The sequence below is a fragment of the Dioscorea cayenensis genome, chromosome 19 (genome assembly GCF_009730915.1).
Source record: "Dioscorea cayenensis subsp. rotundata cultivar TDr96_F1 chromosome 19, TDr96_F1_v2_PseudoChromosome.rev07_lg8_w22 25.fasta, whole genome shotgun sequence".
Taxonomy (NCBI): domain Eukaryota; kingdom Viridiplantae; phylum Streptophyta; class Magnoliopsida; order Dioscoreales; family Dioscoreaceae; genus Dioscorea; species Dioscorea cayenensis.
In genome coordinates, this window is record NC_052489.1 from 4,005,289 (window position 1) to 4,077,180 (window position 71,892).

General features: G+C 34.1%; 7 protein-coding genes, 1 non-coding gene and 1 pseudogene across 9 annotated transcripts in view; 4 read left to right on the plus strand and 5 right to left on the minus strand.

Annotated features, from left to right (window-relative positions):
• The first annotated feature begins 18,465 nt into the window (after positions 1-18,465).
• On the plus strand, positions 18,466-26,723 carry LOC120249963 (diacylglycerol kinase 5-like). Its single transcript, XM_039258679.1, has 13 exons — positions 18,466-18,601; positions 19,202-19,416; positions 19,500-19,622; positions 19,891-20,019; positions 20,824-20,909; positions 21,551-21,674; positions 22,444-22,492; positions 22,723-22,805; positions 23,921-23,988; positions 25,334-25,408; positions 25,532-25,619; positions 25,712-25,828; positions 26,203-26,723. Exons 2-13 carry the CDS (start codon positions 19,216-19,218, stop codon positions 26,524-26,526), a joined length of 1,467 nt encoding a protein of 488 aa, XP_039114613.1. The 5' UTR covers positions 18,466-18,601; positions 19,202-19,215; the 3' UTR covers positions 26,527-26,723.
• A 5,588-nt stretch (positions 26,724-32,311) lies between these two features.
• LOC120283349 (protein THYLAKOID FORMATION1, chloroplastic) lies at positions 32,312-35,352 on the minus strand. The gene is made up of 5 exons (XM_039290007.1): positions 35,087-35,352; positions 34,416-34,692; positions 33,906-34,122; positions 33,410-33,525; positions 32,312-32,739 (listed from the first exon to the last, which is right to left on the minus strand). Exons 1-5 carry the CDS (start codon positions 35,253-35,255, stop codon positions 32,646-32,648), a joined length of 873 nt encoding a protein of 290 aa, XP_039145941.1. The 5' UTR covers positions 35,256-35,352; the 3' UTR covers positions 32,312-32,645.
• Positions 35,353-38,348: 2,996 nt separating this feature from the next.
• Positions 38,349-38,657, minus strand: LOC120283511. The gene has a single exon (XM_039290207.1). It carries the CDS (start codon positions 38,655-38,657, stop codon positions 38,349-38,351), a length of 309 nt encoding a protein of 102 aa, XP_039146141.1.
• Positions 38,658-47,593: 8,936 nt separating this feature from the next.
• LOC120283516 lies at positions 47,594-47,952 on the plus strand (annotated as a pseudogene).
• Positions 47,953-58,319: 10,367 nt separating this feature from the next.
• LOC120249783 lies at positions 58,320-59,961 on the plus strand. 2 transcript variants are annotated; one of them, XM_039258426.1, is made up of 4 exons: positions 58,320-58,493; positions 58,559-58,713; positions 59,091-59,282; positions 59,828-59,961. In XM_039258426.1, the coding sequence occupies exons 1-3, from the start codon at positions 58,379-58,381 to the stop codon at positions 59,256-59,258; spliced, it is 438 nt and encodes a 145-aa protein (XP_039114360.1). In that variant the 5' UTR covers positions 58,320-58,378; the 3' UTR covers positions 59,259-59,282; positions 59,828-59,961. The 2 variants fall into 2 exon arrangements, with proteins under 2 accessions (XP_039114360.1, XP_039114358.1); XM_039258424.1 differs by lacking the exon at positions 59,828-59,961 and having other exon boundaries at positions 59,091-59,418.
• LOC120249782 (sugar transport protein MST6-like) lies at positions 59,510-61,930 on the minus strand. Its single transcript, XM_039258423.1, has 4 exons — positions 61,535-61,930; positions 61,095-61,417; positions 60,360-60,989; positions 59,510-60,264 (listed from the first exon to the last, which is right to left on the minus strand). Exons 1-4 carry the CDS (start codon positions 61,665-61,667, stop codon positions 59,785-59,787), a joined length of 1,566 nt encoding a protein of 521 aa, XP_039114357.1. The 5' UTR covers positions 61,668-61,930; the 3' UTR covers positions 59,510-59,784.
• Positions 61,931-63,620: 1,690 nt separating this feature from the next.
• LOC120283522 (pentatricopeptide repeat-containing protein At5g66520-like) lies at positions 63,621-65,357 on the plus strand. The gene has a single exon (XM_039290219.1). The coding sequence runs from the start codon at positions 63,621-63,623 to the stop codon at positions 65,355-65,357; it is 1,737 nt and encodes a 578-aa protein (XP_039146153.1).
• A 3,551-nt stretch (positions 65,358-68,908) lies between these two features.
• TRNAS-AGA lies at positions 68,909-68,990 on the minus strand. Its single transcript has one exon. It is a non-coding gene; the product is annotated as a tRNA-Ser (tRNA).
• Positions 68,991-69,155: 165 nt separating this feature from the next.
• The window catches only part of LOC120283303, a 3,303-nt gene continuing 566 nt past the window's right edge, over positions 69,156-71,892 (minus strand). The window contains exons 2-5 of the mRNA XM_039289945.1: positions 71,480-71,543; positions 70,225-70,389; positions 69,708-69,773; positions 69,156-69,616 (exon numbers count right to left, since the gene is read on the minus strand). Of these exons, the coding sequence (XP_039145879.1) occupies positions 69,356-69,616; positions 69,708-69,773; positions 70,225-70,389; positions 71,480-71,543 (556 nt within the window). The 3' untranslated portion in view covers positions 69,156-69,355. The remainder of the gene's footprint in view (positions 69,617-69,707; positions 69,774-70,224; positions 70,390-71,479; positions 71,544-71,892) is intronic.

A 71,892-nucleotide genomic window follows, 5' to 3' on the forward strand; every position in this document is an offset into this window, starting at 1 on the left:
ACATAACAATCTCTATCTTTAGAAAATATTTAGTTATTTAAAATAAATTTGTAAAAATACAAAAATTAACTTTTGACAATTTTTTTTTTCTCTCATTAAATTCTAAATTTTAAAATTATTACTAAATTATACTGATAATCCTAACATTCTGGAGTATATAATAAGTGTTTAGTACCAACTACAAAAATTCAAATTAAATAGATTTAAACCAAATTAATTCCTAAACAAACAACACTTAAGTGTATGACCTTAACTATAAAAGTCAGCCTCTATTTACTATGAAAACTTTTACACCCAACTAAAAGTTTGCAATCTCATAATGTTAATTAAAATTTATTTTTAATAAAAAATCAGAATTAATTTTTGGTCTATTAATATTATCTTTTTTAAAAATATATATAAACTACTAATTTATTATAAAGAACAAATAACATTGGATTTTTTTTTTTTTGTATTATGTTTATTTCAAAGAAGATCGAGATTCAATTTTAAAATCCACAATAATTATTTGTTGTGTTTGCTACACAAATGTCCTTTATACATGTTAGTCATTTGTCACATCTCATTATTAAAAAAAATTTGCCGTGCTGTTTCATGTGATGATTGTGTAGTTTCCAAGGTGAATTAAAATAACTTGCTTACAAGCTTCGTATGTCATCATAAAATATATATATATATATATAAAAGTTTAATTAAAAAAAATGTGTAAAATAAGCAAATTATTCCAAAAACATATATAAAACATTAAACTATCTTACCAATTACTGACATGGTACACAATCAATTTTCTTTCCATGTACTTCCTATGTTTTTCTATTTTAATCAATTCACATAAATTAAAAAAACCTGTTAATATTAATTAATAATCTAAAATTTAAAAATATATTAATTTTCCAAAATTAATTTTATTTAAAATATAAATTAATAAAATATGTAATTAAATATAATCTATTAAAAAATATAAAAATATATTAATATTAAATATAAAAAATAAAGTTGGAAAAAATAATATTTAACATTTCATAAACTTTCTAAATAGACGAATAAAAAAGATCAAAGAAAAAACTATAAAATGAGACAAGAAAATAATTGGAATAATTACCATTTTTACAAGAGTATAAGTAAAATTTCTGTTAAAAAATATTTTTTTATTTTAAATGTAATCAAAATAAGGGTTAACCATACAAATAGTCACTAAACTATAAGTTTATTCCTATTTTAGTCATTGAACTTTAAAAATTCTATTTTGGTCATTAAACTTTAGTTTTTTTTCCAATTAAATCACTAGGGAGAATGCCGTTAATGACGTCTTGATGTGGCATGCCATGTCACATATTTTTTACGTCACTAAAGTTCAGTGACCTAAATAGAATTTTTTAAAGTTTAGTGACTAAATAAAGAATAACTCTATAGTTTAGTGACTATTTTTTGTGGTTGGATCAAGAGTAGTTGGACCAATTTTTAGTAGAACACCTTGTTTCTTCTTTGTTGAAAATCAAGATAAATGTTTTCATCTTGCTCAGATTATAAACACTATGTTTTTCTGCTATGATGGTTTATGCTATTTTGAATTGTTGTATAGGTTTTTTCTTAAGCTACAAATACACAACAAAGTTTTGCATCTGGAGCTGGTTTTGAAAATGCACGTAGGCAACAATAAGGGAGACAAGTGCCTTCTAGGTATATGAGGGACTTGCCACAAGTTGGAAGTATGGCCCAAAGAAAAAGAAAAGTGTCTCAATCTGATCGAAATGCTAAGAAACAACTCTCCAAGGGTGCACATTAATAGAAGGACTATTATTGGGAAGGTTGCACATGTTGTGGAAGTCTTAGTAGGCTTAGTTTTTGGAAGAAGACTTGTCAAGTGTTTTTCTCTTTTTTGTTTGGCTTTAATAGACCATTACATATGAACCTGGGTTTTTGTCAAGTGGTTGGATGCTAGGCATGTCTGCCAATTTTGTGCATCAACTTGGGATTTAAATATAATTATGTTTAGTTATCAATACAAGTAACTATTTCACCAAAACTCTGTTTGTATGAGTGTGTTTTGTAAATGTTATTTTTGAACATTCAATAGTTGATTTATTGAAGGTATATATTGTTCCATACATTTACAAATACATCTTTACAAGAAAAATTGAATCTATAGTTACAACAAAACCTTGGAAAAAAAATCAAGGATAAACCACACAAATAGTCACTAAACTATAGAGTTATTCCTATTTTGGTCACTGAACTTTAAAAAAATTCTATTTAGGTCACTGAACTCTAGTGATGTGGTAAAAAGCATGTGACATCGCTAGCCAAGTCAGGACGCTGTTAACGGAGTTCTCCCTAGTGACTTTATTGGTAGTGAAACTAAAGTTTAGTGACCCAAATAAAATTTTTTAAATTTCAATGACCAAAACAGGAATACCCCAATAGTTTAGTGACTATTTGTGTGGTTTACCCTTTTAAATACACACACACACACACACACACACACACACACACACACATATATATATTTGAATCCATTCCCAGCATTCAGCCTCTGGTTTTACACACACACACATATTTGAATCCATTCCCAGCATTCAGCATATGTTTTTACACATTTTACAACCAACGATTAAATATATTTTACCAATTGAATGTGTTCAACATTTTGGCAGCCTTTGTTATTTGTAAAGGTTTATAGGCTATTCGGTTATGCCTTTCAGCCTATGTTATTTATATAACATTTGGTTTTGTATATATATATATATGTTTAGATGATTTATTATTTTAAAATTATTCTTGTATAAGTGTACATCATTTTTTGCCATTATTTTGCAACATGGTTTTAATTAAAAGTTAGTTAGGCCAGTATATTGGTTCTCTGTAGATGGCCCACTTCGAGACTTAAGGACTAGGGTTAGTTGAGCTTGAGGGCCTGTTTGGTTCATTGAACTGGGGCCTAAAGTGGCAGAAGCGGTGAGTTCCAGATCAGTTCAGTGTGTTTGGTCCACAAAACTAGTGATTTGACAACTTCTTATCCATCCAACTTTACCCCTTCGACTTCGGCAAAAAAAAAAGCCGAAGTCATACTTCAGCGTTTCACTTCCCTCATGTGACAACACGTGACCTTGTTTGTGATCACCCCCTCACTTCCCCACTTTGGCCTTCCTCTAGGGGTTCTTCATCGCCGTCATTTTCTCCATCTTCTCCCATAGCCTTTTGGCTTCATCCTCTCCTGTAGATCTGAGTTTTTACCATTCTCTCATTGTTTCTTTTGAGTTTTCAAGTTTCCATTCATTCCGATCCCCTCTCTGCAGTATGGCATCATTGTTTTTTAGGGGGGGTTTTTTTTTCAATTTTCTAATGCCGCTCGTCCTTATTGCTTGTTTTTTGTTAGATTTTTCAAAGTTTTCCAAAATCTTTGTTAAGGCCGTCATATTCCAAATCTATTACATCCTTCGTCGCCGGTGGTTTGGCCAACATGCACCATCATCAAGCCAATTCTACCTTCATCTTTGAGTCTTCTTTCCAAAATATTTCAAACCTTTTTTGATTGAAAATGTTTTCTTTGGTGTATTTGTAGATCTTTCTAGTATTTTTTTATTTTGTGCACACCGTCTGCAAAATATTTCATCCTTGATTCTTCTTTCAAAAATATTTCAAAGATTTTTTTGCTTTTGTAGATCTATTTCACAATACCCTCTTTCTATTTCACTGGTTCATGCTGTTTTCTAGACCATTCTTTGTTTCTCAGAGGTTTTAATTGGTTTTAATTGGTTTTTCCAAAGGTGTCATGTTGAACCACAAGTATGTTGTGATCTTTGTTTTCACCCTGACAACCCATTGTCCATGTTGTGATCTTAGATTTTTTGGAGAGCTATCCTTGATCAATTTGTTATAGATGTGTTTGATTCTTGCTTACATGAAGTGTTATTTTATGTATTTATTTTTTGTTTCTTCAAGCATGCCTGACATTTTATACAGAAAATGTTGTATTCTTAATATGCTTGATCGTTGCTCTAACCTTGATCTATTTTATTTTTTATGCTTTTATAATTGTATGCTTGCATGACTAGCATGTATGCTTTGAATTTTTTATTTTTCCCTTGTTTTTCTATACATATGTCCTTACTAATGTGATAAACATGTTTATTTGCTTATCCCTCTAATGTTTTGAATGTTGTATTCTTTAATGAGTTGGTGATCTAACCTTAGTCTATTTTGTTTTTTTATGCTTGCATGACTAGCATGTATGCTCTGAATTTTGTATTCTTTGTTTGTTTTCCTATACATGTGTCCTTACCAAAGTTGTAAACATGTTTGTTTGCTTATCCCTCTTACATTGTCTCTCTCTTAATAATCCTTTGTAGTTTATATTGTTCTTATTTTAAATTTTTTTTATTTTTTGAAGCATGCCTTGACTCTATGTTTTGAATGTTGTATGCTTCAATGAGTTGGTGATCTAACCTTGGTGTATTTTGTTTTTTTATGCTTGCATGACTAGCATGTGTGCTCTGAATTTTGTATTCTTTACTTGTTTTCCTATACATATGTCCTTGCCAAAGTGATAAACATGTTTGGTTGCTTATCCCTCTTATGTTGTCACCTTCTTAATGATCCTTTGCAGCTTATATTGTTCTTATTTTACAAAGCATGTCTTGCCTCTATTTTTTGAATGTTGTATTCTTCAATGAGTTGGTGATCTAACCTTGGTCTATTTTATCTTTTTATGCTTGCATGACTAGCATGTATGCTCTGAATTTTGTTTTCTTTACTTGTTTTCCTATACATGTGTCTTTACCAAAGTTGTAAACATGTTTGTTTGCTTATCCCTCTAATGTTGTCTCTCTCTTAATGATCCTTTCCAGTTTATATTGTTCTTATTTTAAGTTTTTTTTTTTTTGTATTTTGTGAAGCATGCCTTGCCTATATGTTTTGAATGTTGTATTCTTCAATGAGTTGGTGATCTAATCTTATTCTACTTTATATTTTTGTAGATCTATAATTGAATTTTTAACTTACAAAATTTTCAATATTAGGTGTAAATTCTTTATAGAATGTATAGACTCCCATTAGTAAAGCTAATTAATTCATCACTTCACCATTCTTAGTAGATAGATAATTGGACCCTTAATGAGCCAGCGATGCACTTAGTTGCTGCTTTCACCACCATTGTTGTTGTTATTGCATGCCTATTTGAGGAAATGCATGTTAATAAGCTTGGAAGAAGTAAAGAACCATCAATGCTCCGTGACCTAACTAGAAAAAGGCACATGAAACGGATTCTGAGGGGTGGGTGTGACCATGCCGCAAGTTATCTTAGGATGGACGTAAGACCATTCTTGCATCTTGCCTCTATTTTCCGCGACAAGCATCTACTTGTATACACCCGACATGTGTCGGTCGAGGAGTAGTTAGCTATTTTTTTACATGTAATTGGGCACAACACCAAAAACAAGACCATGAGGGTTGAGTTTTTATAATCCGGTGAAATAATTAGTCGGTATTTTAACTATGTCCTCCGAGTAATCTACACCATCCGTGATGACTTTGTTCATCCCCCTAATGCTACATGTCATCCTGAAATTGAGTCAAACCCAAACTGGTACCCTTTTTTCAAAGTAAGCGTGCTATTAGATGATAACATAAATTTGTATGAATTCCTTACTTCTCTTGTGCCAATTTCCCATTAATTGTGCTTCCATGTAGGACTGCATAGAATTATTGGATGGAACTCATATTGATGCATTCATCCTTGCTAATGACATACAATGGTTTCATGGTTGAAAGGGTCCAACCCAAAATGTCCTTGCTGTGGTGAACCCTGATTTGCAATCCACATACGTGTTAGTGGGTTGGGAAGGATCTGCTAATGATTTCACTGTTCTAAGAGATGCGTTGTCAAGACAATAGCCTGAAAGGTTGAAAGTGATAGAAGGTAGGATAAGTTGCAACTCTCCCACTTAATTATTAAACCAACAATAATTGACATGTATTCTTTAATTGCAGGCAAATGCTATTTAGTAGACGCTGGGTACACTACTATAAATGGTTTCCTAGATCTGCATTGAGGTGTTAGGTGCCATCTAAAAGAACACAGTGGAAGACCACCAACAAACTTGAAAGAATTATTCAATCTTCTACACTCCATGTTGCTCTCCCGTGTTGAGCATGCTTTTGCAACACTCAAAAATCGTTTTAAGATTCTAACATCTCATCCCTTTTTTCCTTTCAAGACGCAGGTCAAGTTGGTTCTCGCATGTTGTATTGTGTATAACTATATTGCAGGTGTTGAACCGAGTGATACAATTTTGCACGATGAAAGCACGCGGTAGGATTCACAATTTTCCTCATCGCAGCCCCGAACGCAACGGGAGCAATGTGACGAAAATAGGCAATGGGTGAAGTTGAGGGACAAGATCGCGAGTGACATATGGAACTGATACAATGGCTTCGTGTGAAGTTGTTTTATTTTATTGACTTATTCTACCATCTTTTTTCGTTATCTCTGTTTTCTTTATTATTGTGTTTTTATTGTGGTTGATTACTTCATTGTTGATAGCATGTTGGGTTTATGTAAATGTCAGTTTTCTTTTATGTCCCTGACATACATTTCTATTACTGTACTTTGTTGATTGTTTACTCCGTTGTTGATGTCACACCCACCCCTTCTACCGAGGTAAATGTGGCACCCATCAGTTAAAAATTCCTTTTTAACTGGAAACCTGACACCTCTCAGAAACCAAATCAGAGTTACAAATTACAATTTATAACTTTACACCAACTGCAGGATTCAAATACATAAATACAACAAATATAATAACTCAAATTTGTGGGTACAACCGCTACAAGATCACGATACCAACAAATATAAAGAAAAAGTATGGGACCCACTGCGGTCTTGGACTTAACCCCCGACTAGCTCTAAACTTGAGCAGCGATCTAGGGTCTTGCTCCTGCAGATTCTGACGACATTCGAGTTGGTCGGTAGTGGCTTAATAATTTCAAATATTCAAATACAGTATATATAAAATATATAAATACCAACCTCTCAAATAATTTTCCAACTTTTCCAAAATACCGAATTCTAGCAAAAATACATTTTTTTAAAGAACTTTTTGAAACATAAATTCATCACAAATCAATATCAAATCAATTTTCTAAGAAAATCCAAATTGTTGTGAGAGACCGCCTCCTAAGAGCGACAGTGGGCTACGCCCCTCATCACAAAAACATAAATTCATCACAAATCAATATCAAATCAATTTTCTAAGAAAATCCAAATTGTTGTGAGAGACGCCCTCCCTAAGAGCGGCAGATGGGCCCGCCCCTCATCACAACCCAAAATAACAAGTAATATAAAAATCCATTCTCAATTCCACAGCCTGGAAAACTCTCCCCCACTTAGCCGCCGTCGCGACTAGGTTGGGAGCCGCCAAGGTCTTCGCACCCTTGACGTTGGCCCATCGGTCCCATGTGGTGACTCTAGGATCCCGATGTATAATCCAATCAGGGCTCTACGCTCCCACCTGATCTGGACAAATCAACACTCAGGTCCACCACGCCACCTCTAAAGGCTGGCCCGTGGGGACCCACTACTGCAGTAGTCGGGCCTTAGCCCGCCGTCACCATCCAAACCAACATGTAAATACAGCAATAAAACAATCTGTATAAATCACATCATAGGATCCTTATCCAGGACAAGCATTCACATCACGAAAATAAACATCATTTCCACAAAGCCAATGTCAAAAGTATAACAATGCATAAAACCAGTAAAATCCAGATCCATGATACCATTCCTATTCCAGGAATGAAAACCAATTCCACAAATATTGTTGGTAAAACATTTTAAAATGCTCACATGATTTCACAAATCATTCCAAATCAAAGCATATATAACCATCAAAAATAAATACATGAATTGAATAATTAAATCACATATACATGTATTTTCACTATTCACAAATACGTATAATTATACGAAACTGATGTATCAATACGATTGTCAGGAACATCAACGGCAAGTAAATATACATATATTTTAACCTTATACGCAAATTAAACATGATAAAATGAAATACTTAAATAATTATTTCCAAAATACTAGTTATTAAACAATTATTTCAAAATAATAATAATAATTAATATTAAAAATAATAGCCACTACCAACTCACCTGGTGTCCTTGGGTTCCTTCCTAGATCTGGAACTCCCTCTCAAGACTGAACAACACCAAATAATACTTCATCCATTCTTCTCTCCAAATACCAAGCTTTATCTCTTCCAATTTCTCTCCAAATCTCTCACTCTTTTCTCTTTTTTTTTTTTTTTTTAACTCTCGGGTTACTGTAGCAAAATGGTGGAGAAGAAGATGAACAATCATCAAAAGTCTAGATTTTTCTCTCAATTAACTCTTCAGCCGAAATTCACTTTTAGTCCCTCAAAACTTAACTTCTTACAAACCAGTCCCTGAAAAACTCACAAATGGTCCCTGGATTATAAAATAATATTCTCAAAAGGTCCTTTCAAATTATCCAATGGTCCTTGGATTATAACACAATATTTCCAAATGATCCCTTCAACTTACCTTTCAGTCCTTAGTTTTCACAAGCATTTCATATCAATCCTTTTTCTATTACTCTTTAACCCAAAATCTTTTAAAAACTTTTACACTTAAGTCCTTATTCTGTCCACTTGGGGTTTCTCAACAAGATTACTCTGTAGAAAATTCTTACTGCAACTGTAGTAATACCCTGAATATATTTTTCAACAGTTATCCACAGGTTCAGGGTATTACAGTTGATAGCAGTTTTCGTATTCTTTGGGTAACATATCTACATGTCCATCTTAATTGCTTACTACAATTTGCTGATTATTTCATGGCTTTGTGAATGTAATGTGATTTCTTTATTGTAACTAACATGCTGTTTCTAACATGTGACTCAAGTACATTGTTGTTTTCTAGTAGACTTTATTGTTTGCACCATTTATTGTAGTTGTTTTATGCATTGTAGTTAGCATGTCATTAGTTACTTGGCATGAACTTTCTCTTTTTAGTAATTGTTAGTGATTTGGCAATTTTTTTTGTCCATCTGTTACAACTGATGTGCAAACTTTGCTTGCTGTAATTTGATGATTGTTTCCTAGCTTTGTATATTGAATTTGGTTTCTTTCTTTCCTTTTGAAGGTATTGATCTTCCTTTTTGTTTATTTTTATAGTAGTATTTTGTCACTTGTCTGCATGCCCATTTTGTACTTTTGACTTGTTTTGCTATGATTTATCCTTGTATATGAAACTTAGCACGTTGTGATTTTAGTTTTCATTAGAATTCCAAGAATCATGGACAATCTCGACCATACGAGTGATAGGGTCACTTCAAAATCTTGTACGAGCAAACGGGGTACCCCTAACAAAAGATGGAAGATGGAGTACGATGATTTCTTGATCCCACTACTTGTGGATCAAGCTGTGAAGGGACTTAAATGTGATAAGTCATTCAAATGGGCAGCATTTGCATATGCTATCCTTGCTGTTAATGTTAGGTTCAACAAGGAGTTTACTGCTGAGAATGTAGAGAACCACTGTAGAATATTGAAAGAGCGATATGCTGAGATAAAAAAAAAGCAAAAAACTTGAGTGGTGCACAGTGGGACGACGCCACCACGACCATCATTCTCGAACTTGTTGTGGCGTTCACATACATAGAGGTAATGTGTTATAAATTTGATATTAGGCAAAACAATTAACCTAGTTTATATTGCACTGCATGCTCATCTAGTTGCACAACCATTCATCAATAAATCAATTGAAAACTATGAAGCCTTAAGGATTATTTGTGGTGAGGACTATGCAACGAGTTCCTACATGACATCTATGTTTTCTGAGTTCAGGGATAGATCTGAAAATGAAGACAACAACCTTGATAATGCTGACAAAGCTCCACTAGAACAACCAAGTGACGAGGAACCCAGTGACCATTTTGTGCTCCCCCCAACCAATTGTTAGTGGTCCAGTCACATCATCGGTCCCAAGATCTCAGTGCTTAAACATGAGCCAGAAAGTCCATCGATGAGTGACCTCCTTGTTGTAGTGGGTGAAATGGCCGGTGTAATTAAAAACTTAACCCACTGGACTGAGATCTTATATACGAAGGTCATGAAGATTTAGGGATTTGATGAGGCCGTGCTTGTTGATGTGTTTGACTATCTTCAGTTACGTGAAGGTCAAGCAAGGGGGTTCATAGTAAGGAAAATGGCACTGCGTGTGGACTGGATTGAGAAATATCTATCAAGAATGGAGTAACTTATCCATCGCTACATAATCTCAACTATCGGATGTGCTAGACATATAACTGAACCTACTTATCTGTTTTATTATATTTCCTTCATATTTGCATTGCATGCATCATTTTGTATGTCACTATGTTGACTACATCAATGGCACATCATGACATGTTATCTGCATTTGCATCCACATATCCTAACTTTTGTCAAGTTTCATGCATTTTCTTTCATGCAAGTTGCATTATATTAGCTAATGGCATGCTTTTCTACCCGTGGACTTACTTGATGTTATTTATGCCATAGTCTATGATATGTATTTCATTTCACTAAAATTGCTCATTTGTTCTCTTCTTTTGTGTGTGTGTGTGTATGTTTATTTTTTTGTAGGCTAGGTTAGTATGGTGATGATGAGTACAAGAGTTGTGACAATGCATAGAGGCAAGTTCCCTTAATAAATCCTAAAAGAAAATGGGGTGCACTGGCAGGCAAAATGATGAGCGGTCAAGCGCTTTCCTTTTGTAGCCATATCGTGGCCCCATTGTGGCTTTTAACTCGCTATAATTACAATATAATGACTTGCAATCCTTAATTCTATTGTATTGTGAATTCCTTGTATATCTATCAGCTTTCCATATTTGCTTTGATGATTTGTTTCCTATGAATTTTGCTATTATGTTTGCTGGTTTTCCATGACTTGTTTTTATTATATACTAGTGATAAGTGCTTGTGCGATATGAATGAGAAGCGTTCATTCCTTATGTTGAGCATTAATTTCCTCGGGTTTTTACATTAATATGTGTGTTTTTATGTTACTTTTACGCAGGTAGGGTTGTGAGGCCGAGTATGAAGGAAATGGGCCAATGTGGATCATAATGCACCTATTTTGGAGGAGATCATGTTAAGGTTCAAACGCGAAGACATAGGTCAGGTGTGAGATGCTAGAGTGTGTGCCAACCTCCTCGCAATCGAGTGAGCACATCTATTTGGAGGGGCACAAAGGCAGTCACGCTCGAGCATTCCGACTTATGCATATAAGAACAAGAGCCCCGCCAACATGTACATCATTGAAGAAGCAAGTGATTCACGACGTGAATGTGTGCCCGTTTGCGTTACCCTGATGAAAGTATGGAATTGGGAAGTTAATTAGGGCGAAGACTGTAGCAGAGCACTGTAGCAATTGTTGTAGCAACACTGTTCGCAGCCGGCCGAGAAACCAGAGAAACAGAGAATCCACACGGGCGTGTGGAAATTATCCACGCCCGTGTGGAAATTCCGCACGGGCGCGTGTATCGTCCACGCCCGTGGAGTTGCCCGATTCCAGCCCTATTTAAAGCCGATTCAGCCCCGATTTTGCAGTATTCTTTTCTCCATCTTTTCCCCAACTTGTGAGAGGACTTCGGCTAGAGTTTCGAGGGGTATTGGCCAAGGTTTTGGGGAAGTTCTACGGCTCCGACATCGTGATTCCATTAGGAAGAAGGTTGGTAGGGGAGCTTCGATCGAGGCGTATCCTATACCGGACGAAGGAATCTTTAGACGACGAGTAGAGGACTCTCCACAAGACCATCGACATGATCATCGAGGGGGTTTCTTTATGGATTCATTGCTTTTACATTCGATTTCTTTGATTGTACTAAGCTCCATGGAGAGCTAAACCCCTAGTGGGTACTTGGATGATTGTGAACCCTAGGATGTATTCGTTTCATTGAACTTCTTTATTATGCTTTCAATAAATTGATGTTTATTGTGAGTTCCAACCTTGAATGCTTGATTGTATGAACATTTCCCCTAGAGTGACACTAGGGTTGAGAGTTCTTGTTGGTAACCTTGTGAGTGAGTGATACACCACTAGCGTTAGACAAAGCTAGGTTGGAGAGGGTTGAGAGGGTGAGTCGAGAGGTACAGGAGCGTCCCCTTTCCCCTCCGACGTGATAGATTCTACCTCCGTTCCTCGAGTTCTTTGCAGCCATAATGGAGTGAATGGTCTAAAGGATGAACCTCTGCTGGGGGCCTAGTTGCGCGTACAATGGAGTGAAGCGTTGAGAGGATCTTAGTATCTAGGGCTTAATTGTGGCTAGGGGACCGTCCCTTCCGGACCAAAGGGGTAGGTCTATATTTAGGAAGAGATTTATCACTTGGAATCCCTAGAGCTCATTGCAACTCTATGCGAGTGCGAGGTGTTGAGATTGTTCGATTTCTCCTCCGGGACATGTATAGAGTTAGGCATAGTTGACCTTAGATTTGGGACTATGTATGTAAGGATTTCCACGACTCACCATTGCATTGATTAGGAAGCATAATAGAGAGTTCTTGCACTTGAAGTGATCATCCTAGGTGAAGCATTATCCGAGTACCCCATTCTTTATCGATTGCCTTTACCCTCTTCTTACTTTTTTGCTCTTTTCACTTGTTTTTTTATTGTTGAGAATTGAATCAATTTCACACTTATCACTATTGATATTCCACATAGCTAAGAATCAAATTAAGTATTTTCAATCCCTACTCCCTGTGGATTCGACCCCGCTCACCCGGGATTATTACTTCGACAAGCCCGTGCACTTGCGGGATATAAGCAAGGGGATCTTGTCAACTAGGTAATTGTTCATAGTTGCCATAGTAGTTAGCCATATTTCTTATCACCCTATTGAGATTTTTGTCCATCAATTGCTGTGGTTTTTCTGTGTTTAACAAATAAGGAGTGGCAATTCGATGGCATATATGCCACCATTGCACGCTCCTGGTTTGTGTTCATTGTTTGTTTTGAATTTTCAACGATTAAACAATATGAGGATAGTTGGTAACGCTAATGAATACACATTGTCACTCTTGTCACCTGAGCCACATAGACAAAGCTGAGCAACTGTGGCCACTTCAATAGGGTAACATATTTTGCAGGTTTGTTAATGTTTAAATTTGACCAGATTTTGGTGTATACTTTAATTAATATCTTCCAATTTGTTTTGATCTACTAGCACTTGCAGGTTTATGGTGGATTATCTACTACTGCTGCATGATCTCGAGTGTTAATTTCAATCACTACCCAAACATGTGCTTGATTTTGCATGTTGTTATTTTTATGCATTGCAAGTTGTACAACATGTAAACTTGTTGTAAAAATCTTAATTGTTTATACTTCATTTTTTGGACCTAAAATGAAGGTGTACACATTGTCGTATGGATTCTTGATTCATTTGCTGTAAATTAATAGGTTTATACGAACTGAATGTTATGGCATTTGTCTTTTGTTTTCATTTTATTTCCATATGGTATTATTCTGTCAGTTCTACAACATGGACATGACTTTGCCTGCTAGGAATTTCACTCAAGGGGTTGTCGGCATGCTTAAGAAAAGGTCTACGCTGCATACACACAAAATTTTAATTGCGATAGTATATAGGTTTAAAAAATTAAATTAAAATATTTAACGTCAACCAACAAATAAAATTTTGGTTATCAAAAGATTTAAATTAATAATATAAATAAATCAACGTTTGGTTGTTTTAATGAAAATTTCCTTCAATCTAATTGGAAAGCATATTTTGGTCAATATTTAATCTAAATTTCTTTTCGAAAGTGAAACCTAAGAGCGCTGAACAATACTTTCAATTTAAACTTGCAAATTAAAACTTGCAAAATTAAGATTAACCAAATGTACTTAAAATTTATATTATTTTTTATTTGTTTAATAAACCATTTAAAAGTTAATTTAAAATGTAACTGCAGATTTTTAAGTTTCATTTGCCATTATAAAAATGAAATGTTTTATAATTATATAATTAAGATTAAAATATCTTAGTAAAGAACATTACATTTTAAATGGGATTAATAAACTCTCTAATATACACAGATGAGGTAACCTCACCGCATACCCGAAGTGGTGATCATAATCCCACTTCGGTGTTACCAAACACAAGGAACTATGGAAAGTCACTTTTTCTAGCTTTTCACTTCCATCATCAAAACACATAAAGTGATTACTAATGTGACAATTTCCCCCTCTACCAAACACATGGAAGTAGAGACCTCCAGCTGAATTCCACACTTCCACCGAAGTGGTGTATTCAGACTTTTATCACTTCTGTCATTCACTTACTAACCAAACACACCCTGAAATTTGGGGTTAAATGGTTAATTTTTATTATTTATTATAGGACCTCTCCTAGAAGGGTGAACCTAACCTCTAGGCAGGAGTGTTAGGTTTGGGAGAATTTCAAGGTAAGTAATCTACCGTTATTTTCTATATAATATTTTATTATCATTTATGTCCTTATTTTCAGAATTTTCAGAAAATATTTTTATGTTAACCTTTTAATTATTTCTCTGTTTAATTACTAGTTTATATATAAATGTGAATTTGCCTTTTGATAACTTTGTTTTGGGTAATTAATTCTATTAGTTATTTATTCATTTATATACTTGTTTTAGTTCTTATTTTATATTGGGAGAGTGATTGATATTTATTTTATCCAACTATTCAATCAATTTCTGATTATTTATTTTCTCTAAAGTAGGATCTCGAAATTTATTAATATTTATGAGTATATGTGAATTTGGGGAAATTTGAGAATTTCTAAACTTGGTATTATGCAAATATCTTTGTATCAGAATGTTTGGATCTTCAAATGAACTATGCGCAACCCTGTTAGTGGGGGTTAAACACTGACCTTATCGACAAAAGTTTCTGGAAAAAATAGAAACTACAGTTTCGCACCGATACGTTTGTGAAATAATAACATCCATTTGATATTTAGTCTCAGGTTACCGAGGGTAAAAAATGGTCTCTGATTTCTGGTTCGGGTCACTGAGAATAAATAAATGACTTATGTTATCTATAGTGAATATTGAGATAAAATTTTAAATTTGCATTAAAAGTTCTTTATTATTTCCGTATCTCTAGACGTTATAATTTTGGCAAATGACTTATTCTAAAATATTCTTTTATTAGAATATTATACTCCCTATTTGATCTGTATCAGTTGATTGGAACTCTTATTCGTATTTTGTTTTCTTAGTTGATTACTTACTGGGCTAGTGAGCTCATGTAGTTGTTCTTAAATCTTTTTCAAATCAGGAGTAGTAGATCAGTGATATCCCTAGCAAGACGTCATCACCTGTACTTTGTTTTTGTCATTATGTTTGGACTATTTGAAAATCTGTATTTGTACTTCAGATTCCTCTATCTTTAAGACTGTGTTGTATTTCTGAGCCAGGTTTTTTTTTATGTTTCCTGGTAGTGGTTAGATTTCTGCTCTGAGATAGGTCCTGAGCCCTTACAGGTCCATTGGGTTCAGGCCTTGTGGGACTATGGCTTGTCGGTGCGTCGGGTTCAGTTTAGCCAGGTCTGGGGCGTGACATCCAGTACCACCACCCTTTTTCTTTTCCATAGATTAAGGCTATCAGAAATTAATGGCAAGTTGGTAATAAAGGAAACATACATGACACTAACTTTTTTTTTAATGTATATTAACAGTTTTTAAGTATCTAATGTTAACCCATGTAACTTTGTGTTCTCTTTCTGATGTTTGTATATTGATCCAAGAAACATATGTTTCTGTTATTAGAATTTTGTCCAAATTTGAAACTAATTATTGGGAATTTGTGGAGTTTGATTTCTAGATTTAGATTTAATGAATCTAACCCATATCAAATAAACAAATTAATTGAAAGACAAAATATATATAATATGAGAAAAATATAAAGAATATCTTTGAAAAGGGCGGTTGCAACAAGTAACAACAGAGGTCTATTACTACTTTATGCCAACCATTGGATAGCCCAATGATATGACATAAGAATACAAAAGAGATGGCAAAGGTTCGAATCCTCTCCCAGGTAGTATTGTTTTTGTACTGTTCATGTACTCTTTACAGGCCTGGGTGTGGGTCTCTTGTGAGAGAAACATTGGTTCATCTCTCCAGGATTGTAGAGGAGGGGGATTTTCCTAGGAAGTCTGTAAACCATTGTAATTGGTGCATCCCCGTATTTATCTATTTTTTTTATAATCTTTCAAGTGGGGGTGCTTGTCACCTATTAGTAAAAAAGAAAAAAGAAAAAGAAAAAAAAAAAACAATGGAGGCGGAGCATATTGATTATTGAGTAAATTAGCATTACTTTTAAATGACTGTGCGGAGAAAATTCATAACATAGGAAAGCAATATATTGGAGAAGCATATTGAATAAATATAACATTACTCTCACATAAAAGAAAAAATCATATATATATATATATTGGAATAGCTGTGAGTTATTATCATTGACTAGGGTATTAGTTAACCAGTAAGCTCATAATTGGTTCTTAAACTTTGCTTAGACTTCAAAATAAATGAGGTAGATGAGGCACTCAACAATTTAAATATTTTCCTCTAACTTTTGTGATAGGATAGAAATTGAAATACCAACTTTCTAGTGCAAATTATTTTTTAAAAAAATATTCATAATTTTTTAATTGTAACCTATTTATTATTATTTTCAAATTACATATTTACCTTTAATTATGAGAAAACTATACATGTGAACTCCACCAAACTCAACCTCTGCATATAAGCTCATGCTTTCAATAAGCAAAAAAGAGCTGGTTATGTGCTCATTAATCTCTTTTTATTAAAGGATAATATGGACAAATCACTAGAGCCGACTTTAGTTCCTCTCGAAACCACAACTACAAACAACAATTAAATCCGGTGCGAGGTTGGATTTTGGAGAAGAAAAAACGTTGACGAAGCAGCGCCAACGTCCTGGTTGAGGAGTTTCACCTAGGATGGAGCTGTACTGGAGTCTGAGCTGAGGAGCTGCAACTTGAAGAGAGTTGCTCCGGTGTCTATGATGAGTAGGGGTGGCAATTTGTGTAAATGGGTCTAATCATGTCATGTCAAGATAGAAATATAACACCCAAATGCTAAACCCAGACCAGATACTATTATTAATCGTGTCTGGTTTTTAAAACACATACACGACCCATATATAAAGTGTGTGACATGAGTTGACCCGCCCGTTTAACCCGCTTAATCTGTAATTGGGTTGTAACACAACACAACTCATTTAACCCGCTTTTACACAAAATTTATGACAACAAACTTGAATTAAATCCAAAATATAGTAGTTAAAATCCAACAAACATATATCAATACTTAGATACTTAAGTCCAACATACATAAGTATCTAAAATCAAATATATATATATATATATATATGGGCTATAATTACTTTTTACCCATATATTCGTGTTAATCGTGTCTTACACGGGTTGACACGAATACGACACGAAACCATTTAATTTAAACGTGCCTTAATTTTGTTGACCCGTTTACATCACGAACCCATTTATACTAAACCCATACACGTTATAAACCGTGTCGTGTCATGTCGTGTAATCGTGTCAGTACATATTTTGCCACCCCTAGTGATGAGAAGTTGTGTCGGCGTTGGTGTTAAGGAGCTTCAACTCCAACGAAGCTGCTGTAACTCCAAACTGGTGAGCTATACTCACCTTTACTGACGAGGTGATGAATCCCTCATGTGTTCATCATGTGCGGGATTTCAATGAAAACAAAAGCCTTTGGATTTGGTTTTACGGTCATTTTGACTGTAAACCAAAGTCCCTTATTGATGGAATTTCAAAAGTGTATGAAGAATGAAATATCTTAAAACAAAACACCTGAATTTAAAAAAGCAAGTCTAAATCTCTTGAAACAAACACCACATGAGAGAAAGTCTAACTTTCAACTTATCCCTTATCACATTATAGTAAAATATGTTATTATTCAATTATTTGTTGCAGTAAAATGAACTTAAGGACAATGCATAAAAAAGATAATATAATTGAAATGTCATATCATGAGGGACCACTGATGAGAGTTTTCAAGAAAATAAAATTTAAATGGATATTTAAAAAAAATTGAGGAGTTCAAAACAAAGTCAACATTTGGAAAATTTGAGGACATTTAAAAATAATATATAAATAACTGTCACTTGAAAAAGAAGAGAGTGATATATTCAAATCATTAACTAACAAAACCCACGTGGCAATCTTGCATTGGATCCTGCCCCTACCCCAAAACTATTGGAAATTTTCATATGTAACCTTGTAAAATTTTAAAAAATTCTTACCACATAAGAAACAGAATGTTTATAACTATATATATATATATGTAATTTCTAGTTTTTGCAAGGGGGTATGAGTATAAACTCCAACAAAATGAATTCATTGGCTGTTCCGCTCTTTCAACGTTTGAAGAGATCCGAGAGATGCTCTCGTCTCTTCGCTGGATAAATCGATCCCTGGGAGTGCTATTTGCGCACTAATTCCTCGGTGGTTGTGCTTGTTTCCTCTGAATTCGAAGGTATATTTCTCGGATCTGAGCTCATGAACATTGGAATTTCTTTGATTTATGTGTGGTTCTCTCCGGAGTTTCTTGCCATTCTGTTTTAGGGAAGATGGAATTTAGTATTTGTGTTTTTTTTTAATTTATTTTAATTCAGTTGTTATTGAACATGGAATTCGTGACATAGTTTTTGATGGATTGATGCATCGATTTTGATTTCACATTGGATGAATTTACTTCGCGCTGTACGTATTCAGATTTTTTTTTTTTTGGTTGGGATGAACTAGGGTTTGTGAGAGCTAAAAATGGATTTTTATTTTTTTTTTTGATGGGTTGATTCATCGATTTTGTGAAGAGTTGTGGTGAAGGTGGTTGAAGCCATTGTAGTCCATTCTGGAAATCAAATTCAGCTTGATTAAAAAAATTCTTTTGATAGACGCCGTAATTTATATTTCAATGGTCAAAACAAGTTCTCATAGATAATTATATTGATAATTGATATTAATTGGAAAGTTTAAGATAAAATTAAGGCAATATATTCTGTGTGTGTTTCTGCATGTTGATGCTGAGTAGTCTCTATGTAAGTTGTTCCTTGTTCTTGTAATTTTGTTTCTTCAGATTTAGGTACATGAATGGAGGACTCTACTTCTATGGCGAATCCACCCCTAGAGGAGTTCTATATCCCAAGTTACATAATGTCACCAGAATTAGAAGCTGAGTCCATTGATTATATACCCACTTGTCCTGTAATAGTTTTCATCAATTCCAAAAGTGGTGGTCAACTTGGCAGTGATTTACTTATAACATATCGTGGGCTTCTCAATAAAGCACAGGTACTTGAATCAATGCATAAAGGAGAATATTACATGTCAATTATAGAGGTTGAGTTGGGTCACAAGTTTTATGCATGATTCAGGTTATTGATTTAGGTGAGGAGGCTCCTGAAAAAGTTCTGCACAGACTTTTCTGCAATTTTGAGACACTTAAGTCCAAGGGTGACACCCTTGCTGCTGAGATTGAGAGGAGATTGAGAATCATAGTGAGTTATTATAATAAAAAATTGTATTTAGAGGATGCTAGTTGTTCCTGTCTAATTCTCTTTCCATCATCCATGTCAGTTGATTTGAACAACATCCATAACATATGCAGAAGATTTAGAATCTCTTTTGCTTATTTATTTTATTTTTTTACTATCTTCTTCTTCTTCTTCTTCTTCTTCTTCTTCTTCTTCTTCTTCTTCTTCTTCTTCTTCTTCTCCTTCTTCTTCTTTTCTTATTATTTTCTTTGACATACAAATATTTTATAAGGTTGCAGGTGGTGATGGTACTGCAAGCTGGTTGCTCGGAGTAGTTTCTGATCTTAAACTACCTGCGCCACCTCCTATTGCTACAGTGCCTTTGGGAACTGGAAATAACCTTCCCTATTCATTTGGTTGGGTAGGTCATACAATTAATTCATTTTAATTGTGTTGTTTTATTTTTAATCATCATTTTCTAAGCTCATGGATATGAATAATTTTTTAAAATCCTAGGTGTGAACTTAAAATATCAAACAATTAAGCTGCCCATGAGCAATTCAAGTAAAACATTGAACAAATAACAAAGCTTGGCCAAGCAACTGTATTTGAAATTAATATCAAGTAAAGCATGAGTGGGGTCGAGATTATTTGAATTCAAATCCATTTTTATTTCTTTTACTGTTTTAAATAATAATTTAGAAATCTATTTTAGTTAGAACTTATATTGTTAAATAGGCACACAATCTAAAGTTGAATCTTCAGATATATTAGAGCATTCTTTCTTATTCCAATAACTATCTTTATATTTAGGTCATAATCATCTATGGTTCTACCCAACACATATTATAGTATTTATATTTGTGTCCTTGAGGTAACTCACAATGCCATCCACCTTACTCCGGAGTTGGTAGCTTTGTAAAATTCCCTAATACAATATGCAAAAGGTGCTATTGGAGTATTGCTTCTGTGAAACTAGGCAATATTGGAATATTTCGTTATTATAGTCATACAATACTTATATACTCTACTTTTACTATTTTCTGTTTAGAATATGACAATTTACATGGCCTTGTGGTTCTTGTTCATATTCAATGCAGACAAGATTAAGTTGAGCCCTGAATATTGTTTTGAGGAATGTTAACTAACTAGCTTGTAAATCCGAGTTCCTTGTTTGTTGAAAGGCAAGAATTTTTTACCATCACACATTCAATCTCTATTTCAGGGAAAGAAAAACCCGGGTACAGATTGTCATTCTGTAAAATCTTTCCTTGACCAAGTAATGAAAGCAAGGGAGATGAAAATTGATAGGTATGTATATTTGAAGTTAGTGTTGCAATGATAATTCTCATTATTGGATGCACATATGTTGTTTATAAAAGTGCAGAAGTTCCTTCCAGTGGGTTTTGTTGTTTTTGTGATAGGATTACTTAGAGGTTTCTTTTAGCTCATTCATGCTAGCATTGGGTTTTAGAATTTATGGATTGATTTAATATGCACTTCTATTTAGCAGAAATTTACAAAAGGATATGTATATTGGTTGTTCTAGTCTTTTGGCTCTTGACAAAACAACGTGGAAGGAAAAGATTCATTGTTGTTGTTGTGGTTGTGGTTTTAATATACACTTCAAGTTTAAGGCGCTGGTGCTTAGCATTTATAAATGGTTCCAAGGAGGCTTTTCAGGGGCTCAGGGTTTTTATTCGGATATAATGTATAGTTTTATCATTTTTTAATCAATGTATTGTTGTTGAATTTGATGGAAGCAAAAGTGATATATTAGGTGAAGTATATATGGAATTGTGCCATCAATCCTGAATATAGATTTTTAAAGTAGACTAGATTATCATGCTTCACAAATATGTTTCTCCTGATGTTTGATGTGGCAAAAATGTTTGTTGTGTTTGTTATCAGAAACCAATCTATTTCTTAAATCAATTATCTTTTTGTATCAGCTGGCACATTATCATGAGGATGCGAGCTCCTGAAAAAGGTTCATGTGATCCAATTGCTCCTTTAGAATTGCCACATTCCTTGCATGCATTTCATCGTGTGTCAACTGATGATTCACTTAATATGGTAAGCACCCCTTCTACTGATTGCATGTTTTCTTCTTAAATGTTTATTATGTTACAAGTCTCTGAAAAGAATTCAATGTAATCTTTTACTCATAGTACCATTGAGGTAGCTAATCTGTTTCTAATTATGTCTTATAGTTGTAGCTAATAATTATTCTGAATTAGTCAGTATCCTAAAGTTATAGAATTCTCCAAGAAAATCAAATGGGCTTCTGGCGAATTTCATGGTGTTGTTCTAAATAGCTAGAAAGACCTGGATGAAGGCTATGATATAGCTTATGTTGATCGTCTTGCCAAGGATCTTATTTAGTAGAAAGATTGGGACAGTACTTAAAAACTTGCTGTCATTTGAAACTGGATGAGTAGGGATTTGTTTTTTGAAACGTCTTTATTTATGTTTTCATGTTGCACAGTTAGTTAAAATTGTTGTACCTTTCTTTCTTTTTTAAAGTACAAAATGTGTGTTAGGTACTATGTACTTCTAGCAACTCAACAATCATTTGTCATGAATTTATCAGTTGCTATTTTATGATCTTTTCACTTATTATCTTTGAAATAAATCCATCAAACCTGCTTAGTTTTTGTCAAGTGGAAAATTATTCTCAGAGCTATAGTTTGATAGCATTTAGTATTTGTTTTGATAACATTGTATACTATCCAGACCATGTTTTAATAGGCTTTTGTAGACAAATTTGTTTGGAAAGTAATGGAGCTACTTTTTGATAACCTATATCTATTATGAAATGCTTATATTTATAACTTGGCCTCAGGATGGTTATGACACATATCGTGGTGGATTCTGGAACTACTTTAGTATGGGTAAGATTTCCCTCTGAATGTGAAGATACACTTGTTTACCATAAAGAAAGGTGCATAGTTTTGAAATGATACCTTTATATTGATTTGATGCTAAAGATTATCTTTACGACATGTGATATTCATTATGAGGATAGTAATTGTGCTTTCTATTTGCTTGTTCCATCATTCAATAGCCAAAGTTTATGGTAATACATGGGAAACTATTTGCTCCAATTTTTGTTGTATTTCAGGGATGGATGCTCAAGTGTCCTATGCATTTCATTCAGAGCGCAAGCTGCATCCAGAAAAGTTTAAGAACCAATTGGTTAATCAGGTTATCTGCATTCCATATTTGTTTATTTACCATAAAATTCCAACTGTGCTAATTCCTTTTACTGTCTAAATGAATAGAGACTAATATATTCCCACTCTTTATATTTATGGTACAGATTATGCTCTTACCTAGTTAAAAATGTTGCAGAATAAGCAAGCTGCTTATTGCACAGCAGCTCTGTGACAATGGATTATCCATTGTGTGAATATTCAGTTTTTAGTTTCAAATACTGTTATAAGAAATGTAATTGTACTTTATTTAGAGTTGAATTTTGACATATAAGTCGCAAGAATTGGATTTGGTGAATATTATATAGAATGCTGTCAAAAGGATATTATGGACATTTCAAATGAGGAAATACCCTTCTGTGGAGTACAAAGTTCAGGGATTGGAAACTTAATTCCTGAGAATCATAGTTTACATAATTTTGTTTCTTGTTGAGTATTGATAGAAAGGGTCACACTTGTGTTGATGCTAAAAATTCCCTTGCTAAGATCTATCTATTTCGAAAGGATTTCTTGGGAAGAAAAAAAAGTATTAGAGTAACTAATAGTCCCACATTAGTTGATTTGGTAAATATGAATATGAATATATGAGCCTATGTTTCTCATCCCATCAGCTTAAGCTTTTGGTTGAATTGAGTTAAGGTAATATATGTTTGGTTTAACATGATATCAAACCTTGATAAATTGGTTTATTTGGTTTATTTATAACATGGCTAACTAAAATAGACAAGCACATATCAAGGGGGTGTATTGGATTAAAAATAGTCCCATGTTCCTCTGTTTGGTAATATGGATATAATTGTATAAGCATGGGTCTTTCTTATTTAAACAACTTAAGATTTTGCGGTGCATCTAACACACAGGTGAGGATGGCAGTTGGGTCCTTGGAGGTTGGCGGGAGCATGAAATTATTGAATTTTCTAGTGCATTTGTGTGTAAGAAAAGTTTTAGGGAGGCATTGTTAAAACATACATGAAAATTACCATATCACAATCAAACATAACTTTGACCCTTGTCCATAGTTTGGGATTTGTTATCTCCAGTTTAAAGCCTTGTTATTGCCAATTGAAGTCTCCACATGGGAAATTTAAATCATTTTCTTTAATGCAGAGTACTTATGCTAAGCTTGGATGCACACAAGGATGGTTTTGTGCTTCTCTTTTTCACCCTTCTTCAAGGTAATCCATTCCCATTGCTTTGCAGAATGCAAAAATGAACTATTAATAATTATTTTTAGGTCCTTTGATATCTCACGTGCTGTTTTTACTAGATAATATGAAACTTATATGACTTTTATTTCTATTGGCTGTTTTACCTTTTATGAAGAATAGAGGACAAGTCATGATTGTGACTAAAAAGACTCGTGTCACCATATATACTTGAAATAAGATGGTGTTACATTAGCTAAACTAGTTTGTCTTTTGCAAGCACAAAAATAAAGTTACTTTCAATTAGAGGGAAGGAATATTTATTATGTGTGGTAAGCAAATATTATTAATAACAAAGGTGTAGAAATTTAAATTGTCATTGACCTATTGGGCTTTTTTCCTATTGCTCAGGGAAGTCCTTGTTTCATATTTTAGGATCTTCTGATTGAATTAAAAAGTTATGAAAAAATAGTTATACATGATAGATAATTCCAATCATATAAATGAATAGTGAATCTGAAGTAAAAGAACTAGAGGCAAAAGGTCATGAAACACTTGTTTCTGTATTTGCAGGATTAACATATAAACCTTCCCCTGGCAATAAATTTTAAAATCCACCAAGTTATCCAGTATTTTCACAATTTGACTACAGTTATAGACTAGTATTGAGCACTGAGCACATAAAAGAAGCGCCTATTAGAGGTTATTTTTGGTTTATTATAAACCTCTAGCAGTGACCATTGACCACTTCGAAGAACTCTTGTTTAGACTTCTGAAATGATGGAGTCATTAACATATATAGACAAAATTGAAATATATTTGAAGTGCATAATGCCAACCTGACTGTATATGGGCATTTTGATGATTCTGATTTGATCGATGCCCATAGACTTCTAAAACAAGTTTGGATTTTTTGGAGCAGGCCACATAATCTGATATCTGGTTTAGCTGCATATCTAGTCCACATGTGTAGTTCGTGCAGTGTGGTCGGTTGACCATATTTGCATACAAGCAGATATGGTTGCATAAACTGTATTCTGAGACTTTGATATTGTCTATTTCATGAATGTTCTGAACCACGAAGTTGTTACATGGACTTACATTTGATGTATCCAATAATTTTGTGGTGAAATTTGAAGATGCTGCCAACATCTTCAATAATAATATCTAACCCATGCATTTTTAATCCTCCCTTGATGCAAATCAAAATGTTAAAATTAAACGTTAGATAATTCCAATGGGTTCTCCCTATACTTTCTTTTAGCCTCAATTTGAAGTATAGAAATGATAACTCACTTAAAACACGCAAGTGAAATCTTGATTTACTTGGTCACATCATATTTGATTACTTATTTTGAGTCTTTTGAATTTACAGGAACATATCCCATCTTGCAAAGGTGAAGATCATGAGAAAACATGGGCAATGGGAAGAACTACACATTCCTCAGAGGTTCCAAAAAAAAAAATGATGGAAATCAATGGCTGCTGCATTGTCTTCACAATTCCACATGTTCCTTTTTGCTGGAAAAAATCTTTATTCCATCCTAATTACTGTGTTTTCATTATTTAACAGCATCAGGTCAATTGTGTGTCTTAACTTGCCAAGCTTTTCTGGAGGATTAAATCCTTGGGGAACTCCAAATAGACGGAAGGAACTAGAAGTAAGCTCACTCACACACACACACACACACACACGGATTTTAATTTTATGCAGTATTTAAGGAATATAACGAGACTTTTAAAATTTTTATAGAGGGGCTTGACTGCACCATTTGTGGATGATGGTTATCTTGAGGTTGTCGGTTTCAGAGATGCCTGGCATGGACTTGTTTTACTTGCTCCTAAAGGACACGGAACTCGTCTTGCACAAGTAAGATGATCTCTATACATCCTATTTTGGACTGTTAATTTTCCATTCGTACAACAATCAACTGCCATGGAGTACTAGAAAACTTTAATGCATTATTCGCCTTGAATAACTTGAATTCATTATTCTTTCAGTTGATTTATATGTTATTTTTTTGGCTATCCAATAAGCTTAGGATACTATGAGTGTACTAGTGTTACATGATATGTCTTGTTGATCTTCTACAAGATCATAGCAACATTGTGCATCAAGGCTATTTTTGGTGATTCACAACAACAAATATGGTTTTAGATTAATACAAATTATATATCTTATCTGCTTGATAATCTAATTCGCGTGAATGCTCATCATTATATTTGATTACATGTCAAAAACAGGCTCATCGAATTAAGTTTGAATTCCACAAGGGTGGTGCTGATCATACATACATGAGAATCGACGGTGAACCATGGAAACAACCTCTACCGGCAGACAATGACACTGTTGTCGTAGAGATATCTCATCTTGGTCAGGTTAACATGTTGGCAACTGAAGGCTGCTTATCTAAAAGCATCCATGATCCTTCAATTCCATCAAATGGTCATAATGACAACGAAGATGAAGACTCTGATGATTCTGAAGACTCTGAAGAGAGACGGAAGTTTGGCGCAGCAGAAACATTTAAATTCCCGGAAAATCTCGACTTCTCTCATATGAGTTAAGCTTAGAAAAGACTGCTGCATAACAAATAAAACATTAGCTAGAAGATGTGCGAATTCGGACAGAGTTAGAGGCCTGTAAATTCAAGATTGCAGCAAGCCTCTTCCTAATGTGAATTATTTTTGTAATTTGTGATTGCAGTGCTGGTCTATGTTTATTGGAATGCTAATTTTATGCATTAATTTTTTTTTTTGTGGTTTGAAATACAATTATTTATTTATTTATTTATTTATTTTTGTTCCTAAAAGTTTACTGTCTTTATATGAAAGTCAGTGGTCTCTGGTAAAAGCGTGTTCAGTTTAGTTTTTTGCTTTCTTTAGGAAAAAATTTCAGTAACCAAAATAATATTTAGTAAATTTCAAAATTCCAGATTTCTTGTTTGCTGAAGTTATGCAGATATAAAAGTAATGTATTATAGTTTTTTTTTTTTTTTTGAAAGAACCCTGAAAATAGGGCTAATTTATTGAGAAGAAAAAACTAAATACAGAGAAAAGAAGAAACAGAAAGGACTGGGAACAAGGAATAAAAACAAAGCAAATTACAAACAAAAGAAGGGCTGGGGACAAACAACAAACTAGAACATAAAACCTGAAACATTAAAGGATTTCATAATCCAATATGGGAGGTCTCTTCCAAAGAGGAAAAGGTTGAGTGAAGAGTCGTTAAAACCAAAAGTGGCCATCGTTCTAGCGGGAATTAATCAGGAACCAGGGATGACATGAACATTAGGACGACCATGCAGATTGAAGAGCAGCTGAATATTAAAAAGATGAGCTCTGAAACTCCAATTTAAGGTAACATCCGGCTTTTTGATAATATGACAAAAGGAGGCATCATCAGTAAATATATGTTGAATTTTGATGCGATTATCCCAAGCAGCTTGAAGGGCGGTCTCCAAAGCAAGCAGGTTGAGAGAAATGAAGTTATCAGTATGCTGGGGGAAACAACCTGCAATGGAGACAACGTAGTTAGAAGAGACACTAAAGAATTCAGAGGAACAAACCTTGGAGCACTGGTTGAAGCAGGAGCTGATGAATAGAAATTGCCCATCCAAGCAAGAAAAATTGTTCAAGATGAGCCGCTGTCCAAGAAGATTCGTTCGGCTAACAAAGAAATCATGAACATGAGCCAAGGCTCTACAAACAATAACTGTAGAATTAGGATTGATGTTACGGAAAATGGCATCGCATCTGGATTTCCAGACAAACCAAGCGGTGGCAGAAATAACAGAGATCGTATGCAAATTATAATAGCCATCAGTAATCCAAGAACCTGCTTGAAACCCGCAAAGAAAGGTGATATTCTTACCAATTTTGCTGCTGATCAATGTCCAAATAGATATAACCTTAGGACAAAAGCAAAATAAATGATCGATCGTCTCTTGTGTAAGACCGCACAAAATGCATGGTCTATCAGGACCCATATTCAAACGGTACAGATAATCAGAAGTGGAAAGACGACCAAGCAAAAGAAGCCAAAGGAAGTGTTTGACGCATGGGGCAATGTAAATACGCCAAACGATATTCCAGCCAAGCCAGCCCTCCCTAGAGGTTTTACAATTAAGTTGATGATACACGGTTGCTGCTAGGTTATGACCACCCGAATAAGAATTCCATACCCACTAATTAGCAGAAGCAGAATCAATAGAAGAGGAATTCACTTCATTACAAACATTGTTAGAACCGAACATCATGCTGAGATTAGCAAAATTCCAGCGGTCATCCACAATAAGATTAGAAAATGATATAAAATCACCATCCGCAATAGCATTGACATTAACATAAGTAGGTTTAAAAGCAATTGGAACATCAAAGCACCAAGGATCCCAAAGTAAAGAAGTTGTGGAGGGATTGATGCTAATTAACCTACACTGGGATTTAATGTGCATATCATAATTAAAAAGACCACGGAAGAACCAAGAGCATTTGGCCGGCGCAGGATCTTTCCATAAGTTAATCTTGCCATATTTCAATAACAAGATATCCACCCATATGGTAGCATCAGTATTAAGATACTTAAAGATATGCTTAGCCATCAGGGAGTGCTTAGCAATGGATAAGTTTCTAACACCAGCCCCCCTCAGCCTTACCTTCATTAACAATTTGCCAGCACACATTATGGATGCCCTTTCCATTGCCATACCAGTTCCAGAAGAATTTTCTAACAACTTTAGTGATCTCGGAAAGTATGGAGTCAAGGATAGGATAAACCGATAGTGTGTAAATGGGGATAGAAAGCAAACTGGAGTTGATCAAGATTGTTTTAGCTGCAACAGAGAGATGAAAGTTGGACCACCTATTGCATGTATGCTTAATTTTGTCGATCAGAGGTCTAAAAGCGGCGACAACAGTTTTCTTAGGGGAGATTAAGATGCCAAGATATTTAAAAGGGTAAGAAGCTGAAGTAAGATTAAGGATAGAACAAATACTTTTCTGAATAAACTTATTACACCAGTGAGGGAAAAAGACTTGGGACTTGACTAAGTTAGGCCGCTGCCCAGTGAGGTAGTAATATTTGGCTAAACAGAGGTTGATGTTACGGGCTGCACGCCGAGTGGCCGAAGTAATCAAAATGAGATCATCCGCATACATTAAGTGATTAAAATTATAGGAAAGGTTACAGCTGAATCCTGGAATTAAATTACTAGCGAGGCCAAAATTAAGCATAGAGGTGAGGATCTGGGATACCAAAATAAAAAGGTAAGAAGAGATCAGGGGAACGATCAGAGCCAGAGGACCAGAGATCTTTATAAAAGTTGAGGAAAGCATGCTCAATACTTGATTGATCAGAGTGAATGTTACCATGAAGATCAGCCACCTGAGCAATGGAATTAAAGTACGAACGAAGACGAGTGGTAGAGTGAAAAAACATAGAATTGGTATCCCCACTCTTAACCCAATCTAAATGGGCCCGTTGAGCCCATTTGTTGCTAGACTAACACTGAAGAGCAGCAAGTTTAGCATATTGGTCCAAAAGTAGGGATTGGGAATTGGGAGATAGATCAGAAGACTCTAGGCCACAAATATTAGCTTCAGTATCCAATAAGCAAGACTCAAGCTTATTGACACCGAGCCGACGCCAATGCGTGAGTTTAAAACGGGTGCGAGGAAGGAGGTGAGTAAAAGAGTGCATAGGGTTACCGTGAGGGTTATGATACCAGGCATCATGAACCGCATCGTGGCACCCCGTATAATCTAACCAGAAATTCTCAAACCTAAACAAGCTTTTCTTAGAACAAAAACGGGAGGAAGAAGAGAGAAAAAGAGGAGAGTGGTCAGAAAACGCACGGTTAAGATGCTTAAGATTATTAGTATGAAAAATATTGGTCCACTGTAAGTTAACATGACATCGATCCAGTCTAGCCCACCTACAGGCTATACCAGATTGATTATTGCACCAAGTGAACGGGGGGCCAATACTGTTGAGATCGATTAAGTTATTATTTTCAACAAAATCCGAAAAAAAAAAACCGAGCTTTGCGATCATAATAAGCATAAGAACCGCCCCTGTGCTCATTTCTGTGGAGAATGGAGTTGAAATCTCCCAAAATAAGCCAGGGAAGCTGCAAAGGGGTAATTTTGGAAAGCTCATGCCAAAGGACACACTGCTTGCGAAAACGAGAGGAATTGTAAACCACATAAACATGAAAGCTATTAGTGGGGTTAATGGTAATAATATGCAGAGCCCTTCTAGAAACAGCTACAGGAGTAACATGACCGATAGATTTGTTCCAAAGGACCAGAATTCCACCAGAATATCCGTTCGCCAAGATGGCCGCCCAGTCCCAGTTTCTAGGGATCTTGGTCGATTCTATCAGAGTTGGCTCTGGTTTCAACGAGGTAAACCAGAAGAGGCTTATGAACGCGAATGAGACGAAGAATACGGGAAGAGGTGTCCCGGGCCGAAATACCCCTGCAATTCCAACAAACGATATTAGCGTAAATCATGGTCCAACAATAAAAAGAGAGGACAAGAGACTCCCTGAAGGAAGATGGATTAGTCCATATGATATGAGAGGCTTGAACCGACACCGGGATCAACCGATTCCATTCTCCCCTTCTTTTGGGAGGGATCGATAGTGTGAGAGCTTTTTCTAACTAGTGATTCTCTTCTAGCTTCTTCTTGATATTGATTGAGAGTCATATTGTCATCAGGCCCATCATCTCCTGTCATCTCTTCATCATCGTCTTCGTCATCCGAATAGTCATCATCCTCACTAGAGTCCTCTTCCATGTCACCCACATTTAGAGCATCAGTGACTTTGCTCACGATCATGGAGTGAGACGGAGGGGGAACAGTGTGAAGAGAGGGCGGGATGGAAGGCAAGATGGAAGACCGAAGGACAGGTGGAGGGGATTTAGATCGGGAAAAGGCAGTAGGAGGCAGTGAAATTGTGGATTGAATAAGTGGAATTGGCGGTGGGGTTAAAGTGGAGTTATTGGATAAAGTGGGCGGCAAGGTTAAAGGGGATTTAATGGGTTATGTGGGCGGCAAGGTTAAAGAGGAGTTATTGGGTAATGTGGGCGGCAAGGTTAAAGAGGAGTTCATGGGTGAAGATGGCTGCAGAGCCAAGATGTTACTAGTGTATGGGATGGGCGGCAATTCTTGGGGGACGTGAGAGGAGGGGTTTTTCAATAAATTTGAAGGAGAGAACAGCTCAGCGCCTCGGGAAGGAGACGAATCCTGTGGGTTATTGGAATGGGCGAACGTATCAAATAAGCTAAGATTGGATTGGTCCTATGTAGGCAACTGTTCAGTATCCGGTAGAGATGGAAACGCATTATGGGGAATAGGAGAGCGTCTACTCCCGAAGCCACCCCTACCCCCCCTCCCCGGATACTGCGGGAGACAGCGCTTCGAGAATTGCCAACATCGGGACATGGGTCGGTTGCGGTGTTTGGGAACACGCGTGGGACCCGGGAGCCTCCACCGCGTCCTCGTACACCGCCACGCCGCCGGGAAACCAAAAGCCACGGACCGAAGTCCGTCTCCGGAGGATGAATAGGGTGGACAGGATCAACGGCAATATCATCCATTCTCTGATCGTTGACGGGTGGAACCGGAGTAGAGTCGACCACCATCCGTTCCGGGGAACAAGGAGACGGAGGACTACTACCAGCCCCAGACGTCGCTGAGCGAGAGCATGCATTATAGTTAGTATTACATTATGTTTATAAGCTGACTTCTTGTTTTTAAAGATAACAATGGACCAACTAGTGGCACACCCGGTTTCTTATAGAAGTAAAATTGCAGCTAAAACATTATAAAGAAAAAAAAAAATCAGAACTATACAACTAATAATTCATCCTCAATATAAATATATATATATAGATTTTCATGATTATACTGTAATTATAAAAATTATATAATATAAGAATAAAAAGGAAGAATGAATACCGAACACCATGAATTATACATCACCTCTTCTTCTGTCTTTTCTTCAGTATCTCATTTACAATTCTTCTATATTTCATTTACAACAGGCATTTAAGAGATGAATGAATGACTAGGATTAATTCAATCCAATGGTCCAAAATACATGAGTAAGTGATATAGTAATAGTACTAGCGGCTGCTACAGTAACATATGGCTACTATATCATCAAATGCTACAGTTCATCATTTGCTACCGTAGACATCCACTATATTTTATAGTATTCATAACAACAACAAAATGGAATCAAATCACAGCCACATTTTCAGAGAGACACTGAAAATCCTGATCATAGCCAAACATCAATAATTACCAATTAAAATTACCACATTTATGTAATATAAATGCAGAAGATGATGGACAAATCAGAAACATTGCTTATATTGTAGAAATGATTTGATCTCAATGTATCTTCCTCATTGTTATCGGGTACACCTAAAATACATACTAAAAAATAAAATAAAATAAAATAAAATAAAATAAAACAAAATAAAAGCAAGAAAAGGAAATTACATGTGAAACAAGAGAAACACATACATGATTTACAAGAGGATCGCCATGTTTCAAACTAACACGTACACTTTCAAGCTCAAATTAGGCCTAGATGGAAACAAAGACGTGAATAAACAAATGGTGGTGAAAACTGCATGAATGAGAACCTTGTGTGCATGGAGTGGGGATCAATATGTTAGACCTGACGTGCATATTGGTCTTCCCCTAAACACTTTTTAATAGTTTCATTTGCCTTCGAATCTGACCTTTCTCCCCTTTTCTTCTTCTCTCTGTGAAAAAATATTTATAGAAATTGATCAAAATCATAACCATAAAAGTAACAATCCAATCAAGTGAACTTCTAACATGTTAGAATTGTGCATTCAAAATATGCTTTTAATTACTATCAGAAAGTGTGTTTCTATATAGCTACAATCACAGCACTGATACATGAATTAAACAATCTTGGTACCTGAACTAAAAAGGGCCTGCACATAGTCTTTGAACTAATAAAAAAGTGGTGACTATAGTCATAGTCCCTCTTTTGCTTTTGTTTTTTTTGGTTTAGGATATAAACCTAAGATGCTTCCTGCTTAGTTCATGAACAAATGCTGTTTGAATTAATAAAAAAAGAGGGTAACTTTAGTCCCTCCCTTCACCATTTCCTTTTAGGTTAGGATATAAACCAAAGGTGCTCACTGCTTAGTTCATGAACTAATGCTGCACTTACAACATTGTGTTAGTGTGTGTATATACAAACAAAATCTTTATGTTATCAGTCTATCATGGTCACAGTAGTGTGGACAAACTAACCCATCTTCGTTCAATTCAAGACTTTATGTAGTTTGCCTCATGAAATAAACATTGTGTATACAATCAAGGAACAAACTAGCAAATGTTAATTAAAACATAACAACATATAATAAGATGCAAAAACATTTCTTATGGATAGATCCTTACCTATCCACATACTCCTTTAGCAGCTCCTTTGCCTGGACCAACTTGGAAAGAAGGTTGCGATATACATCGAGGTCCCTATCCACACTTGGTTTATTTATGTTCAAGGCAGAACAAAGCTGTTGAATAGCAACAGGGCATGAGTCACTCACAAAAATGGCATATAAAAATATGGTAACAGAAATTATTAAAAAAAAAAAATCACATCAGTTTTTTAACTATCAAACATTATTATAAGGATCTCATATACAAGAAAATCACAAGTTATAAATGCATACAAGAATATGCATAATGGAACTGTATTATATAAAAAATTCCCCCCAGTTGAGAATTTGAATTAATTTTGACTATAAAGTTAATTTTATATGTTTGGAACTAGCTGGCGTAAATACTCTTAGGTCCACAACAATCCACAAAAATCCAACATATAAAAAACTTAAAGCAGACACAGAAAATTTATAGAGAAAATCTATACATAACAAAAAGTTATAAGGACAACCTTCTCCAAGACAGTTGGATCCGTTGCATTTGCAAGCTCAAGCAGACGAAATAACCCAATTGCAAAGAATCGGCTATAGCTGAAGCTCCCCTTACCCACAGCTCGTTCAGCAATATTCTTCAAGATGCTCTCAACTTCTCCTTCCCTCGAGCTGAAGTCAACTAATGTAGCACTAGTTTGAGCGCATGCCCACTCTTCCATTTTTAGTGCATCTTTTCTGTATTGCAACATATCAACAAGTCAATACGTTGAGATACCGGTAAGCAAAAAGATGATCATTTAATATATTCACAAGTTGGGTCTTAATAGAATGAACTTGTTTTCAGGAAATAATGTCAAACAGAGACAAAAAAAAATGTTTAAACATAGAGATACACTGAAGCAAGAACTTGTTCAGTGAGGAAAAAAGCAATATTCCATCCTATGTTTTCTAAAAATGAATGCACGAATATAAAAAATTCTTATATCAAAAGGATCATATCATAGTCTACTAACTATTAACTAATCTACCTGTATTGTTCTGGATCCTCTTTTAATGCCTCAATATAGGCTCTGAAAATAGCTTCTCGATCCTCATTGCTTGGATACCCTTCCATTAACTGCTCATAAACGGTGACAAAACCAAGAGCAAAGACCGCATCATATTGATATGTTTTCTTGTACCTCATCAGATGTTGCTGAACAAGGAGCTCTTGCAAAACAGTGTTGTAAACGCTTGGAATTGGCCGCTTATATGTCTTGAGGAAATGCAGCTTGGTCTCCGAAACGGTCGGAGGCACATGAGTTTCTGACAAAATACATCACATAAGAAGATAATCAAAATAAAAAATTAAGCACATTTATCAACCATCTTCTTGCAATTCTCATTTAATCTAAACAATGTCACTCATTGTGAACCAAAATATTTATGACATTTGAAGACCGAAAGCCGAGAACTTTCACAATTACTCATCCCAAATCACAGAAGCAATTAACAATTTACAAAGAATGAAAGATAAGGCACTAAATGCACTCAAAATACATCAATCACAAAGAAGGAATACCCATGAAAAGATCGGATTGATTGTCACAAAATTCATAAATTTACGTTTTTTAAAACAATAAAAGGAAATTCAGCAAACCCATCAGACAATCCATGAAAAATTCATCCAAAATAAGCAAAGAAAATCAGAAACACTCACCAGAAGGAGCAGCAGCGCATCGAACAGAAATCCGAGAGCTCAAACTGGGGGCCCTGAGCCGAACGCCAGAGAAGGCGGGGAAGACGTAAGATGGGGAAGCGAAGACCCAAACTCTCCGCTCCGAAGCGTGAGGCAACGGGGCAAAGGACAGGGACGCGATGGACGCCATCGGAGCTGGGATCCACGAGAAGCAATTAGGGTTAGGGTTTCAATGGAGAAATTTTTTAGAAACCGAGAGACTCCATGGCAACGAAGCAAGACGAGTGGAGTGATCCACAAAGCAAAGGCTTATCCGATGTCACTGGAATGGAATTCTAGTGTCACGCTAAAACTAAACTCAGAAAACGACTCGAGTTTCGGATTGGGTGTTGATGAGGCATGGCCCAATGAAACGAGTGCGTGAGAAAGATAGCTGTCAAGAAGAGGTGGAGCATGGACTCGGTAGATATCCATTAGAATAATGACACGTGGCATTATCTTTGAAAAGTCAAACGAATTTACTCTTTCAGTCAAATGGCAAAAAATCAGGAAATATATATATATATATCATAGAAAGAAATTTATAGAAATTAAAAAAAAAAATTTAAGGTGATGAAAATTTATATATGATATTTCTATATAGTTTTACAAAATTCAATATAATAATTAAAATATCTAAATTAAAAATTAAAAGTAATAACTAAAATATAAAATATAAAATAAATAAATTTATCAAATACTTATATTTTTAAAGTACAGTGGAAAAGTGGTTTATCAATTAGTTTTAGGTGAGCCAATAGTTTGTTAGCCTATTATTATTAACACCTAGAGTTTTCTACATATCAAATTTCGTTAAAGGCATGTCCTTGATGAGTTTTATATGGACTGAAACACTCATTGCACGATGTGTTAGAGCTTAAGCTTAATACATCCGAACCTAAATTCTCATAATTTTTGAATTTGTAAATAAATTAAACTTGCATGACTTTTCACATCATCTAACCGAAAGTGAGAACATTTTATAAACATGCATGACTTTTCATATCATCACACGAAAAGTGATAACATTTTATAGTTTAGTTGCAAGCCTATTCTAATCTTTCATTAGCTAGGTTATATCCGTTTATTCCCATCCAAAAGGCTTCTTATGATAGTTGGATGGAGCCTTTGATTGCATATATATATATATATATATATATAAAGTTGTGATGTTTTAGGGTTACAATACTTCGTCATCTTCTCTTTCAAGTTGTAGTTGTTCAATCATTTTCATGTGAAAGAAAAATTTTGATTTAACCAATATTCATTTTTCCCTCTCATTCACTTTTCTCTTAGGTGATACTCTAACACAACTTTTTACCTAACGTGTTAGGTAAAGAATTGTCTTCCTTGAGTTAGTGTACTCAATTACTTTTAGTGAAGCCATTGAACTTGCACGAAAAAACCAATTCAGCATTAGGCCATTGCACTGCACGCCTAATTCCATACTAGAATGTTTCATCATTTTAAATAGGGGCTATTTAATTACCTGTAAGTAGCTGTAATGTAAATAATCTTACATATAAAATGTTGTTTGGTTTGCTGTAAAATGGTTTTGCATGTAAAACATTTTACAGTTTAGTGTACTTTTGCATTATTTTAACTCACAGCAAAATTTGCAGTGAGTTGAAATGCAGTAATGTAAGTGATATCCACTCACCTTCATATTCATCTCATATTTAATTATACAATTATTTAATAAAGTAAATTGTTTTTAAATTTAATTATAAAAATATTTTTAATGTAATAAAATTAAAAAATATTAAATATTTTTATAAAGTAATATTTATATATTTAGATATTTTTAAGACAAAAATATTTTTTAATTGAAAATATTATATTGTTTTTAAAAATTAATTAATATTATATTTTTATAATGTAAATATTCATATAATTAATTATTACTATCATAAAATATTTTTATAATTGAAATAATATAAAAATAATTAATAGAGTAAGTTTTTTAAAATTTAATTATAATTTTTTTCAACTAATAAAATTAAAGAAATACTAAGTAATATATTAATTTACTTAATTAATTTTAGTTAAATTAATTTTGATGAAATGTATTATATAATTAATAATAATAGATAATTAGGATAATCTCACCATTCTGTATATGGTAACTATAGCTTAAAATTACATCAAATCAAATAAATAAAAAATAAATATAATATTTTTCAGTTACACTAAACCAAACAGGATTAGCATTGAGTTATAATTATATTATATAGTTCAACACAAAGGACATGTGGAGCAATGTGGTTTGTCCACTATCAACAACACACTCATTTCATTCATTAAATGAAAAATAACCAAAATTTGTTTAATTTTTCTTAATATTATATTAATTATTTTTATAAATTTTCAAAGACCAAGGCGCTCATGTTTGCTGGTTTCACAGCAGCTGGTTTTGTTAACAGTGGACAAAAACATATTGTCCAGAAAGAACCATCTCCAGTTAACCAGACATGGTTTTATTTTCAATGTGCACCACCAATCACCATGTCCTCTCTTCTTTATTTATACCAAAGTCACCAAAACCATCTCACACACACAGAAAAAGTGCACATTTGTGTAGGTGACATGTTCAAAGTCTATACACAAACATGTGCAATGGACAAGAATGCAGATGGGAAGAGACTTTGAAGTTGTTGCAGAAGAAGAGTTTGATAATGAATGTAGCAAGTGATGTGAGTAAAAAAAGTACACATTCTCCGGTGAAGTCAGTGGCCAGAAATAGGAAAGATATTGCTGCAGAGGAGAAGAGAGCAAGAAGAGTTGAGAATGCCATGCATTTGATCCTCTGGGGTCCTAATTGAGTTCAAACATTTTTTTTTTTTTTTATCTATGTAATTTTGTTTCTGCTGTTTCTTCAACTTTTCTATGTTGATTGGGTAACAAAATTAATAAATATTCTCTTCATTTTTAAGTTTTTTCCTTTGTTAAAATGAACAAAGAACTTGTGAAAAAAAAACAGAGGAAAACAAGCTTTGAAGAAGTACATGATCTCTATATATATAAAAAGTATTTGCTCTAACTTAACAACAGAAATTAATCAGAAACAGAGAAAAAGAAACAAGAAAAACAAAAAGCTTTAAGGTCTAATTGAATTGAATCCACAACATCTCAAACACATAATGTTTTGCAAGTATTTCCTCAAACTTAACAGATTTGTCATCATCTCTTATAAATGGGGAAAAACTTAAAAGAAAAAATAGAGAAAAAAAAAAGCCTTGAAAAACTAATTGGGTCCCCAACAGCTCAAATACATAACTTTTTCAAGTGTTTTCTCAAATTTCAAAGCTTTCCCTTCATTTCCAACCACCACAACTCCTCCACTTCCACTTCCATCAATAACAGAAGAAGAAGAAGAAGAAGAAGAAGAAGGAATTCTCAAGGTAAGAGAGGAAGAAGAAAGCTGGTACTTTGCATGATGATGAAGAGATCTGAGTGCATAGTTCCATCTACAAAGCCCTGTTTGATCCTTGAGAGTCTCTACTGCTCCCACACTTGCTGCAACCATCCATGAAACTTTCCTCACTGAAGCCATACCTTCTCTGTTTCTCTCTTCTTTTCTGAACCTTCCTTTGGGTTTATAAAAATGGTAATCCAAGAGTTAAACATATATATCAATATTATATAATAAAATTTGAAGTATGGAGAGAAAGAAGGAGAAGAGGAAACTTCAAACTTGGTGCACACATTGAGTTTTGCTGTTGGTTTTGGGCATTTGATGAGCTTTCCAAGAAAGAGAGCTGTTTTTATTTGACACAAGACTCTTTTATTTGGTTTTTTTTCTTTTGAACAAAAACTAATCAATGGGCTGTACCATACTAAATCAGTGAGCCTGTTTTAAGTCTTTGACGGTTTTCATATTAAATTTTCTAATTTTTATGGCATATAAAATAGTAAAAATTACTTTTAACCTTCTAAAAATTTCAAAGCTTCCGAAACACTTCCACATTTGAATTTCTCAAATAAGCTCATTTTTTCAGTATATATTTTTTTTTGTCACTGCAGCTCATTCCATCAGTTTATTCTATTTTAGAACATTAACTTCCCGCTTAACAATTATAGTTTTTATTTAACATTACGTGTTTTCTTATAATCATATAAGTTTTCATTTAATATATTACTTTTTTATTTAATATTTATTTTTTCTATTTAATATTTTACATTCCTATTTAATATTATATATTTTCAATTAAAAGCTAATAGTCATTTTTGTCAACCTCAGCTATTTTTATGTCAGAGAAAAAGATGTTTTTAAGAATACTTAAATTTGAGAGAACCAAGTGTGCATAAAAGAAATTTTCAAAAAAAAAATTGACAATTAATAGTATAAAATATTGTAAATAATATAATACTTATTATTTTTTTTATAAAAATGTATAAAAATGGATATCTCAAAATTTTATTAAAAAAATTAACTATAACGATATAAAATAAAAGTTATCACAAAATGCACTTGTGATGGATAATAAGCACAGTTATATCTTGACTAGGTTCTTTTTGCATCAGCCGTTACAAATATGTGGAGAAAAAAAAAATGTGATCGATCAAAATTAGTAGAAAAAAATTATAATGAAATATTTAATCATTTTTGTTCCAACTAGATATTATGTTATTTTATTATTATCTAATATAAAAATACAAATACAAATACAACATTGCAAATTTACATTCTAAGATGTGGTTATTACAATTTACAACTCATCACTTTTTATAATATATATTTTAAAGAATAGTTTTTATATCTCTTTTAAAATTTTGAATGTTTTTCGAGGATCTAAATTCATTTATTAAAATTATGTTTTAATATGTGAAATGATAAAATAACATTTCTGAGCTAGTGGTGTAAGTAGGGGTGGGCACCGGTCAATTATTGACTCTTTTATAGACAGCAGGTTAGGAAAAAAAAAAAAGATTGGTAGTATTTATGTTATTTTATTTTATTTGTAAAAATTGCCAAACGAGATCGAGTCTTAGGCTTTGCTTGGATGGAAGTTTTGGAGGGTTTCATAAATAAAGTAAGGTAGAGTAAAGGAAGGTAGAAGAATGTTTGGAATCATACTTTGCTTGGATGAAAGGTAAGGTAATTGAAGGTTTTGAAATCTTATTGTGTTTGATTGGGAGGTTTGTGGAGGTAAGGTTACATAGTATATTACTATATTACCCTTGTGCTTAATAAAAAACAATGTTATTATATTTCATTTTCGGTAATAAAATTAATTAAACAATATTATTAATAAATTAAGTAATATTTTTCAATTTATATAATTCTCCATTTCTTTATCATTATTTATTTGTTGCTATTATTATTATTACTTTATTATTTTTTATTAATTATAGTTAGACTAAGTGGGGAAGAGATTAAACAATATCATTAATAGATTAAGTAATATTTTCCAATTTATATAACTCTCTATTTTTTATCATTATTTATATATTATTATTATTATTATTATTTTATTATTTATTTTTAATTATAGTTAGACTAAGTGAGGAAGAGATTAAACAATATCATTAATAGATTAAGTAATATTTCCCAATTAATATAACTCTATATTTTTTATCATTATTTATTTATTTTTATTATTTTTATTAATTGTTTAAACTATAGTTAGACTAAGTGAGAAAGAGATTAAAAAATATCATTAATAGATTAAGTAGTATTTCCCAATTTATATAACTCTATTTTTTTAATCATTATTTATTTATTATTATTATTTTATTAATTTTTTAAATTATAGTTAGACAGAAAGAGATTAAACAATATTATTAATAGATTACGTAATATTTCCCAATTTATATAACTCTCTATTTTTTTGTCATTATTTATTTATTATTATTATTATTTTTTATATTATGAAAAAAGAAACTAGAGTCACATACAAATTGTTACATCACAACCACCACAACCAACATTGTCATACTTCCTTTCGGCACCACAAACAAAGAAAGCAATTTGTATGTCCATCTGGTGTTGAACAAAATAGAAACACATATCAACCTAGCAATTCTTATTATAATTTGCCATTACAATATTTGTAAATAATATGACAACATAACAATTTGTATGTCCAATGCATGTTCAACAAAATAGAGTCACATGACAACCTAGCAATTTGTTATATATGACAATTCACTATCACACACAACTCTAAGCATTATCAATACAAATCAAATAGAAACACAATTATAAATCAACAAAGATGATGAAAGTAAGAAAATTCTTCCACTTGGTTTTGCTATTACAACATTTGCAAGTAATTTGTTTTGTTATTACAATAAATAAAAATACCCCTTGGTTTTGCCATTACAACATTGGCCAAAAAACACACTTGTAGACATTAACAAAAATATTGTCAAATTCAAGATTGTCTACTCCTTTGCACTTGTTTAAGCCTATAACAAATAAGAAGATAATAATTAGTACAATGTCTAATATTCACAAGTATGCAAAAGGAAAATTTTCGCCAACAATAAATGTTTACCTTTTGTTTTTTTCATTCATGTGGTTCTCGATCATAACCCATTGAAGTCAACAATAAAGATTTGCGATGTTCATTTGGATATCCCATTATACCTTCCAACATCTTGGGATCATTGATGAGGAATAAGTAAGCTTTGTTCAGAAAAGGTTGTGAGAACCCTAAATTCACAAGCATGGCCCATACATTAGACGCTTTAATTGAATTTGTGTTTTGACCAAATGTGTTCAAAATATTGTTGGTCACATTCAACACATTCTTTGATATTTCAACTATTGCCGTCGTTGATTGAACAAATGCATTAGATATCGTTTCCACCACCGTAGAAAACTTGTCATCGTCATCATGACTATAAGATCTTCTAACCTTCTTCGACCTAGAAGAACTTGGAACTTCGGGGGGATGCTTCATCTCCAAGCTCATCATCATGAATTTCTATGTTTTCATTGTCCCCCAAATTCTCTAGGTTTGCTGTGTTTTGGGAAACCATAAAATCAATGTCATCAATCGCACCTGAACAAGAACCACCAGATAAATTCATTGAATTTTGACGTCGTCATTGCCTCATTTCAGATGCAGTCTCAGCATGTTGCCCCGTCGCTCTATCTTGTCCATAAAGCTGAACCAACTAATCATAGTTTCTAATACTCTTATTCATCCACTCTGCTGCTTCTGGTTTGGCCTGCACATGAAAAAATGGTAAAAATATTATATCTAATAATATAAACATTAACTTGCACTTCTATTTGTTAAACAAAGGAAAAAAAAAAAAATATACCTCAATTAAGTGTTGCCATACTTCCAGTTCAGCATCCCACATTTCCTTTGTTGGATTCCAAGCAAATCCACTCATCCCGTTCTTGAAAATATCATAGCATCTAGTAAATGATCTTTTAATGTTTTTCATTCAGTTTTGAGCCTTCTCCTTATCTATGCTCTTCTCTGGAAATTTTCCCTTTAACTCATTGATGATGTTATCTAATGCATGTGTTGTGAAGGTGCCGCCAACTCTATTGCCCATTGTTTGTTGATGCAAGAATGCATCAATTAAAGCATCATCCATACTAAAGTTCCAAACACACATGGCATTTCCATCATAAGCATTTGTATTTGTTTTTCTCCTTGGCATATCTCAAACTACAACAACAAAAAACAAAATTAGAATCTTTATATATACACCTCCATTAAGAGCATATATGTACATACCTAAATGACCACACATTAAATTCACGTTGCAATTAATACTATTAAGTTTGCATTGCAATTAATACTATAACAAAAGAATCCATACAAGCCATACATTAAATTTAAAACGATACAAATTAGTGTTTTCGCAACTTGTTCCTCAGCGGTAACTTGTCTTGATGGTCTAAGACCTCCTTCTCTTACTAACATATCACACAATACTTGAAAGGCTCCATAACTCATACGTATCATGTTATGACATAAATTACTTGTAAGTAAATGTGACATTAATCCATCTCATGCTCGATCTTCTTCAAGCCGTACTTCACGTGGGATTTGGCATCTAGTAAGTTTATCCCTACGTCTCGCATACCAACCAATTATGATGGTGATGAACTCAATTGTTACTAGTTGATGTAAGTGTAGCAGTTTTATAAACTGGTCGTTCAATGTAATTAGGGCCAATAGAAGTTTAGCCAACATTTGGTTTTCATCGTCCATCTAAACATAACAAGTTTATTAATTAAAATGCAAATAAAATATATATGAAGGAAAAGTAATACTAACTGCAAAATAAAAGGTAAATTACTATTCAATTAATTAAAATGCAAATAATAGTTGACTTCAAATAATCTAAGTAATTGACTATTCATTTAATCAAGTAACTGTGATTTTTATCATATAAAATTTCAAAAATACAAAAAAAACATTAATAATAGTAATTTGTTATTATTGTTTTATCATGAAACTCTATTTAAATATAGACAAGATAGAATAGAAATTAGCTAAATAAGCCTACTTCATTTCATTCTAAAGATTTTAAGAAACTAACCAATTGGAAGATACGCTGATGAATAATTTTTTTTTATAGAACTTAAAATAATTATTTATTATCTTATCATGACAAAAAATTAAAATATACGAAGAAAAATAAAATAAAAATTAATGAAATGTGATGAGTTTATTAACATTTATATGCGATATGTTGAGGATTAGAAATTATTATTATTTTATGCAAAATGAACAAGTGGGTCTTATTGTACTTCAACTAGATACTACTTAGTTCAATTGATAGAACACCAAATGACACAAATTCTTGGAAGAATTGGCCGTACAGCAGGCTGGCAATGAGAAATCAACCACCAAGAAGATGGCAAGTATAAGGATCAAAATAATCAATTATTATTTTTTTTCAAAAGGAAAAGCAGATGCTTCAAATAAAGCTATGGTCATAAATATGATCATAACATGGTCATTAAGCTATCATTATTAGGCATAACATAGTTTGAATTTTGAAACTTCTTCAATTAAATGTGAAACATCAAAGTCCTAATTATTTGTTCTCATAATAACATTTGAGAGGACTGAAGGTATACGTCAATCATATCAAAACCAGAATACATGTGTTTGCAAATGTGTCCTTCTAACAATATTCAATAATCACTGGGTCAATTCTAGTGGATAACAAGTCTGCATTATGCTAACAAACAAGCCAAGTATCTCAAGGTGGCTTCACTGGCCTAAATGTGATGGATATGAATTGTAATTAATTGAACTGAACAATAAAGAGTTAGCCATCTTCTAATAAACTAACAGAGTAACACAAGTGAGAAAAGCATTGAAATCCAGTTCTTGGACTCTTAGTTATATGCAGGTCACATGAGTTTTATTATTGAAGTTCTATGCAAGAATCATGAATTATGATGGAAACATTAGGAAGTGCATAGACGTCTTGTTTTAGTAGTACATTAATTACTTGTCAGATATACATCAGTAAGAAACACCATCAAGCAGACTATGTACAGATGACATGCATTTGAGGTTAAAGGTTGTAAGTGGAATCAATGCAAAGCAAAGCTACATATTCATGGATATTCAATGAAATCCATAATATTCTAAAAAACATAATAATATTGCCAAAGAAAAGAAATTTATAATGAGTACTTTTCTAGTAGCCTGCACACTGTGCAGTAATCCTAGAGACTCAAAATTTGATGCAACTGGATCTCATTCAAAGATATGATATATGGATAAAAAAGAATAATAAGAGAATGGTAATACAAACAAACCACTAATTTGAGAACACGTAGAGATGACTAAGCAATTTGTAGCAACAAACCAAAGTATTCAACTCAACATTGATAGCAAAGTCAGAAGATTAACAGGTTCCTGTTTATATAAAAAAATGATAATAAATAAATTAAATGTATTTCCTAATTTAAACAAAATATTCAAAATATTCAAATCTCAAGACTAGCCGAGATCACAGATCTCAAGGCAGTCTAAAATGCACAAATCTCAGGATTAGCCGAGAGCACCGAGTTCGAGTTGATCCAAAATATTCAAATCTCAAGGCCAGTCGAGAGCACCGATCCCAAGACGGTCTAAAATATTAAAATCTCAGGACCAGTCAAGAGTACCGATCTCAAGACGGTCTAAAATACTCAAATCTCAGGATCAGCGGAGAGAACCGATCTCGAGGCGATCCAAAATATCCAAAATACACAAATCTCAAGACCAGCCTAGAGCACCAATCTCAAGGCAGTCTGAAATACACAAATCTCAGGATCAACCGAGAGCACCGATCTCGAGACGATCCAAAATATCCAAAATACACAAATCTCAGGACCAGTCGAGAGCACCGATCTCAAAACGGTCTAAAATACTCAAATCTCAGGATCAGGCGAGAGCACCGATCTCGAGGTGATCCAAAATATCCAAAATGCACAAATCTCTCAATATCAGCCACAAATTTCAGGACTAGTCGAGGGGACAAATCTCGAGGTGATATAAATCCCAAAATCAATCTTGAATACAAATCACGAGGCAAACATATATATATATATATATATATATAAATTTTTAAAATTAATTAAGTTTTTTTAAATAAGCTAAAAAATATATATATAATATATATAATATATATATATATAAATAATAATAAAATAAAAGAGATAAAATAAAATGAAATAAAAATAAATCAAATCGTATAAAATATATACATATATAAAGATAAATTAAAAAAAAATAAAAAAAATAAATTAGCTAAAAAAAAAAGATATATATATATATAATTAAAATAAATAACATCCGATAATATATTAATTAATTAATAAATAAGTAAATAGATAAATATATCAAATCAAATCAAAATTAAATTAGATAAAGATAATATATAATAAAAGAATATAAAAAATAATAAATAATAAATAATAATAATAATAATAATAATTTAAATTAAAATGAAATAAAGTGATAAAGAAATAATATATATATATATATATATAATAAAATATACATAAGAGATAAATAAATAAATAAAAATAGTAAAAATAATTATAAAAATAAAAATCAAATACTATATATATAATAAAATAAATAAAATAAATCTAATTAGTGAAACATATAAATATATATATATATATAATATAATATTACAAAATAAAATATAAATATATATATATAAAATAATTTTCTTAACATATATATATAATAATATATCATAATAATATACCATATATAATATAATGATAAATATATTAAAATTCTCCGTGTTGCGTCGTGGCCCCCCACGATCAGCCCGTTGTCTTCACAACCACCCATCATCCTCACGATCGTCCCACGTCCGCATACCGACCAGGCCTTTATAAAAGGACGGAGAGAAGAAAGAAAGAAGAAGAAGAAGAAGGAGGCGAAGAAAGAAGAAGAAGAAGGAGGCGAAGAAAGAAAGAAGACGAAGGAGAGGGAAGGAAAATCTGAAGAAGACGAAAGAAAGAAGAAGAAAAAAAGAAAAAAGAAGGTCTTTCTCTCCTCTTATATATATCTACAAAAAAATCCAAATGCCAGTTGTTCTCGCTACGCTCGACGCTACTGTCGTTACTTGATGCCTTTGTCGCTGTCGCTACCGCTACCTAATGCCATCATTGGTGTTGATGTCATAGTTTGATGTTGTTGCTGCTCACCACTTATGCTGCTGTCTTGGCTGCATGTCGCTTGCCGTAGCCATCACTGCTGCCGGTCTTGATGATGAGCCCATGAAGACGGTGAAGAAAGAAGAAGGAACCAGAAAGACGAACGAACCAGACATAAGATTGAATCAGAAAGAAGAACGAAGAAAAGAAGATGAATGCGAAAAGGCACGAAGACGAAAAAGAAGACGAAGGAACAGAGAGAAAGAAGAAAGGAAAGAGCGAGAGAAAGCCAGAGGGAGAAGACGAGAAGAAGGATCGTTGTTGTTGCTGTCGCTGCCGTCGTTGCTGACCGTCAGCTCAAAGCCCCGGTCCCGCTCTCACCTCCCAGTTGCCACTACTGCCATGAAACCATTGCTGTCGCTGCTGCTGCGCTTTTGTTGCTGCTATTGCTGCGTCGTCACTGCTGCCGTTGTGGAATTTAATCTTCATTGATAACCAAGACGATATGATGCTCGTTAATGATCACCCATGGCCAGAATTCTGTAAGGTAGTGAAGAAAATATCCATTTATAAGAGCAAGAAGGAGAAGCTCTGTGATGCTGTTGAAGAATTGAAGCTAGATTCACTGGTTATGAGAAGCCAAGGCCTTGGCCAAATCCAGAGGATTTTGCTGGGTAGCATTACGAACTATGTTCGGTCACATACAACGTGCCCTGTTGTCATCATCAAGGATCCGGATTTCAGAAATTAATGCTTATGAAGATCTGTTTATAGTAGAGAATAGACGAGGTTTCAAATCATTGTGCAGCCATGAACTTTACATAAGTTGGTGCTATGGGGAGTGTTTAAGCCTATTGTTGGATTTGTATTGTGGTTTCGTCTCTATGCTTTGATGGTTTCTGGTGCCGACGTGGTTGCAGACACTCCTCAATCCACGCCGCAACTAGTTCGCCGCCCAGCACTACAAGGCTCTCACCCAGCGTCTCAAGAACTACGGGTTGCGATGTGAAGATCTCTATGATCCGATGTACGATCTGGACATCAAGGAGACGCTGGCTTGGCTCCCACGTGAGGTCGTCGATGCGAGGACCCAGCGTCTCAAACGCGCCATGGATCTCTCCATAAAGCATGAGTACTTGAGCAAAGATCTGCAGGCTTTGCAGACACAATTTAGAAGCTATCTTGAGGACATGTTGGCTCTTGTAAAGAAAGAGAGAGTTGAACGTGAGGCTTTGGCGCTCTTCCCCTCTATTAGCACGTCATTCCATGAGGAGTCTTTCTAAGACATGCATTTACGTGTCATTTAAGTTGTAATAAATAAGACACAGTTGGGACTCGGTTTGTTCTGCTTTGCTTAAAAAGATTTTGGCCCTTAATCTCTCATTGCCTTAGAAACACATTTATTTAAACACACTGCTTATGTTGAAATTCAACTAAACCACAGACAAACGGTGCTTATGTTGAAAATTCTATTCCACCACACGCAGTGTGAAAATTGAAGTTCATGTCGAAAAAGAGATCTCTCACAGGTAGAGATGGCAATTTGTACCCTACCCGATGGGTATACCCGTACCCGTACCCGGTCAAAGAGGGTATTACCCTCTTTGACCGGGTACGGGTACGGGTACGGGTAAGGGTATTACCCGTTAGTTTTTGAGCGGGTACGGGTCGGGTAAGGGTATGCCCCTACCCTACCCGTACCCTTACCCTTACCCTTACCCGTTGAAGAGGGTACGGGTAAAACCCGTACCCGTACCCTTACCCTCTCATATATATATATATGTATATATATAATTTTTTATTAAACTAAACATTTACACCCAATTTACTCAATATCTATTTTCATGGTGATTAATTTGAAAATAATACTTCAAATTTTCTCTTAATATATTATTTTAAATTTTATTTAATTTCTATATTTATATTTGATAATATTATCAAAATTGAATTTTAGATATATATATATATATATATTAAGAATCATAATTAAATTAAAAAATAAACAAATATAAAAATAATGTTATAATAATTTATTCTATAAATTATAAGAACATCCTGAAAAATAAGATACTAATAAAAAATCAATTGGATATAACTTATGAGAATTACTTATAATGTTTTTTATATTCAAAATCTTACTAGATATTTATAAAATTTGAAGCTATATAAAATATAAATAGTGGATATATGAAAAAATTTTAAACAAAAACCAAGATGGTTAAACATGAACAAAACAAAAGGTAGAGTTACCATTGAGTCCTAAATAGACGTCATTTTTATGTGATTATATAATTTAAGATAAACAAATATATATCAACTTGTAATTTTGAATTTATAGACATGTGTTTAAAAATTGTAATATAATGTATAATTAATTTATTTTTATTATTATTTAAATTTAATTCGATAATTTAAACAACGGGTAAGCGGGTACCCTGCGGGTATACCCGTACCCTGCGGGTAAGGGTAAGGGTATGATTTTTTTTACCCTGAAGGGTACGGGTAAGGGTACGGGTATGGGGTAGGGGTTACGGGTACGGGTAAGGGTTTTGGCATACCCTACCCATACCCTACCCGTTGCCATCCCTACTCACAGGTGACCAAGTATGTAACCAGCATTGTGGGAATCAGTGGCGGCGCCGGGGTGTGGCGAGGAGGGACATCCGCCACACCCTCCACCGGGAAAAAAAACCCTGAGGATTGAGTTGTGCATCTAGACTTCATGATTTAATCTCGACCCATCCATGCTTCTCTTCATTCTCTTTTTCGATGAGTCGCCTCGAACTAATGCCATTCCACTTGATCAAATTCATCACGACCCTTGATTGATTTTCGGTCACAACTCAACGAACAAAAGTCCATCCACTTGCCTTGCCTCGAACTAAAGCTATCCATCCATGATGATTTAATCTCAGCCATCCATGCTTCTCTTCATTCTCTTTTCAAGAGTCGCCTCGAACTAATGCCATTCCACTTGATCAAATTCATCACGACCCTTGATTGATTCTTGGTCACAACTCAACGAACAAAAACGACCATCCACTTGCCTTGCCTCGAACTAAAAGCTATCCATCCATGATGATTTAATCTCGACCCATCCATTCTTCTCTTCATTCTCTTTTCGATGAGTCGCCTCGAACTAATGCCATTCCACTTGATCAAATTCATCACAGCCCTTGATTGATTCTTGGTCACAACTCAACGAACAAAATGACCATTCAAACACCTGAAAACACCTATTACCCTTCTACTCAAAACTAAAGACACCAAGACAATGAGGCAAACACTAATTTGCTTAAGGGTGTATTGAGTCTTGATCCTTCCAACAACTTTGCTCGTTTTGATCATCATGAAATACTCCATCTTGCTAGATTATACTCTGAAGATTTCTCTACTGCTGAGCTTGCTGAGCTTCACTACCAACTTGAACTCTACATTGATGCTGTAAGAGGGGATCCAGATTTCTATAATCTTGTTGATGTTGGAGCTCTTGCAATAAAGATGGTGAAGCATAAATATCATATTTGTTTTCCTTTGGTGTATCGACTCATTGAGCTAGCATTGGTGTTACCAGTTGCCACAGCTACTGTTGAGAGATGTTTTTCAACAATGAATGTTGTGAAGACCGATTTGCGCAACCGACTTGCAGATGAACTACTGTCAGATTGTTTGGTGTGTTACATTGAGAAAAAAATATTCATTAGCATTGATGAAGAAACAATTATGCAAAGGTTTCAAAAGTTGGCATCTCGCAAAAACTATTTGAAACCTCTCAAAGTTCCGGTGCTTGAAGTACTCCATTGGTTAGGAAAAATTAGTTGTTATTCATGTACTTGTGTATAATAATGAAGTTTTTTTGAATTAATTTGACTTTCTTGTTATTGAATAGATCAATTAACTTTTGATATGTTTTTTATGTATTTATGTTTCATGTTTGTATGCCAAATTTTTTGTTGACCGGTCGGAATATTTATTCGGCGGCTGGAAATTTTTTTTTCCGTCAACTTTTGCCCCACCCTCTGACGAGTCCTGGCACCGCCACTGGTGGGAATAGTGGAGCTCTTATTTCCATACAATTGCATGACACTGAAATTGAGTATATATATATCATGATGATCAAGTATGTTGTGAGATAGGGGAGAGAGAATAAGAAACATGCAATGGTACATGGTTCATTAGGAAATAAGAATAAAAAAAAATGGATCCCACTATACAAAGGATACACATGGAGGTTTGAAGATGAGAAGAATGTATGCATGATGAGATGCATGTACCTAAGAGGCCGGTCCCACCTAAAAAAAATATATGTATATGAAAATAAATGAATGAATGATAAAAAGATTTGCATGCATTGTCACGTGCATTGATATATATATATATATATATAAATCAATATAAAAAAAAGGGAGGGGGTCCTACCATGCACATGGGAATAAGTCAATGATAAGTATATATATAAAAATAATGAAATCTAGCCAATTTTTGCATCAAAAACAACAACAACAACAACAACAACAACTAAGGAAAGCAAAGCTAATGGGTTGGATAACTACATACACAACAATGGATGGTGTTTATTCAGTAACAAGAAGCAAGTATGGCCTTCTAAGCTTGGATGTTTAATTTGATACATAGCATTTTACAAGGTATAAATATGTGGTTGATGAAGACTCGATAAATTCTGAAGCCATGATAAACATGTCACACCGAAGCAATTATGAAGTAGCGTTTAAACATGTTCATATTGAAGCAATGTCAAAATGCACATTTTGGGGCAGTGACAAATTTTTTTAGAAAGTATACAAATTTCAAGGCGGTAATGAGATATATTTTAAAGTAGCAAGGCATGCAACATGGCGACAAGGCACAGACAGCGGCAGTAATATATATATATATATATATATATATTAATATATGTATATACTAAATAATAAGATTTATAATTTGCAAATTTTCTTGCCTTTACTTGTATTTGAGCCCTTAATCGGAGGTTCCTAAGATTTCAGTCTGGAGTAATTAATAATAGATGCTTGCCTCTATTAGGAAAGGAAGAACCCACAAAGATAAAAATAATAATAAAAATAATAATAATAATATTTGTGATTCGATATATATCACCTGGTGTCCCTTCACTGACACGATACTAGGGCGCATATTTTCGATCCCACAGTTCCATAAACTGGATGTCAAACTGATGACTTTATCAACCCAAATGGCAAGCAAAGAGAGATCAACTGTAGATAAATACCTTGAGCGGTGGCAGCAACGGCTCCGAGGAGGTTCAGCAACTCCGGTGGCTCCGAGGCGGCGGTGGCAGCGACGGCGGCGAGGGCGTTCTTCGGAACCCTAGCGGAAGGAGAAGATGGAAATTAGAACAAGCTTGAAGCTTTCTCTCATTCACTGAAAAATATAAGTTAAATAATGTTTGGAATTATTTAAAACTTACAAGGGTATTTTTGTCAAACCAAAAAAATACCAACTCTAAAACCTCCCCGACTCTCCAATTTGGAGGGTTGAGAAACTTGAGTAAAATAGGGGTTTTAAAACCTCCACCAACCCTCCCCAACCCTTACCTCCCCTTAAAACCCCCTCCCCAAGCATGGGTTTTTAAAAACCCTTCCTTTACCCTACCTCCAAAAACCCCCATCCAAGCAAAGCCTTAGTTACGGGTTGGGTGGGGTGTTCCTAATTGGTGACACGGTGGGTTGATCCACTGAGTTGCTCAGACCAGTCAACTCGACAAGTCTCTTGAATAGAAAATTAAAATTCTAACCACTTGAGCTAGTTTTTTTTCATAGGTTAGTTATTTTTTTTCACAGGTTAGTTATATATAAAAAAAAAAGTGTATGTATGATTTCGATTAAGAACATTAATATAGATGTGAATTTTAATGTTCTTAAATGGCAGCAAAATAATAAAAACTTGTATCATATTTTTTTAATTGTTGTAACATATAATTTTTTTAAGTTTGATGGAAAACTAAAGCTAGTGCCTTCTTCCTCAATAATGACATATTAAGTACAATAATAACAACCCCAAAAAATTCAAGACCAAAGCTAAAGCTGAGATAAACCCCAATTGAGATGAATAGGTAAGTGAGGGGTAACTTCAATTCAAAGTAAGACAATTATATGAGTTTTAAATTCTCTTGCATTCAAGCATATATATATATATATATATATACCGAAAACTTAATTCAAAAGATAAACAAATTAAATACAAATCTTTCATTTGTTTTAAAGTTATTTAAAATTATTTTAATTCATCTCAAATTATTGTGAGTTATTAGGAACAACAAGGTGCAATGTAGGGCAATTGGTTAAGATAATTATTTTCTCATGGGTGCCCTTAATTGGAACCCCGTCCGTTACAATTAAAGTTGTTAGACCCGAAGCGACCTAGCCGGTTTGATCAGAAAAACTGAAAACCGCTTATAAGGCGCATGCCTAATTTAACCTGAAACTGGTTAAATTGGCCGGTTCTAACAGGTGAAAGAAAAAAAAAAAGGAGACTGAGATAGTGAAAGAAAGGAAGATAGATAAGAGAGAAGGCGAAGCAATGGTCATTAGGTTAGATGATTTGGATATGGCGAACATTGAGGGAAATGCCTGAGGGAAATGCCTAACGATAGTGATGGAAAAGTAGTTGTGTTCTAGAAAGAGAAGATACTTTGATTAGAATTAACTAATGAAGAAGATGCTGGTTAGGGAATCAATTTACTGATTTAGAGAGAAAAAAAAAGAGGCACCGGATTTGAGATTTTTATTTTTATTTTTATTTTTTAAAATATTTTATAATTTTAGGAGGTTGAGATTCTTAAGAATGATATATAAAATTAAAATTTTAAATATTAAATTAAACTAAAATATATTTTAATACATGAATATGGTATCATAGAATCTAAATTTTATTGTGGCATAAAAAATATTTTTAAAAACTGCAAATTTTCTTTTAGATTCCTCCAACATAAAAATAAAAAAAAAAATAATATTCATATTATTTTGCATATATATATATATATATATTATAGGAAAAATTACCTAAAAGTCCCTGGATAGTTTCAAACTTCCACTGCAGTCCCTCTGACAATTGCATTGCCCATTAGATCCCTCCATTTTTAAGCCACATTCTCTTTGGCCCTTGGTGTTACTTCCGTCAGTTAAATGGAAGTAAAATGTCACAAATGCCCATATACCCATGTGAGATGGAAAAAAACAAAAGAGACAATTTTCTCTCCAAGTCACATCACAATTAATGAAAAACATAGTCATATCTTCCAATGAATTTTTTTTGTCAGAAAATAGAGGATATTTCACTCCTTCTCATTCTTGCCATTCTTGTTGAACTTCTCCTTGTTCATCTTGGTTTGGTTGCCGAAACTTCCAACTTCTTCTTTCCATCTTGTTTAGTTAGCAGGTTGAAGTAAAGATATTTACACGTAAGTTGTTGTTGTTGTTGTTGTTGTTCTTCTTCTTCTTCTTCTTCTTCTTCTTCGTCTTATTCTTCTTCATCTCCTTCATCTTCTTCTTCTTCTTTGTATTATTTTGCATGCTTTTGCGTTTGGAATATAACAAGCTTCTTCACTTTTGTCATTCTTTCATGGATGTAGATTCTTCTTCTTCTCCATGTTATTTTGCATGCTTTTGCGTATGTAATATAACAAGCTTCTTCACTTATGTCATTCTTCCGTGGATGTATATTCTTCATCTTCATATTATTTTGCATGCTTTTGCGTATGGAATATAACAAGCTTGTTATATTCCATACGCAAAAGCATGCAAAATAATATGGATGCAGATTCTTCTTCTTATTTGTGTTATTTTGCATGCTTTTGCATTTGGAATATAACAAGCTTCTTCACTTTAATTTGTCATTCTTTCGTGGATGTTAATTCTTACAAGCTCTTTGAAATTTCATGTAGGCATCATCAACAATGGAAACATTTTCCGCCATGGTGCGATACAGAAGGATGTGTGCTTCGATTCACCGTCTTAAGTTCATGGGAGTCAGTAATTGTTGAGATATGTGCGGGTTGGGCCCTAGATGTTTCTAAAGTGATAGTGAAGTTCGTAACGCCTAATGCATATAAAATCCTTTACCCAATTGATCTGACACGGATTTTCAACGCATGTGTCATATATACCATAGTTTTAACAAATTTGTTGTGAACATCATCATCAAGGAAGTGAGTGTGTCTGCAGATGGAAACTCACCCTCCTTAATTCCATCGTAATACAACAATCACTGTTATTGCTGGTTACTTGTCTTTTATGTGTTCATGTGTTCTAGATGTCAATACTGCGAATGATAATCATTTCCTGTGTATTAATATAACTTACTGTGTATTATTCATGGTTTTCATGTACTCTACCAGCTTCCTGTTTACTATTCAGATTTCCCGTGTATGATATATGTTTCCTATGTAGAATATTTGTTTCCTGTGTATAATATTTGTTTACTGTGTAGAATATTTGTTTCGTGTGTATTATTATTGATTTGTGTGTATCTTGCAATTTTTATCAACGTAGAGAGTCCTTGTCAAACAGCTTGAACCCCAATGGCGATAGGTTTCTCTCCCAACATAATTCTTCTGGGGCGCTAAGTATTGCTGAGTGTACCAATACACATGATGGTTCCACTTTAAAAGTAGGCCAATGGTTTGAGAATGCAGACCACTTTAAAGATTGTCTGAGAAGAATAGCTATAAGGAAAATTTTTGACTTTACATTTATAAAAAATGACAAAAACTGGATGACTGTAAGGTGCGTTGCTCTAGAATGCCAATGGCTAGTGCATGCTTCTAAAAAGGGAACTCATGCCACATTCCGGCTGAAAACAATGCAACTCACATTTGTGGTGGAGGAATTGGCTGTGTCATACATAAATTAAAAAAGAAACACCATTGTACAGAGCTGTTGACATACAGAAAGACATATTGCCTGACCATGATGTTCGTCTATCATATAAGTGTGCTTGGATGAAGAAGGAGGTTGCCACGGTGTTTAGTAAATTACGTTGATCTACATTATTTTCTTTGTACATTTCTTAGTTAAGGCCAATTTTGTAATTAACTATGTACGCAATGTTTTCATTCACAAAGAGCAAAAAAACACAAGCACATATATGGAAACTAAAGTTATGAAAATGTTATTGTTCACATGAATACGGAATACATCAACATTATGATTATTTTGAAATGGGTTCATCGTTTGCAGTAGCTTCCTTTTTTATGTCGATCTCCTAACCGTCAACGATTCTCTTTGTCACTAGGTGACACAAGTTCGAAGAACTACAAAGCAAACACACAACAAATACAATGTCATTAGCATATCATACACATTTCATATATAATATACACATAAAAATGAAACACTACACATTAATTACATTTTATACACAAGAAGCAAGGATTCTACACAAAATGCTAGGAATATACACAAGAAGCAAGGATTCTACACATGAAGCTTATATATTACACAGATACTGGGGTATTATACACATGAAGTTGTTACAAGACACATGAAACAACTCATTACACAAAATTAGCAAACATTTCTTACAGAAAGATGACACACTTCCCTGTTTTCCTTTGAGTGATTTCAATAGCTGGCATATAGACGCCGCCTTTATGAAATTGGTCTCCTCGTAACACATTATACAAGGTGATTGTCCCAATCACAGTTTTTTCACGCTGTCCGTCATCTCATAGAACTAGATGATTAGGGCAATGGTGCACCCTTTCATGTGCATACTTAAAATGCCACGAACTGTGTATGTTTTGATGTTGTTATGTAGTTGACTGGGTACCCGTGTATTAATTTTCTTTCATGTGTATTGTTTTCATCTTGTGTGTAGTAATTTCGTTTCGTGTGTATATTTCTATTGAGTGTGTAGTAGTTTTGTTTCCTATGTATAGATTATTTACTATTTGGTGTGTATTATTTCTGTTTACTGTGTATTGAGTATGTTTCCTGTGTATTACCTTCGTTTGGCATGTATTATTTATGTTGCTTGTGTATTGTCCATATTTTCCTGTTTAACATTCCATTTGATGTGCATCATTTGTTGAGTACATTTTGGATTTACGACTGATTTTGTAATTACAAACAACAATATTAGTCACTTACAAACAACAAAAAAAAATGGCAAGTAATATTATGGATACTGAAGTTCTTGCAATGCTAATGTTTACATTAGGTACTGATGTCAGAGCCCTACAGATTTATCTTAGGTTCGGCGTTTAAGTCTACTATTGTCTCCTCCAACATGTATAACACACCATTAAAATTAAGTAAAGCTTAATTTATATAGTAGCATCCATTATGTATAATACATTATGAAAATTAAGAAAAGTTTAATTTAAACAATTAGTAAACATATATATATTGCATGGACCAATTTTTAAAAATTATAAAAAAATAAAACTAAATTATAAATTCAATAATTCTTTAAAATTGTAGAAAAACTTAATATATTTTTTGGACTAATTAGATATGTAATGAATTTTTTTTATGAAGTTGAATAAATCATAATTTCATTAATAAAAAATTACAAAAACACGAAGGTAGCATGACAAGAAAGAAGCAAAGAAATTGGGATAGATCATTAAGAGTGATTGGTATTCTTACAAAATAAAATAAGTTTTATTAACCAACTTAAATAATTCCATTAATTACTTATAAAATAACAATTACATATTATTTAAAACTATCTTAATCTTTAAACAAAATTAAAATACTATAAATTTAGATTTTTTTTAAATTTATTATCTTCAATATAAAAAAAACCAAAGTCAATAATTCTTTAAAATTGTAGAAAAACTTAATACATTTTTTGGACTAATTAGATATGTAATGAATTTTTTTATGAAGTTGAATAAATCATAATTTCATTAATAAAAAATTACAAAAAAAAACCAGGAAAGTAGCATGACAAGAAAGAAGCAAAGAAATTGGGATAGATCCAGAGTGATTGGTATTCTTACAAAATAAAATAAGTTTTATTAACCAACTTAAATAATTCCATTAATTACTTATAAAATAACAATTAAATATTATTTAAAACTATTTTAATCTTTAAACAAAATTAAAATACTATAAATTTAGGGAAAAAAAAAATTTTAATTTATTATCTTCAATATAAAAAAAACAAAATTTCAAATTCAATTTTTAACAAGATAATAATAATAATAATAATAATAATATCCATGATCCCAAATCCCAACGAGCCAACTGTCCTCGCCAGCCAACCATTCCCAAGGAAAAAAGTGGGGTTAAAATTGTCATTTCAACCGGTTGAAATGATGGGTAATTAATTCTTCTCAAATGTTTTCTCTCAAGGGCATTAGCGTAATTTTACAGAAATTTTAATGTTTCCGTTTCCTCTGTTAATTGCTAATTGGCTGAAAAGTAAATAAAAAAAAAAATGAGGGACCGTGAAGAAACTCAATACTTTTGGGGATTAAATGGAATTGTTCAAACTTTTCAGAGATTTTTGAGTACTTCCCTGTATATTATATTATAAAACCATAATATTTATTAAACAAAAATATTTCTCGTACACCACAAAAACATTATCCCAAAATGAATAAATAAATAAATAAATAATTTTCATCATTCTGGCTCCTCCTGTTTTTATTTCCAGGCAGCAATTCACAAACTACACCAAACTATTTGAAAATTATGCTCCTCTTCCTCCAACCATCATGCACACAGTGTTTTCAAGCACCAAATCTCTTAAAACCCTCACAAAAATCCCTTTTTTTGAGGCCAAGATCAGCAGCACTTCATCCTCAAGGTGTTCACTACCCACAAGCTGAATCCTTTGAGCTTTTAATGAGAGTATTTTGTTGGATTTTGCAGCAAAGAGAGTGGGAAATAGAAGGGTTGTGGTGAGATGTTGCAAGGGAGAAGAAGAAAAAAAGGCCAAAAGGAGAAGTTTTCTCAGCCTTGAAGAAGCTGGATTGGTGGAGATTTCAGGGCTTAGCACTCATGAGCGGTTCCTCTGCCGATTGACTGTGAGTTCACAAGCTTGCTACATTTTATGCCTATATGATGCTTGCTGAAATGTCTCAGTGAATTTCTAGGTCATCAGATTATTATGTCTCACATTCTCAAATGCATATTTGCACCATTTTATTTTAATCATATGTGTATTTCCATCTGCATTTTCAGTTTGGTGAAGGATTTGTTTAATGTGGTATGTGACAATGTGTGATTGAATTATGATTGAGATAGTTGAGGGACATTATTAGTTTGGAGGAAGTCATGCTGGTTGTAGGCAAAGGCTAAAAACTTGATGCAATTTGTTAAAATCCAAGATCTAACTGATGGGTTCAAATTCGGCAAATGTATTTGCTTAGGTATATGTTCTTAAGATTTATGTTTGTTGCAGATATCATCATTGAACCTCCTTAGAGTGATATCGGAGCAAGAAGGGGTTTCAATCGAGGAGCTCAATGCTGGTCGGGTTTGTGATTGGTTCTTGAAAGACAAGCTCAAGAGGGAGCAGGACATTGGTAGTGCAGTGCTTCAATGGGATGATTCTGAATTTCAAATATGATGGCCGGAGAAAGCTTATAACTAGGTAAAGATTTTATTAGCAAAAAGAGAGCTTTCTAATCATGAGTTATTTTTCAATATGTTCGACTTACTTTTTGTTATAATGCTGATTTGATGAGAATTTCATCTTTGTTCTTCTATTGCAATTTATGAATTTACTATGATTCTATGAATTTGACCATTGATTCTAGTGATGGATTGAATGAAAATTTGTAGAACATCAAATAACTAAACAGAATTCTTCAAACAAGATAGAAAACAATGAATGTTATTGAAGTGCATATTTAAGAGTCTCATAAAAACAATAGAAGAAATAAAATATCTATACATAATAGATGAAAACCATAATAGGAACTAAACTTCTAGACACAAGTTAACAATTATTTGAGCAAACAAAGGCATTCAGTTGGCTAACAATAATTAACTCTGAAAAGAAAAACTGATGAGTTGAATGGTTGACTTCATCAAACAACCAACCTGCATGAATGAAAATGTGCGTTTGAACAACCTCACCTTAATCCAATCACTCATGTTGTTCCCTTTGGTTTGCGTGCTTGTCCCATCTCCAAGTTCTTCCCTATGTGGATGTCTTCGTCGGAGATGTACTTCCCCCAGTACCAATGCTTCTTCCAGACAAGCACCATTTCCTCAATGGGCACATTCTTCGTCTCTGGAAGGAAGTAGTAAATGAAAATGGTCATGATCACGACCCAGCCACCAAAGAAAAAGAAGAGGCCGAACTTGAGGTGACAAAGCATGCTTAGGAAGGCCTGGCCAATGACGAAAGTGAAGAGCATGTTCACAGCCACTGTGATGCTCTGCCCTGCAGATCGGATCTCCAACGGGAATATCTCGCTTGGGACTAACCATCCTAAAGGCCCCCAAGACCATGCAAAGCCGGCAACGTACACACATACCAAAATCAACACAAGAGTGGCAATTCCCTTTGAGAAGTCCCCCGTCCCGGTGAGTCCAAACTCTTTATAGATAAGGCCCCCAATTAAGATCTGTGATCAAGAGATCCACTTAGATTTAACTTGCAAATATTGGAAAAATTCACGGTTAAGAGAAGAATAAGGATAGAGGAGGGATAAAAGTGGACCTGACAAATGAACATCTGAATTCCACCCTCCAAGAAGAGAGCTCTCCTTCCAGCCCTATCGACGGAGAAGATGGAGACGAAGGTAGCAACAACATTGACAAGGCCTGAGATGACGGATGACATGAGAGAGGCTTTATCCCCCAAGCCTATAGTCTTGAAGAGCACAGGTGCGTAAAACATGATTACATTGATGCCAGTGATCTGCTGAAAGAAGGGAATGGCAAAGGCCATGGTGAGTTGCGGCCTGTACTTCCTCTGGAAGATGTTGCTCCATGGATGCTCCACAAGCTTCGACTCCTCACTCGCTGCCACTAGATCATTGTACTCATCTTCAATGTCATCTATTCCACGGATCTTCTTAAGCATGGCGCGAGCCTTGGCAGCATGACCACGCTCAATGAGGGAGTTCGGAGTGTCCGAGAGAAGAAGGGAGCCAATCGAGATAATGATGGCTGGGACAGCAGCAAGGCCGAGGCTGATACGCCAGCCTGACCCATCTTTTATCTGTGCCGTGCCATAGTTGATGAGATTCGCTGCCAAGATGCCGATCGTGATCATGAGTTGAAAGGCAACATTAAGCATTCCTCGGAGTTTTGCCGGAGCCATCTCTGAGAGATACAATGGCACTGACTGAAAAGCATAAACATCAACATAAACATATACAGTTTTTTCATCAAATCCTTCAAACGACAAAGATTAACATCCAAACAAGGTAAGGTAAGTTGTCAAGGAAACCTGATTGGCAAAGCCAACACCAAAACCAAGAAGGATGCGACCAATGATGAGCATAGCAACATTCTTAGCGAAGCCGTTGACAATGGCACCGACAAGAAATGTGAGACCACCACCAAGCATTGATATCTTTCGCCCGCACTTTCTAGTGACGGTGGATGCAAAGAAAGAAGACACAAGTGCAGCAAGATACAGTGAGGATGTGAAAGTCTGTAACAGAGGGCTGTCAAACTCACAATACTGGTTTGTCGACTTATCAGCCTCCTCCTGCCTATACACCTTTGGGAAGAATTTCTTGAGAAAAGAGTCCATTGAAGTTACTCCACCTTCAAAGTTCAAACAACAACAACAACAACAATATTATTAACACAACAAGACGGAGAGGAAGATCGAAAAACACCAACAAAAACATTGCAAACAGGAAGAGATGGAAGAAAATGTACCAGAAATGCCAATATCATAGCCGAAAATGAGACCTCCAGTGGCGGCGACAATGCAAGTTAAGAAGACATGGATTGTCATTTTGCCATTGTAGACTTTGGCCCCGACAGTGTTGACCATGGAGCCGCCGGCCATGGCTTCCGGTGACAGATGAAGAATAAGTCTGCTGGCTAAAAGGAAGAGAACAAACAGAGTATCAACAAGAGAGACTTGGCAGGGATACTTATAAAGCTAAGATAATGAAGATAGATTTCAATCCACTGTTTCTGTTTATCTACTTTGTTTTGTTTACTATGGCTCAAGTAGTTTGAAGAATCCATGTTTGTTGAGATTTTTGTGGATCAGTTGGAAAAGGATTTTGCTGCGTACAATGGATTTGAATTTTATTTATTGTTTGTTTTCAGAAAAAAAAAAGTTTAAAATGATCTTCATTTCACAATGTAATTGAATGTGGTTGTTATCAGTGTGTGTGTGTGTGTTTTTTTTTTTATTTAAAAAAAATAGAATTATTTGTTATCTTTTAACATAGTTCTGATTTTCTAGTTGACGTTATCTGATATGGATAAACTCGAGGGTATTTATGTAAAATTTGATGGTTTTGTGCGGTTCATGAGGGAATATGATTTTTATGATTGTTTTCATGGAATTAGTCAATTTCTTTTTTTCTTTTTTGCAATTATATTCCTGGAACTTTTGTAATTGTAAATTGTTAACACTAGTTTCCTAAACATGGAAGGTTTCAAAGGAAGGAGTTTTTATAAATATTGGTGAATTATGGGGCACATGAGTAAATAAGAAATTTATGGTAATTTATTATTATTATTAATTTTTTTTGGGTCATTGACTGAAAGGTGAAATATTAGGAATCCATAAAATGTGGACTTTTCTTACTGGGGTTTTTCTCACTTTTGCAAAATGTTGGTGTATATATATATATATATATATATATTTTTTGAATTCTATATTTTTATAAATTTATAGCTAGAGTTTCTGCAAAATGACACGGAGGTCTCTTTATTTTTACATAAACATCCTTTTGATTTTAAACTGGTTAAAAAAAAAAAAGATATGATCAACCATGGAATAAATATGAGTTAATGGAGTCTATCAAAGATAGAATATAATGATTATTTAGTGGTTTTAATTGAACTGATAAAGAGATAATATGATCATTTAAAAAATAACTATGGATTAATAGGTCACTAATGTGCTAGTGGCTCTATATAAGATAATGAGTTTAAAAAAATGGATTATACTTAACTGGTAGTAGTTTTAATCAAACTAATATAATATATAGATGACCAGTTAAAAAGATATAAAATTGTGAAAATATATATAAATAAATAAAAACTTAAATTTTAAATAAACTTTAATATATAAGACAAATGACTGTTGACTTCAAAATTAACTGAAATTATATAAAAGTGTTTTAAGACTCTGCATTATATCAAATACGTTTAATTGCTGTACAGGTCTCTATAATTGTGTATTTTTTGTCTTTTTAGTTATTGCAATATTTTTAGGTACAATTAAGTCCTTATATTTAGTTGAGTTGGGTTATTCTAGTCCACGGTGTAGATGGACAAGTGTAAATTGTAAGGATTTAATTGTACTTAAAAATATTGCTGTGGATTTGAATGACCCAGCTCGACCAAATTTGAAGATTTAATTGTACCTAAAGATATTAAAAGGACTAAAAAAACAGAAAGTACATATCTGGACGGCAATTAAACCTATGCAACTGGGTGTGCGTAAGCAAATATCTCCTTAAAAAAAAATTTGAAATAAAAGTCCTTTGCCTTGCAAATATATCCATGAAAGCCTTTTTATTTTTTTATTTTTTATTTTTATCACCATAACCAATTCCTCCGATTTTTGCAAGAACCCATAAAAAAAGCCTATGATTGATTTTGCAAAATATAGGGGCTCTTTTAAAAAGGTTTTAAATTACATATAACCCCCTGACAAATATCAATGGTGTTTATGTAAATATGGATAGCTTCAGGGGTATATGAAAAAACCTACAAAAAACTATATAAATAGTGAGAAGTAGCAAACCGCCACCTTTTTCGTCTTCTTCGTCTTCATATGAGCTCCAACTTCTCAACACTCATCCTTCGCTGCAGCGATCCCAAACATCTCCGAGAAATCCAGGCCGTGCTCACCGCCGGCGGCCTCCTACTCTCCGGCTCCAGCTCCGGCGTCTTCTTCCACAACTCCCTCATCCGCGCCTACACCCGTTTGTCGTCTCCATGTTCATCTCTTCTTCTCTTCTCCGACCTCCTCCGCTCCGGCTTCCTCCCCGATTCCCATTCCTTCTCATTCATCCTCAAGGCTTGCTCCCTTATCCCCGCCCGCTTCACCGGCCTCTCGGCCCACGCTCTCGCCTTCAAGCTTGGCCTTGACTCTGACCTCTTCGTCAACAACTCGCTTATTCACTTCCATTCCGTCACCGGCGTCATCGCCGATGCGCGCCTCTTGTTTGATCGAAGTTACCAACGAGATTCCGTTTCTTATAACTCCATGATCAGTGCGTATGTTAGGGTTGGTGATCTTGGTAATGCTCGGAATGTGTTTGATGAAATGCCTACAAGAGATGGGATTTCTTGGAGTGCGATTATTGCTGGGTATGCGCAGGGTGGAGCATCTAAGGAGGCGTTGAGGCTGTTCTCGCGGATGCAGGAGGAGGGATTCGTGCCTGAAGGGAAGACCTTGGTGAGCGTGCTTGCGGCCTGTGCTCATATGGGTGCGTTGGAGCAAGGGAAGTGGGTTCATGGGTATTTGAGAAGCAATGGTGCCAAGATCGATGTGTTTCTAGGTACTGCATTGATAGACATGTATGCAAAGTGTGGAGAAGTGGACTTGGGTTTGAAGGTGTTTGATGAAATGCCTGAAAAGAATTTGCTTGCTTGGACTACAATGATCAAGGGACTTGGGATGCATGGACGAGGTGAGGAAGCGTTGCAACTCTTCTCTGAGATGGAGAGGTCGGGTGTCGTGCCCGATGACATTGCCTTCATTGGTGCTCTTTGTGCTTGCACTCATGCAGGTCTTGTTGATCGGGGCCGTCAAATCTTTGATTCTATGTACCATTGTTATGGTCTTAGGCCAAAGGTTGAGCATTATGGATGTATGGTGGATCTTTTGGCTCGCAATGGGTTGCTCAATGAGGCGAAGGAGCTGGTTGATTGCATGCCAATGGAGCCTGATGCCTCTGTCTGGGGAGCTTTCATGGCAGGTTGTAGGTTTTATCGGAATGTTGAGTTGGCAGAGTATGCTGTCAAGCATTTAATTCAATTAGAACCAAATAGCAGTGGTGTCTATGTCCTCTTGGCCAACATATATGCTTCTTCAGGGAGGCATGCTGATGCTAAGATGGTGCGTTATCTAATGAAGAAGAAAAGAATAGAGAAGATCCCAGGATGTACTTTAGTGGAAATACGAGGAATTGTTCATCAGTTCTTGGTGGGTGACACTTCTCATGCCCAAATAAAAGATATCCTGATGAAGTGGGATGAGATTGAAGACCGAATAAGATTGGCAGGATATGTTCCTAACAAGAAGGAAGTGTTGCTTGACATAAATGAAGATGAGAAAGAAGATGCACTCGGTCGTCACAGTGAGAAGTTGGCCATTGCATTTGCGTTGATTAGCACAGAGGATGGAGCAACCATTCGATTGGTGAAGAACCTCAGAGTATGCACTGATTGCCATGACGCCACAAAACTGATTTCTAAAGTTTATGAAAGAGAAATTGTTGTTAGAGACCGGACACGATTTCATCTTTTCAAAGATGGTAGCTGCACCTGCAAGGATTTCTGGTAAGAGATGATTTGTCTGCTCTTCAAACTAAATTGGAGGAGCTGATCTTGATGGAACTCCTAGCATGAAGGTGAGGGTTCTCTTTTTTGTGAATTTTTTTTTTTTAATCTTCCCATTGAATCATTCTTACTAATTTATGTCTGTGATTCTTTGTATGATGATATACTTGGCATTTAATTTACAATTCAATGAGTGGACAAAACTGAATAACAAGTTAACTCTTCTTGTTTAATCTTTGTTGAAGTATGCTTATATTGATTGACTGAACGTCCATTAAATTATTGTTACTAAATTGGAAACAACATGGGAGTTATAATTTTTATCTGACATCTAACTTTGAAAGTTTATTTGTAACCAAATTACTAAAACAAAAAACAAGAAAAACTATAAGATCATAGAACTAGATTTAGACAAAATCATTATAATAAGAACAGAAAAATTGTATTAATACACAAGAAAAGAAGAAATAGAGAAGATGGTCAAGAAACATAGAGGATGAAAAAGAATAAACATAGATAAAGTACAGAAGATAATGAGAATAAAGGAAAAAAACAAAGACTATGAAGAATATGAACTTGGTTAGAACAAATATTAAAAACCACACTATTGTTCAAATTCCAAAAGTTGTATGTTTTAGTTAAAGCTTTAGTCTTTCCGATCTTTAATCGGTGACATGGATCTGGGTCTCAACTGAAATCAGGATGACCGAGTCAACTGTGAGCCATAACACAGTCAGGGTCCCAAAACTCGCTGACCCAGGTGAGTCACGGACTCACAGGTCAACCTGAGCAGGTCTTGCCAACCATGATTTAATCTTCTGTGTTGGAGTATGCTTACATTAATTGATCAAACATCCATTGAATCATTCTTTCTAATTTATACCTGCAATTGTACAATGGCATACCAGACGTTTGCTTTTCTATTCAATGAATGAACAGAACACAACAGCTATTTATCTCTTCTTGTTTAAACATTATCTGGTGAAGCATGTTTGCAGGGTAACAAGTTTGAAGGGTCACCAAACTAGGGTCAAATATTAAAATGGATACCAATCTTCAATTTTTTTTTATTTTTTATTTATTACCATACTTTGATTTGGCTTCAATGGGAGGGTACCCCAGCATTTCCGGTGAAAAATTGTCGATGTGGACGTCGGAATGATCACATGAATTATATTTTCACACATCAAATGATGTTGTGAAAATGCCAACTCATTGTGTTTAAGCCACATAACCCTTTAAGGGTCATGTCGGCCCTTTTCTCTTTTCCCCTTCTTCTTTCTTCTTCATTTGAATCAATGACAGAGCTCCAACAAGAGAATCACTGTGGATTCACCACCCAAGAGTCTGCTGCTTTTAGTGTAACAGTGGTGCCCAGTAAGTGTGGTCAAGCTTACATTGCAAGTTGAAAAAGCAAGATTAGCCTGCTGAAATATTTTTGTTGAGTGTTTGAAAATATTTTCTTTGTGATGAAAGACTTTATAGGTTATGTGCAAAGCAAAGCTAGTAAATTTTGGAAATGTTATGTTCCTTGTTTTGTGCAAGGCTTGCAAATTGTGTAAACATATTACGAGAACAAAGCTTGATACTTCTTATAATATTGTCTCTATTATGAACACAATTTGTTTATTTTCAAATCAAATGATTTGTAAATCATTGAATGTGAATCAGTAGGGTTTGATTTATATAAATTCATAGTGATATACACTTTGGCTTTCAGATTTTGAGTCTATCTCTGAACATTTGAACAGTTTTTACAAATGATCTTGTAAATATTAATATACTACAAAATTATAATTGTTTTCATCATATGCATTTTTATTTTAAAAAATTAAAAAAATTAAAAAAATAAACCTGTCACATCATTCTCAACTCTTTACAATGAAATATAAAAGGACGAGAAAAATAGAGAGATAAAAGGACGAGAGACAGAGAGGGAAGGGGCATATGGCTTGCGTATTTGAAGTTGGTCGATGATGTTGATGTTGGAGTGCTAGGGCTCACTCTTGTAATTCTCTCTCCCATTAGAGTTTTCTGCCTGGTTCGAACGAAGAAGAAGATGACCAAGAAGAGAAAAAGGGGAAAAGAGAAAAAAGTTGACATGATTTTTAAGATGTGATGTGGTTTAAACATAATGAGTTGACATTTCCACATTATCATTTGACATGTGAAAATATAATCCATGTGGTCATTCCGACGTCCACGTTGACAATTTTTCACCAGAAATGTTGGAGTACCTTCCCGTTGAAGCTAAATCAAAGTATGGTAATAAAAAAGAAACAAATTGAAGATTGGTGTCCATTTTGATATTTGGCCATAGTTTGGTCAAGATTTGTACCCCATGTTTGCATCATGTTAGAATATACCGAATAGAAAATTTTATATCTGAACTCTGACAATATCGACAACATGCTTGCAAGATTTAAAAAAAAAAAAAAAACATTAGTATCCCTTACCTCATTTAAGAACTACTTCATAAACATGTTTACACTTCCTCCCCTGAGGAATCAAACACATAATTGAATGCAGCGCTGGTGAAGTTTTCTATTGTGAATTAGAACCATTCATCAACGCTGCACTCAATGATGCTTTTGATCACAGGGCTTCTTCCCATATTCTACTTCCATGTTTGGTATGCTCACATTGTGCTGCTTTATATAAGACTTTGCCTTGGATTCCCTTTGTACTACACACTCGTGCAACTTACTCACTGCTCTTTTTTTCGTACTACCTTTTTTGCTTAAAATTGAATTGCCAGTTGTATATGCAATAAATGGAATCAAACACCAATGAATGACATGGTTTGGAATTCAATAATATTGTTCAAAACTTTGTATTGAATTGCGGATCTGGTTGTTGGTTGCCTTGGCATGAACGGACCCGGGCTTGGATAGTTGGATTGGATCTTAAACTCAAACTTTTCCTAATAAGAAAAGCAAATGAACCATTCTACTTTTGGCAGCCAGCATTATATATGTAAGTTTCTGTTTTGGATAGATGATGATGAGGCTTAAGCTTGGGCTCTTGTTAGAGGCAGCTAGTTTGGTCCGGGTCTGATCACAGTGCTCAGAGTTTACATTGTTTCTCCAAAATGCTAGTACCATAGCGTGTACTGCATCAACAAATTGTTGTACTAGCCTTGGTCAGTTGAATGGTTTGTTTGGTCAATAACTTAGAAGTTATCCATCCATTCTTTGGCTTGGTTGGTTAAGTTTGTTGATTGTAAAAGAGAATTGAGTTCATGTCCGACAGTCCACGTGCAATCAGATGGGATCAATCTCTTAAGGAAATCAAATTCAAAGTTGTTCTATTATTTTGGGATTTGATGATTTGATTTATTGGGTTTTATTATTTTTAATCTGTTTAGTTAGTGAAAATAGATCTACTATTTTTTTTTTTAAAATACGATAAGTGCAATAATTAAGAACGTGCACATAACCAAGAATTGATATATAGACTTAAGTACATGCTTACTCAATGGCCAAGAATTGATATACTTAATATTTGTAATTATCGCATTTGCAGGTATATTTATGCAAAAAAAAAAAAAATTATCGTGGACGGCAGGATTCGAACCTGCGCGGGCAGAGCCCACATGATTTCTAGTCATGCCCGATAACCACTCCGGCACGTCCACTTTCTTAGAATGTTTTGACCAAACTAATAATAAGTATGCTTTATCTTTCATTTTACATAAATATACAACAATTTCAAATAATTAATGAGAACCTTAAAACAAAAATGTACACCTTTTTGACCAATAAACAACATTGTATAATTCAACAAAAAGAAAAACTTGCTCTTAATTTACATTTCAATGAAATTGCTCTGAAAAAAACCCGTTACAAGGCTCTACAATCCAAACCAAACTAAATATTAAAAAATAAATAAACCTAAGTAAAAATTTCTATCTCAGCGCAGGGCTATACACTTTTAAGCGCATTTAAACATGTTACAAATAGATTAGAAGAAAAAACACTGAATGATTCAACAGTTTAGCTGTTAAACTTCAGCTTTTCCAGCTGGTTCGGCCAGTAAAACCAGTGGCTTTGAAGGGCTAACATCAATAATCCATGAGTGATCACCAGTGTCTGAAGGTTTTTCCATGCTACAGAGAACCGGAGATTTGGTTGATATGAGAGAAGGTTTATATAGCGCGGCAAATGCTTTGCTACCTTCACCCGATGTTCCTAGACAGATGGTTTCGCCACGGCCATGCCAGACTCCATCTAGGATATTGTTCATCTCAAGTGTCCTTGATTCCTGCCAAAATGAAATAAATCTGAGATTGGTTAAAGTTTTGAAATGAGATGTATGGAATTTCAGTCATTAGTGACTTCGATCGAAGCCTAACCTGACAAAGACTGCCACATGGGCAGATAAGATGGTTGACACAATCATCAATATAAGTGTCACTGCCCTGCAAATGTAAATATCCTAATAGTCAGATGCAGCATGAAAAAAAATTTGCATGAATTATATGAAGATGAGAGCATGCCATGTTATGCATCCAAAAGCTATTTGCATTTGTGAGATTATTTTTTTTTTTTTTATTTTGTATGTGTTGTTAGTGCCTAGTAGTCCTTACTGTATTAACATTTTGTTCATTACTAAAGGAATAGAGCAGCAGTTGTGAAATTATAAGATCTAAAAGGATGCACACAAAATTTTACATATTTATGCACATAAATGCTCAACCATTATTCTATAATCAATACTAAATCCAATTCAAAATATAAGACTTATTGGTCTATTCATGCTTCATATGTTGAGCATGGTAGTGGTATTTTGGCAAGATGGAAACAATGAAACTAAGAGAAGTTGATCTACTTTTTGTAAGGACAGTATGGAAATTATTCAGAAGTTCTTACCTTTATATTAAACTGCCTTCTGATCCTTGAACGGAAGTAGCCTACATATACTCCGAATAAGATAATAAAAACAACTTCCAAATATAAAAATAGATGCTGCCTAGTGACCACAAAAGAAATTATATTGAACACAACAGCAACCACAAGCAGAAAATAGATGGCCGCCTGCAAAGAGAATTTATAGACATGTATTAATTGAAGGGTCAACACAAACTAAATAGATCCACTCTTCTGGTTCATACAGCAAGAAATATGCTCAAAACAAAATAGTCAATGACAGACATACAGATATTGAGAGAGCAAATAAAGTGAATAAAGTTTTGTAGTGTAACATTATAAAAACACATTAAATCATAAATAGAGAATTCTATATGACCTGGTCAAAAGATACAATAACCTTCCAAAGGATTATATTAAATTTGGGTTGTCTTAATCCAAAGGCCCGCCACTTCTATAATAATCATACCCGCAAAATAAAATAGCACAAAATTAACAGTGAAAATTAACCGCGATATGAATTATGATCAACTAATATTAAAGATCAGAGGACCTCATACAACATTAACTATGATTTGGGGAGGCACCTAATTTTCATCTGCGGTGAAAAATTAAAAAAAAAAAAAATGCTATTTCAGCCACCTGTGATTGTGAGAGATAGAGGACTACAATATCTCTGTAAAATGAAGCATAGAAATTGCATGTTCTTCAAAAATTTGTCCTAAAGTTACAAAAATTCCCTCCTTCTCCTTCACCTTCTGCGAGCTTCCTTACCGTGGGAGCACTGGGCCCAGGTGAAAAAGTGAAACTTGGAAGCCAAAGATTGAAAGTCAGCATTATGGCAAATGATATCATTGTTTGTGTAATTTCTTCCCTAATATCATCATGAAGTGGGGATAGCTATAACAGGATAGGCTTTTGCCAAAGCTTTTAGAATAACTACCCAAGTGATAGCATGAATACTGACAAGAAATAGCCATTTATATTGTTTGTCCATGTTTTCTAGTTATTGTTTGGATTGAAATAAACAGATCAAAGTCTTTATCCAGAGTTTCTACTAAACATCACTAATGGAAGTTATGAACAGAATAGCTAAACACATCAACTGAAATACTAAATCCATATGAAACAATATACATAATATGTATATATACCGGTCCCATGTTAAAAGCATCACTTCTACATTTAAATCATGCATGCAAATGAATTAAAGTAGCCATGGGAATATTAAAACAAAACGCAACAACTACATGCTCACCTGAAGGAAACAAGGCCCAAGATTGGCTCTTCTCATATTCTTTCCAAATCTATAGCATGGACAACTGCAACACATCAAAGTCCTCTAATCACAATCACAATCACATGAGTATTAAATATTCACAAAATAAATTAATACTATCTATTTCCACAATCAACCATCAAACTTGCAAAACATGAATTCTATATTTTCCCTTTTCTTCCCCTTCTGAACAGAAATTCAAATCTATAGTATGGATAGCCGCAAGAAATCAAAGTACTCTAATCATATAATCATCACAAATTCAAACCATCAATCAAATTCTCAGAAAACTGCATACTTCCAGACCCAAGCATCAAATTTGAAACATGATTTTTTTTTTTTCTCTAAATTTTCTCACAATCATAATCCAAACCAACAGCACGGATAACTGC

What these genes read in the sequence shown, in the direction of transcription:
- LOC120249963 (XM_039258679.1), top strand. Translation starts at nt 19,216, where the DNA reads ATGGAGGACTCTACTTCTATGGCGAATCCACCCCTAGAGGAGTTCTAT. An exon ending in GGCTTCTCAATAAAGCACAG is followed by an intron (nt 19,417 to 19,499) that starts GTACTTGAATCA and finishes TGCATGATTCAG; the next exon opens with GTTATTGATTTAGGTGAGGA. An exon ending in CTGATGATTCACTTAATATG is followed by an intron (nt 21,675 to 22,443) that starts GTAAGCACCCCT and finishes ACTTGGCCTCAG; the next exon opens with GATGGTTATGACACATATCG.
- LOC120283349 (XM_039290007.1), bottom strand. Translation starts at nt 35,255, where the DNA reads ATGGCGTCCATCGCGTCCCTGTCCTTTGCCCCGTTGCCTCACGCTTCG. An exon ending in ATGCGCTGCTGCTCCTTCTG is followed by an intron (nt 34,693 to 35,086) that starts GTGAGTGTTTCT and finishes GTATTTTGTCAG; the next exon opens with AAACTCATGTGCCTCCGACC. An exon ending in CTAAAGGAGTATGTGGATAG is followed by an intron (nt 32,740 to 33,409) that starts GTAAGGATCTAT and finishes ATTTTTTCACAG; the next exon opens with AGAGAAGAAGAAAAGGGGAG.
- LOC120283511 (XM_039290207.1), bottom strand. Translation starts at nt 38,657, where the DNA reads ATGGCTTCAGTGAGGAAAGTTTCATGGATGGTTGCAGCAAGTGTGGGA.
- LOC120249783 (XM_039258426.1), top strand. Translation starts at nt 58,379, where the DNA reads ATGCTCCTCTTCCTCCAACCATCATGCACACAGTGTTTTCAAGCACCA. An exon ending in AGCAGCACTTCATCCTCAAG is followed by an intron (nt 58,494 to 58,558) that starts GTGTTCACTACC and finishes TGGATTTTGCAG; the next exon opens with CAAAGAGAGTGGGAAATAGA. An exon ending in GGTTCCTCTGCCGATTGACT is followed by an intron (nt 58,714 to 59,090) that starts GTGAGTTCACAA and finishes TGTTTGTTGCAG; the next exon opens with ATATCATCATTGAACCTCCT.
- LOC120249782 (XM_039258423.1), bottom strand. Translation starts at nt 61,667, where the DNA reads ATGGCCGGCGGCTCCATGGTCAACACTGTCGGGGCCAAAGTCTACAAT. An exon ending in GTGTTGGCTTTGCCAATCAG is followed by an intron (nt 60,990 to 61,094) that starts GTTTCCTTGACA and finishes TATGCTTTTCAG; the next exon opens with TCAGTGCCATTGTATCTCTC. An exon ending in TTCAGATGTTCATTTGTCAG is followed by an intron (nt 60,265 to 60,359) that starts GTCCACTTTTAT and finishes TCTTGATCACAG; the next exon opens with ATCTTAATTGGGGGCCTTAT.
- LOC120283522 (XM_039290219.1), top strand. Translation starts at nt 63,621, where the DNA reads ATGAGCTCCAACTTCTCAACACTCATCCTTCGCTGCAGCGATCCCAAA.